This window comes from Cyclopterus lumpus, chromosome 12 (assembly GCF_009769545.1).
Source record: "Cyclopterus lumpus isolate fCycLum1 chromosome 12, fCycLum1.pri, whole genome shotgun sequence".
NCBI classification, from domain to species: Eukaryota; Metazoa; Chordata; class Actinopteri; order Perciformes; family Cyclopteridae; genus Cyclopterus; species Cyclopterus lumpus.
In genome coordinates this window covers 21,581,591-21,653,679 of record NC_046977.1, presented here as the reverse complement: position 1 = coordinate 21,653,679, position 72,089 = coordinate 21,581,591, and the positions used below count along the sequence as shown (strand labels likewise).

The following is a 72,089-nucleotide window of genomic DNA, read 5'->3' as shown; positions in this document are numbered from 1 at the left end:
GCAAGACAAGCAGCACTATGAGCACAGGATGCATACAGCAGGTTGGAAGCCACAGAAGTCCAAAGACACACTTAACATCCGGGTCAGTCAAACTAGTGTTTGGTGAATTTTACTGGTAGAGTTTCACTTTTTTTTAAAATTACATTTCCAATCACACATAACATGCACAGAATACTTAAAACAATAACCAATCCAATCAAAGACATCTCGCATATAAAAAGCAACCGAAAGGATATTAGTATTTTCCTTTTCTTCAAAATCTATAAGTCCTAAGAACATTCACAAAAACAATAAGCACTAGAATAGTAGCAATAAAATAATTTACAATATGAAAAAACAACATATCAAAAACACAAGAAAAATAAATGCCCAAGACCTGTTGTCACATTTTAGTCTGTCGCCTGGACCGGCTCTTAAAGACTTAAAGATGTATAAGAAACACGCTTTACTTTCTACCATCTTGTTCTTTTGTTGTCAAGCCGCTGTACCATGAATTTGTCATAGAAACACCTACTGGGAAAATAAATGACATTTTTATACTATAAAGTATTAAACCTAGTCTGGTAAAATAAAAAATGTAGACAGCAGAGGATGTGGCTCAGTGGGATGAAGTCCACTTTGAAAGCACAAGTATATGTTCACATTGTCACGGCGCCACCTCCTGGCTCCACTGGACTTCCTCCAATCTGCCCCAAACTGGTCATGCTTGATAAAAGTCACGGCCTGAGGATATCAACAAGCTTATTTTCAATCAGTCAAAGCGCCACCTACTGGCCAAAGCAAATCTGCGTTACGTGACAAACGGGAAAACGTCCGACTGGCGAGCCTGAGTTCTCGGCCAAGCGGGCCGGCGCCCCCGATTGACACAAATGAGCGAGGACCCATTTATCGCTGCTCGCAGCTTTAATTGTTTTTATTATATTTGTATTGTTTTATTCTGTCTGTTTATTGTTATTCCTTGTATGTTCAACGTACCTGGCAATAAACACTTTAGATTCTGATTCTACTTTCTCAGCAATAGCTTTTTTCCAGAGTGTGACTGTACCATGCAGATGCACAGCTATATGACATTATTCTGCTTTCATTGCTATTATTATTATCCTGTCTGCCTTTTGAGGGTTACGCTTAACAACCAGAATTTAGTCCATTTTGATCAGGTCCAATAACAGCTTTGTCTATGAGCTTACATTTTCAAATGATCTGCTAAGAAGGACCTCTATCTGGTGGATAGAGCTGAACTCAGTGAACGTAGTCAAACGTTGAATGAACAAACTCTGATCAGCAGAATTAGTCAACTCAGAGTTCAGGTTTAGGCTCAGAGTGTGTTAAACCTGGGCCATGTACTACAAAACAGGGTTTGGTTTAGTGAGGTAACTTCAGGTTTAACTCTGGGTTTGCAGTCCCACTTATTACAGGGATGGATTGTCATGGACTACTTGTAAAAATCTTTTCTAGTCTTCAGACCACTCAAAGCGGCATTGTCTTCTGTTACTTTGCACCGGTTACTTTACTGTATGCTGTGGTTTAATATAAGTTTTGGAATAAAACTTTCTTAGCACTTTGAGTTGCATTTCAAACCGCCTGATTTACAGATGAAAAAATACGGCTTAAATGTTGTCACACACTCCAGAAGAACCCATCTAAACAACACATTATAACACACGTGTGATTATAAACAGATATATCGAGTTCTAGATGAAGCAGTGATATTATAAATCTGTTTATCTCCACATACTGTAAACACAGTCAGTGATTTCTTGCCAGCCGTCCTTTCTGTATTTGACAGTTTGCACTCTGTTACTTTCAGCCTGAATTATGGGCTACCTTCTTTGTATTTGTCAAATATAATATTATTGTCTGAGGTGCAATCGTTTGAGAGATTCAAGACGAGCAGTGCTGATTCCCTCGACCGACGGGTCCCTCTGGGGTTTTTGTGGGGGGGTGCTGCGGGAGTATGGGGTCCCGGACTCGTTGCAACAGGCTATCCGGTCTCTGCACGTTTGCAGCAGGAGCTGTGTTCGCATTCTGTGCATTAAGTCAGACCCGTTCCCGGTGGGTGTTGGCCTTCACCAGTCCTGTTCGTGACTTTCATGGACAGGATATCTAGGTGCAGCCGGGATTCGGGGGTCTCAGGATCACCTCTTTGCTGTTCGCAGAAGATGTGGTTCTGTTGGCCGCCTCGGTACCTGACCTGAAGCATTCACTGCGGCGGTTTGCAGCAGAGTGCGAAGCGGCGGGGATGAGAGTCAGCACCTCCAAATCTGAGGCCATGGTGCTTTGCAAGAAACCGGAGGATTGCTCCCTCCAGGTGGGGACAGAGTGCCTACCCCAAGCAAAGGAGTTCAAGTATCTCGGGGTCTTGTACAGTATATGGAGCAGGAGATCGACAGGCGGATCAGTGCGGCTGCAGCAGTAAAACACCGGACCGTCTTGGTGAAGACTGGTCGGTCTACATTCCAACCCTCACCTATGGTCACTAACTCTGTGTCGTGGCCAAAAGAACAAGGTCACAGATACAAGCGGCCAAAATGAGTTTCCTCCGTAGAGTGGCCGGGCTCAGCCTTAGAGATAGGGTAAGATGATTTTGTTGAACTCTTTCATAGTACAGACACACTACCCTGCTCTCTAATAACTCAAATAAGACCCAACTTGCAACGACAATGACCACACTTACTCTCTAACTCCATATTACATTACATGTCATTTAGCTGACGCTTTAAGTGCATTAAACAATGAGTACAACTCAGAATAACAATAATGGAGAAAGTACAATTTAAATATTATACCGAGTGTTATCTCACCCCTTCTTTCTCATTTTCCATCAACACTTTCTTCAGGGCAACCTTCTTCCCAGTCTGTCTGTGCTTTGCTTTGAACACCTCCCTGTAAAGTGAATATTACAACAAATGAAATACTTTGACTTTGCTTACAAACATAATTTGGAAAAAACGAAACAAAAACCAAGTTGCAACTAGAAACAAGATGAGGATAATATTTCTAACAGAGTGCTAACAGTCATTTTCACTTAAATCTTGATTATACAAGTTAATAATTTTACTTATAAAACACATTTTCCCGTACAATTTTATGTCGTTAAACTACTACTTGTAGTCACAAAGACACCGTCACTGCACACCGTCTCTCTGCAGCCCGCTGCCTGTGTGTTCACCAGCTGCACCGAGTACTTATACACAGCGTGTGGTATTTGTACTGTGTTCTGTGTCCGCTTATAAGCGCAGGGACGATTTCTACCGGCTGTGCACAATTAAAAAAATTATATAATATCATTTTATTTATATATATATATTAAGTTACCAACTGTCTATTTAATACACTTATTATATATATATATATATATATATATATATATATATATATATTGTATAGGTTACATACAGTATAATAATATTCATATTATTTCATTAGAATATATATATATATATATATATATATATATATATATACATATACACACACACGTTAATAATTTTACTTATAAACACATTTTCCTTTCAATTTTAGGCAAGTGTTACTTTTAAAGTGTTTTGGGAAGTCATAAAATATGTACATAACCTACAGACTACAACGCCCCTCTATTAACTACTGTACAATCCACACATGTAACTCTTTGACTTTGTAAGCTCCACTTTCAAAACGTCTTCTGAACATACAACAGGTATCGGTCCTAAAGACATTTTGAACGCGGAGGAAAAAAAGATGAGTACCTTAGTGTTTGTTACCTGTCCTGTAACCAGCTAGCTACAGATAAGTACCGTAGTGTTACCTGTCCTGTGACCAGCTAGCTACAGATAAGTACCGTAGTGTTACCTGTCCTGTAACCAGCTAGCTACAGATAAGTACCGTAGTGTTACCTGTCCTGTGACCAGCTAGCTACAGATAAGTACCGTAGTGTTACCTGTCCTGTGACCAGCTAGCTACAGATAAGTACCCTAGTGTTACCTGTCCTGTGACCAGCTAGCTACAGATAAGTACCGTAGTGTTACCTGCCCTGTAACCAGCTAGCTACAGATAAGTACCGTAGTGTTACCTGTCCTGTGACCAGCTAGCTACAGATAAGTACCGTAGTGTTACCTGTCCTGTGACCAGCTAGCTACAGATAAGTACCGTAGTGTTACCTGTCCTGTAACCAGCTAGCTACAGATAAGTACCCTAGTGTTACCTGTCCTGTGACCAGCTAGCTACAGATAAGTACCGTAGTGTTACCTGTCCTGTGACCAGCTAGCTACAGATAAGTACCGTAGTGTTACCTGCCCTGTAACCAGCTAGCTACAGATAAGTACCGTAGTGTTACCTGCCCTGTAACCAGCTAGCTACAGATAAGTACCGTAGTGTTACCTGTCCTGTGACCAGCTAGCTACAGATAAGTACCGTAGTGTTACCTGTCCTGTAACCAGCTAGCTACAGATAAGTACCGTAGTGTTACCTGCCCTGTAACCAGCTAGCTACAGATAAGTACCTTAGTGTTACCTGTCCTGTAACCAGCTAGCTACAGATAAGTACCGTAGTGTTACCTGCCCTGTAACCAGCTAGCTACAGATAAGTACCTTAGTGTTACCTGTCCTGTAACCAGCTAGCTACAGATAAGTACCGTAGTGTTACCTGTCCTGTAACCAGCTAGCTACAGATAAGTACCGTAGTGTTACCTGTCCTGTAACCAGCTAGCTACAGATAAGTACCGTAGTGTTACCTGTCCTGTAACCAGCTAGCTACAGATAAGTACCGTAGTGTTACCTGTCCTGTAACCAGCTAGCTACAGATAAGTACCGTAGCGTTACCTTTAACCAATGATATGAGAATCCCGTAAACTTTTTTTTTTACTCTACTACAGTATTATTCTACGTGACATGTTTGCACAACACAGGCTTTAAATGCGATTACGTGTTTTGTTATTTCGTACCAACTTTATTTCAAAGGAAGGGCAATTGGCTAACTTCCCGTTTCAACAAACGCTGAACAACAAGCGACGTTTTAAACTCGAGTGGACTCTTTCCCTCAAAAGACCCTACAACGTCTAGTCCGGTATATTTGACCACAGACTGTATAGGAAAAGGTTTGACATTGAATTGAGAAATTAAATAATACGGCTTTCATGAGGACTGCTAGTTACGTGTTTTCTTGATATTCTCAACAGCTGCCGTAAATACGACAACAACAGTTGCATTCGGACAAAAGTCGCCAGTTAACAAGGCCGCCTGTTAAACCGCCACACCGGTCCTTCTTCTATATAGTCTATGCGCTAGTCGCCAAACACACATGGAACAGGCATTCGTGTAACACTCACCCAAAGGTTCCTTGTCCTATTTTTGCCATTTTTTCATATTTGGAAAACTCGTCACAGAAAGGAAATTCAACTCCATCATAGTATTTCGACATTATGGCGGCCTCCCGGTCCGGCCTGAAAAGACATTTCATTACATATTAAAGCATTATTGTTTGAAAACCATCTACATAGAACACGACTCACAGTAGTTATATTAATTAAAATACAAATGTTTTAAAATCTAAACTGTAAATTGCTATATTCTTACTTTTCAGCCCCGCCGGCGTTGCTTGTTTTGTCTCGCTGCATCCCTGATTCGAGTCTGCTTCCTACCCTGCTACGTATTGCGCATGCTCCGAGACTTCCGCGGTTTTCGTCTTCAGTTGATTGATACAAACCAACGTTTAAGGTGCATGCCGCCACCTAGTGAATTGGAGTGTATATCATCATAACTTTATGACAATTTAAAACACGACAATATTGTTATTATTATGAATTTAATATATATATATATATATATATATATATATATATATATATAAAAGACTTCATATATAAGTTATATTCTGGATAATAAACCTGTTCCATTCAAAAATGTAAATAAAGCCTCTTCAACCTGAATTGGTTTGTCCCCTGTCCCTAACAGTCCTTTGATGCTCCACTCACTTCCTGTAGCTACCACACTGCCCTTTAGGCTTTGTCTTATCACACTGACCTTCAGGCTTTTCTTCCTACAGCACAGGTTCAGGTCAATGGAGTGCCACCACTAGTCAGAGAAGTGCCACCACTAGTCAAAGGAGTGCCACCACTAGTCAAAGGAGTGCCACCACTAGTCAGAGAAGAGAAGTGCCACCACTAGTCAGAGAAGTGCCACCACTAGTCAAAGGAGTGCCACCACTAGTCAGAAAAGTGCCACCACTAGTCAATGGAGTGCCACCACTAGTCAGAAAAGTGCCACCATTAGTCAGAAAAGTGCCACCATTAGTCAGAAAAGTGCCACCACTAGTCAGAGAAGTGCCACCACTAGTCAATGGAGTGCCACCACTAGTAAGAAAAGTGCCACCATTAGTCAGAAAAGTGTCACCACTAGTCAATGGAGTGCCACCACTAGTCAGAAAAGTGCCACCACTAGTCAGAGAAGTGCCACCACTAGTCAGAGGAGTGCCACCACTAGTCAGAAAAGTGCCACCACTAGTCAGAGAAGTGCCACCACTAGTCAGAGAAGTGTCACCACTAGTCAATGGAGTGCCACCACTAGTCAGAAAAGTGCCACCACTAGTCAGAGGAGTGCCACCACTAGTCAGAAAAGTGCCACCACTAGTCAGAGAAGTGTCACCACTAGTCAATGGAGTGCCACCACTAGTCAGAAAAATGCCACCACTAGTCAGAGAAGTGCCACCACTAGTCAATGGAGTGCAACCACTAGTCAGAAAAGTGCCAACACTAGTCAGAGAAGTGCCACCACTAGTCAATGGAGTGCCACCACTAGTCAATGGAGTGCCACCACTAGTCAATGGAGTGCCACCACTAGTCAGAAAAGTGCCACCATTAGTCAGAAAAGTGCCACCATTAGTCAGAAAAGTGCCACCACTAGTCAGAGAAGTGCCACCACTAGTCAGAAAAGTGCCACCATTAGTCAGAAAAGTGTCACCACTAGTCAATGGAGTGCCACCACTAGTCAGAAAAGTGCCACCACTAGTCAGAGAAGTGCCACCACTAGTCAGAGGAGTGCCACCACTAGTCAGAAAAGTGCCACCACTAGTCAGAGAAGTGCCACCACTTGTCAGAGAAGTGTCACCACTAGTCAATGGAGTGCCACCACTAGTCAGAAAAGTGCCACCACTAGTCAGAGAAGTGTCACCACTAGTCAATGGAGTGCCACCACTAGTCAGAGGAGTGCCACCACTAGTCAATGGAGTGCCACCACTAGTCAGAAAAGTGACACCACTAGTCAGAGAAGTGTCACCACTAGTCAATGGAGTGCCACCACTAGTCAGAAAAGTGCCACCACTAGTCAGAGAAGTGCCACCACTAGTCAGAAAAGTGCCACCACTAGTCAATGGAGTGCCACCACTAGTCAGAAAAGTGCCACCACTAGTCAGAGAAGTGCCACCACTAGTCAGAGGAGTGCCATCACTAGTCAGAGAAGTGCCACCACTAGTCAGAAAAGTGCCACCACTAGTCAGAGAAGTGTCACCACTAGTCAATGGAGTGCCACCACTAGTCAGAAAAGTGCCACCACTAGTCAGAGAAGTGCCACCACTAGTCAGAGGAGTGCCATCACTAGTCAGAGAAGTGCCACCACTAGTCAGAGAAGTGCCACCACTAGTCAATGGAGTGCCACCAGTAGTCAGAGAAGTGCCACCACTAGTCAATAGAGTGCCACCACTAGTCAGAAAAGTGCCACCACTAGTCAGAAAAGTGCCACCATTAGTCAGAAAAGTGTCACCACTAGTCAATGGAGTGCCACCACTAGTCAATGGAGTGCCACCACTAGTCAGAAAAGTGCCACCACTAGTCAGAGAAGTGCCACCACTAGTCAGAGGATTGCCACCACTAGTCAGAAAAGTGCCACCACTAGTCAGAGAAGTGCCACCACTAGTCAGAGAAGTGTCACCACTAGTCAATGGAGTGCCACCACTAGTCAGAAAAGTGCCACCACTAGTCAGAGAAGTGTCACCACTAGTCAATGGAGTGCCACCACTAGTCAGAGAAGTGCCACCACTAGTCAGAGGAGTGCCATCACTAGTCAGAGAAGTGCCACCACTAGTCAGAAAAGTGCCACCACTAGTCAATGGAGTGCCTCCAGTAGTCAGAGAAGTTCCACCACTAGTCAATGGAGTGCCACCAGTAGTCAGAGAAGTGCCACCACTAGTCAATGGAGTGCCACCACTAGTCAGAAAAGTGTTACCACTAGTCAGAGAAGTGCCACCACTAGTCAATGGAGTGCCACCACTAGTCAGAGGAGTGCCACCACTAGTCAATGGATTGCCACCACTAGTCAGAAAAGTGACACCACTAGTCAGAGAAGTGTCACCACTAGTCAATGGAGTGCCACCACTAGTCAGAAAAGTGCCACCACTAGTCAGAGAAGTGCCACCACTAGTCAGAAAAGTGCCACCACTAGTCAATGGAGTGCCACCACTAGTCAGAAAAGTGCCACCACTAGTCAGAGAAGTGCCACCACTAGTCAGAGGAGTGCCATCACTAGTCAGAGAAGTGCCACCACTAGTCAGAGAAGTGCCACCACTAGTCAATGGAGTGCCACCAGTAGTCAGAGAAGTGCCACCACTAGTCAATGGAGTGCCACCACTAGTCAGAAAAGTGCCACCACTAGTCAGAAAAGTGCCACCATTAGTCAGAAAAGTGTCACCACTAGTCAATGGAGTGCCACCACTAGTCAATGGAGTGCCACCACTAGTCAGAAAAGTGCCACCACTAGTCAGAGAAGTGCCACCACTAGTCAGAGGATTGCCACCACTAGTCAGAAAAGTGCCACCACTAGTCAGAGAAGTGCCACCACTAGTCAGAGAAGTGTCACCACTAGTCAATGGAGTGCCACCACTAGTCAGAAAAGTGCCACCACTAGTCAGAGAAGTGTCACCACTAGTCAATGGAGTGCCACCACTAGTCAGAAAAGTGCCACCACTAGTCAGAGAAGTGCCACCACTAGTCAGAGGAGTGCCATCACTAGTCAGAGAAGTGCCACCACTAGTCAGAGAAGTGCCACCACTAGTCAATGGAGTGCCACCAGTAGTCAGAGAAGTGCCACCACTAGTCAATGGAGTGCCACCACTAGTCAGAAAAGTGCCACCACTAGTCAGAAAAGTGCCACCATTAGTCAGAAAAGTGTCACCACTAGTCAATGGAGTGCCACCACTAGTCAATGGAGTGCCACCACTAGTCAGAAAAGTGCCACCACTAGTCAGAGAAGTGCCACCACTAGTCAGAGGAGTGCCACCACTAGTCAGAAAAGTGCCACCACTAGTCAGAGAAGTGCCACCACTAGTCAGAGAAGTGTCACCACTAGTCAATGGAGTGCCACCACTAGTCAGAAAAGTGCCACCACTAGTCAGAGAAGTGTCACCACTAGTCAATGGAGTGCCACCACTAGTCAGAGAAGTGCCACCACTAGTCAGAGGAGTGCCATCACTAGTCAGAGAAGTGCCACCACTAGTCAGAAAAGTGCCACCACTAGTCAATGGAGTGCCTCCAGTAGTCAGAGAAGTTCCACCACTAGTCAATGGAGTGCCACCAGTAGTCAGAGAAGTGCCACCACTAGTCAATGGAGTGCCACCACTAGTCAGAAAAGTGCCACCACTAGTCAGAGAAGTGCCACCACTAGTCAATGGAGTGCCACCACTAGTCAGAGGAGTGCCACCACTAGTCAATGGATTGCCACCACTAGTCAGAAAAGTGACACCACTAGTCAGAGAAGTGTCACCACTAGTCAATGGAGTGCCACCACTAGTCAGAAAAGTGCCACCACTAGTCAGAGAAGTGCCACCACTAGTCAGAAAAGTGCCACCACTAGTCAATGGAGTGCCACCACTAGTCAGAAAAGTGCCACCACTAGTCAGAGAAGTGCCACCACTAGTCAGAAGAGTGCCATCACTAGTCAGAGAAGTGCCACCACTAGTCAGAGAAGTGCCACCACTAGTCAATGGAGTGCCACCAGTAGTCAGAGAAGTGCCACCACTAGTCAATGGAGTGCCACCACTAGTCAGAAAAGTGCCACCACTAGTCAGAAAAGTGCCACCATTAGTCAGAAAAGTGTCACCACTAGTCAATGGAGTGCCACCACTAGTCAATGGAGTGCCACCACTAGTCAGAAAAGTGCCACCACTAGTCAGAGAAGTGCCACCACTAGTCAGAGGAGTGCCACCACTAGTCAGAAAAGTGCCACCACTAGTCAGAGAAGTGCCACCACTAGTCAGAGAAGTGTCACCACTAGTCAATGGAGTGCCACCACTAGTCAGAAAAGTGCCACCACTAGTCAGAGAAGTGTCACCACTAGTCAATGGAGTGCCACCACTAGTCAGAGAAGTGCCACCACTAGTCAGAGGAGTGCCATCACTAGTCAGAGAAGTGCCACCACTAGTCAGAAAAGTGCCACCACTAGTCAATGGAGTGCCTCCAGTAGTCAGAGAAGTTCCACCACTAGTCAATGGAGTGCCACCAGTAGTCAGAGAAGTGCCACCACTAGTCAATGGAGTGCCACCACTAGTCAGAAAAGTGCCACCACTAGTCAGAGAAGTGCCATCACTAGTCAATGGAGTGCCACCACTAGTCAGAGGAGTGCCACCACTAGTCAATGGAGTGCCACCACTAGTCAATGGAGTGCCACCACTAGTCAGAAAAGTGCCACCACTAGTCAGAGAAGTGCCACCACTAGTCAGAGAAGTGTCACCACTAGTCAATGGAGTGCCACCACTAGTCAGAAAAGTGCCACCACTAGTCAGAGAAGTGTCACCACTAGTCAATGGAGTGCCACCACTAGTCAGAGAAGTGCCACCACTAGTCAGAGGAGTGCCATCACTAGTCAGAGAAGTGCCACCACTAGTCAGAAAAGTGCCACCACTAGTCAATGGAGTGCCTCCAGTAGTCAGAGAAGTTCCACCACTAGTCAATGGAGTGCCACCAGTAGTCAGAGAAGTGCCACCACTAGTCAATGGAGTGCCACCACTAGTCAGAAAAGTGCCACCACTAGTCAGAGAAGTGCCACCACTAGTCAATGGAGTGCCACCACTAGTCAGAGGAGTGCCACCACTAGTCAATGGATTGCCACCACTAGTCAGAAAAGTGCCACCACTAGTCAGAGAAGTGTCACCACTAGTCAATGGAGTGCCACCACTAGTCAGAAAAGTGCCACCACTAGTCAGAGAAGTGCCACCACTAGTAAATGGAGTGCCACCACTAGTCAGAAAAGTGCCACCACTAGTCAGAGAAGTGTCACCACTAGTCAATGGAGTGCCACCACTAGTCAGAGGAGTGCCACCACTAGTCAATGGAGTGCCACCACTAGTCAGAGAAGTGCCACCACTAGTCAGAAAAGTGCCACCACTAGTCAATGGAGTGCCACCACTAGTCAGAAAAGTGCCACCATTAGTCAGAAAAGTGCCACCACTAGTCAGAGAATTGCCACCACTAGTCAATGGAGTGCCACCACTAGTCAGAAAAGTGCCACCATTAGTCAGAAAAGTGCCACCACTAGTCAGAGAAGTGTCACCACTAGTCAATGGAGTGCAACCACTAGTCAGAAAAGTGCCACCACTAGTCAGAGAAGTGCCACCACTAGTAAATGGAGTGCCACCACTAGTCAGAAAAGTGCCACCACTAGTCAGAGAAGTGTCACCACTAGTCAATGGAGTGCCACCACTAGTCAGAGGAGTGCCACCACTAGTCAGAGAAGTGCCACCACTAGTCAGAAAAGTGCCACCACTAGTCAATGGAGTGCCACCACTAGTCAGAAAAGTGCCACCATTAGTCAGAAAAGTGCCACCACTAGTCAGAGAATTGCCACCACTAGTTAATGGAGTGCCACCACTAGTCAGAAAAGTGCCACCATTAGTCAGAAAAGTGTCACCACTAGTCAATGGAGTGCCACCACTAGTCAGAGAAGTGCCACCACTAGTCAGAGGAGTGCCACCACTAGTCAGAAAAGTGCCACCACTAGTCAGAGAAGTGCCACCACTAGTCAGAGAAGTGTCACCACTAGTCAATGGAGTGCCACCACTAGTCAGAAAAGTGCCACCACTAGTCAGAGAAGTGTCACCACTAGTCAATGGAGTGCCACCACTAGTCAGAGGAGTGCCACCACTAGTCAATGGAGTGCCACCACTAGTCAGAAAAGTGACACCACTAGTCAGAGAAGTGTCACCACTAGTCAATGGAGTGCCACCACTAGTCAGAAAAGTGCCACCACTAGTCAGAGAAGTGCCACCACTAGTCAGAAAAGTGCCACCACTAGTCAATGGAGTGCCATCACTAGTCAGAAAAGTGCCACCACTAGTCAGAGAAGTGCCACCACTAGTCAGAGGAGTGCCATCACTAGTCAGAGAAGTGCCACCACTAGTCAGAAAAGTGCCACCACTAGTCAGAGAAGTGTCACCACTAGTCAATGGAGTGCCACCACTAGTCAGAAAAGTGCCACCACTAGTCAGAGAAGTGCCACCACTAGTCAGAGGAGTGCCATCACTAGTCAGAGAAGTGCCACCACTAGTCAGAGAAGTGCCACCACTAGTCAATGGAGTGCCACCAGTAGTCAGAGAAGTGCCACCACTAGTCAATGGAGTGCCACCACTAGTCAGAAAAGTGCCACCACTAGTCAGAAAAGTGCCACCATTAGTCAGAAAAGTGTCACCACTAGTCAATGGAGTGCCACCACTAGTAAATGGAGTGCCACCACTAGTCAGAAAAGTGCCACCACTAGTCAGAGAAGTGCCACCACTAGTCAGAGGAGTGCCACCACTAGTCAGAAAAGTGCCACCACTAGTCAGAGAAGTGCCACCACTAGTCAGAGAAGTGTCACCACTAGTCAATGGAGTGCCACCACTAGTCAGAAAAGTGCCACCACTAGTCAGAGAAGTGTCACCACTAGTCAATGGAGTGCCACCACTAGTCAGAGAAGTGCCACCACTAGTCAGAGGAGTGCCATCACTAGTCAGAGAAGTGCCACCACTAGTCAGAAAAGTGCCACCACTAGTCAATGGAGTGCCTCCAGTAGTCAGAGAAGTTCCACCACTAGTCAATGGAGTGCCACCAGGAGTCAGAGAAGTGCCACCACTAGTCAATGGAGTGCCACCACTAGTCAGAAAAGTGCCACCACTAGTCAGAGAAGTGCCACCACTAGTCAATGGAGTGCCACCACTAGTCAGAGGAGTGCCACCACTAGTCAATGGAGTGCCACCACTAGTCAGAAAAGTGCCACCACTAGTCAGAGAAGTGTCACCACTAGTCAATGGAGTGCCACCACTAGTCAGAAAAGTGCCACCACTAGTCAGAGAAGTGCCACCACTAGTCAATGGAGTGCCATCACTAGTCAGAGAAGTGCCACCACTAGTCAGAAAAGTGCCACCACTAGTCAATGGAGTGCCACCACTAGTCAGAAAAGTGCCACCATTAGTCAGAAAAGTGTCACCACTAGTCAGAAAAGTGCCACCACTAGTCAATGGAGTGCCACCACTAGTCAGAAAAGTGCCACCACTAGTCAGAGAAGTGCCACCACTAGTCAGAGGAGTGCCATCACTAGTCAGAGAAGTGCCACCACTAGTCGGAAAAGTGCCACCACTAGTCAATGGAGTGCCACCACTAGTCAGAAAAGTGCCACCACTAGTCAGAGAAGTGCCACCACTAGTCAGAGGAGTGCCATCACTAGTCAGAGAAGTGCCACCACTTATCATAAAAGTGCCACCACTAGTCAGAGAAGTGTCACCACTAGTCAATGGAGTGCCACCACTAGTCAGAAAAGTGCCACCACTAGTCAGAGAAGTGCCACCACTAGTCAGAAAAGTGCCACCACTAGTCAGAGAAGTGCCACCACTAGTCAGAAAAGTGCCACCACTAGTCAATGGAGTGCCACCACTGGTCAGAAAAGTGCCACCATTAGTCAGAAAAGTGCCACCACTAGTCAGAGAAGTGCCACCACTAGTCAATGGAGTGCCACCACTAGTCAGAAAAGTGCCACCACTAGTCAGAAAAGTGCCACCATTAGTCAGAAAAGTGTCACCACTAGTCAATGGAGTGCCACCACTAGTCAATGGAGTGCCACCACTAGTCAGAAAAGTGCCACCACTAGTCAGAGAAGTGCCACCACTAGTCAGTGGAGTGCCACCACTAGTCAGAAAAGTGCCACCACTAGTCAGAGAAGTGTCACCACTAGTCAATGGAGTGCCACCACTAGTCAGAAAAGTGCCACCACTAGTCAGAGAAGTGCCACTACTAGTCAGAAAAGTGCCACCACTAGTCAGAGAAGTGCCACCACTAGTCAGAAAAGTGCCACCACTAGTCAATGGAGTGCCACCACTGGTCAGAAAAGTGCCACCATTAGTCAGAAAAGTGCCACCACTAGTCAGAGAAGTGCCACCACTAGTCAATGGAGTGCCACCACTAGTCAGAAAAGTGCCACCACTAGTCAGAAAAGTGCCACCATTAGTCAGAAAAGTGTCACCACTAGTCAATGGAGTGCCACCACTAGTCAATGGAGTGCCACCACTAGTCAGAAAAGTGCCACCACTAGTCAGAGAAGTGCCACCACTAGTCAGAGGAGTGCCACCACTAGTCAGAAAAGTGCCACCACTAGTCAGAGAAGTGCCACCACTAGTCAGAGAAGTGTCACCACTAGTCAATGGAGTGCCACCACTAGTCAGAAAAGTGCCACCACTAGTCAGAGAAGTGTCACCACTAGTCAATGGAGTGCCACCACTAGTCAGAGAAGTGCCACCACTAGTCAGAGGAGTGCCATCACTAGTCAGAGAAGTGCCACCACTAGTCAGAAAAGTGCCACCACTAGTCAATGGAGTGCCTCCAGTAGTCAGAGAAGTTCCACCACTAGTCAATGGAGTGCCACCAGGAGTCAGAGAAGTGCCACCACTAGTCAATGGAGTGCCACCACTAGTCAGAAAAGTGCCACCACTAGTCAGAGAAGTGCCACCACTAGTCAATGGAGTGCCACCACTAGTCAGAGAAGTGCCACCACTAGTCAGAGGAGTGCCATCACTAGTCAGAGAAGTGCCACCACTAGTCAGAAAAGTGCCACCACTAGTCAATGGAGTGCCTCCAGTAGTCAGAGAAGTTCCACCACTAGTCAATGGAGTGCCACCAGTCGTCAGAGAAGTGCCACCACTAGTCAATGGAGTGCCACCACTAGTCAGAAAAGTGCCACCACTAGTCAGAGAAGTGCCACCACTAGTCAATGGAGTGCCACCACTAGTCAGAGGAGTGCCACCACTAGTCAATGGAGTGCCACCACTAGTCAGAAAAGTGCCACCACTAGTCAGAGAAGTGTCACCACTAGTCAATGGAGTGCCACCACTAGTCAGAAAAGTGCCACCACTAGTCTGAGAAGTGCCACCACTAGTCAGAGGAGTGCCATCACTAGTCAGAGAAGTACCACCACTAGTCAGAAAAGTGCCACCACTAGTCAATGGAGTGCCATCACTAGTCAGAGAAGTGCCACCACTAGTCAGAAAAGTGCCACCACTAGTCAATGGAGTGCCACCACTAGTCAGAAAAGTGCCACCATTAGTCAGAAAAGTGTCACCACTAGTCAGAAAAGTGCCACCACTAGTCAATGGAGTGCCACCACTAGTCAGAAAGTGCCACCACTAGTCAGAGAAGTGCCACCACTAGTCAGAGGAGTGCCATCACTAGTCAGAGAAGTGCCACCACTAGTCAGAAAAGTGCCACCACTAGTCAATGGAGTGCCACCACTAGTCAATGGAGTGCCACCACTAGTCAGAAAAGTGACACCACTAGTCAGAGAAGTGCCACCACTAGTAAGAGGAGTGCCATCACTAGTCAGAGAAGTGCCACCACTAGTCATAAAAGTGCCACCACTAGTCAGAGAAGTGTCACCACTAGTCAATGGAGTGCCACCACTAGTCAGAAAAGTGCCACCACTAGTCAGAGAAGTGCCACCACTAGTCAGAAAAGTGCCACCACTAGTCAGAGAAGTGCCACCACTAGTCAGAAAAGTGCCACCACTAGTCAATGGAGTGCCACCACTGGTCAGAAAAGTGCCACCATTAGTCAGAAAAGTGCCACCACTAGTCAGAGAAGTGCCACCACTAGTCAATGGAGTGCCACCACTAGTCAGAAAAGTGCCACCATTAGTCAGAAAGGTGTCACCACTAGTCAATGGAGTGCCACCACTAGTCAGAAAAGTGCCACCACTAGTCAGAGAAGTGCCACCACTAGTCAGAGGAGTGCCACCACTAGTCAGAAAAGTGCCACCACTAGTCAGAGAAGTGCCACCACTAGTCAGAGAAGTGTCACCACTAGTCAATGGAGTGCCACCACTAGTCAGAAAAGTGCCACCACTAGTCAGAGAAGTGTCACCACTAGTCAATGGAGTGCCACCACTAGTCAGAGAAGTGCCACCACTAGTCAGAGGAGTGCCATCACTAGTCAGAGAAGTGCCACCACTAGTCAGAAAAGTGCCACCACTAGTCAATGGAGTGCCTCCAGTAGTCAGAGAAGTGCCACCACTAGTCAATGGAGTGCCACCAGTAGTCAGAGAAGTGCCACCACTAGTCAATGGAGTGCCACCACTAGTCAGAAAAGTGCCACCACTAGTCAGAGAAGTGCCACCACTAGTCAGAAAAGTACCACCAGTAGTCAGAGAAGTGTCACCACTAGTCAATGGAGTGCCACCACTAGTCAGAAAAGTGCCACCACTAGTCAGAGAAGTGCCACCACTAGTCAAAGGAGTGCCACCACTAGTCAGAAAAGTGCCACCACTAGTCAGAGAAGTGCCACCACTAGTCAGAGGAGTGCCACCACTAGTCAGAAAAGTGCCACCACTAGTCAGAAAAGTGTCACCACTAGTCAATGGAGTGCCACCACTAGTCAGAAAAGTGCCACCACTAGTCAGAGGAGTGCCACCACTAGTCAGAAAAGTGCCACCACTAGTCAGAGAAGTGCCACCACTAGTCAGAGGAGTGCCATCACTAGTCAGAGAAGTGCCACCACTAGTCAGAGAAGTGTCACCACTAGTCAATGGAGTGCCACCACTAGTCAATGGAGTGCCATCACTAGTCAGAGAAGTGCCACCACTAGTCAGAAAAGTGCCACCACTAGTCAATGGAGTGCCACCACTAGTCAGAAAAGTGCCACCATTAGTCAGAAAAGTGTCACCACTAGTCAGAAAAGTGCCACCACTAGTCAGAGAAGTGCCACCACTAGTCAATGGAGTGCCACCACTAGTCAGAAAAGTGCCACCATTAGTCAGAAAAGTGTCACCACTAGTCAATGGAGTGCCACCACTAGTCAGAAAAGTGCCACCACTAGTCAGAGAAGTGCCACCACTAGTCAGAGGAGTGCCACCACTAGTCAGAAAAGTGCCACCACTAGTCAGAGAAGTGCCACCACTAGTCAGAAAAGTGCCACCACTAGTCAGAGAAGTGCCACCACTAGTCAGAGGAGTGCCACCACTAGTCAGAAAAGTGCCACCACTAGTCAGAAAAGTGTCACCACTAGTCAATGGAGTGCCACCACTAGTCAGAAAAGTGCCACCACTAGTCAGAGGAGTGCCACCACTAGTCAGAAAAGTGCCACCACTAGTCAGAGAAGTGCCACCACTAGTCAGAGGAGTGCCATCACTAGTCAGAGAAGTGCCACCACTAGTCAGAGAAGTGTCACCACTAGTCAATGGAGTGCCACCACTAGTCAATGGAGTGCCACCACTAGTCAGAAAAGTGCCACCACTAGTCAGAGAAGTGTCACCACTAGTCAATGGAGTGCCACCACTAGTCAGAAAAGTGCCACCATTAGTCATAAAAGTGTCACCACTAGTCAATGGAGTGCCACCACTAGTCAGAAAAGTGCCACCACTAGTCAGAGAAGTGCCACCACTAGTCAGAGGAGTGCCACCACTAGTCAGAAAAGTGCCACCACTAGTCAGAGAAGTGCCACCACTAGTCAGAGAAGTGTCACCACTAGTCAATGGAGTGCCACCACTAGTCAGAAAAGTGCCACCACTAGTCAGAGAAGTGTCACCACTAGTCAATGGAGTGCCACCACTAGTCAGAGAAGTGCCACCACTAGTCAGAGGAGTGCCATCACTAGTCAGAGAAGTGCCACCACTAGTCAGAAAAGTGCCACCACTAGTCAATGGAGTGCCTCCAGTAGTCAGAGAAGTGCCACCACTAGTCAATGGAGTGCCACCAGTAGTCAGAGAAGTGCCACCACTAGTCAATGGAGTGCCACCACTAGTCAGAAAAGTGCCACCACTAGTCAGAGAAGTGCCACCACTAGTCAGAAAAGTACCACCAGTAGTCAGAGAAGTGTCACCACTAGTCAATGGAGTGCCACCACTAGTCAGACAAGTGCCACCACTAGTCAGAGAAGTGCCACCACTAGTCAAAGGAGTGCCACCACTAGTCAGAAAAGTGCCACCACTAGTCAGAGAAGTGCCACCACTAGTCAGAGGAGTGCCACCACTAGTCAAAGGAGTGCCATCACTAGTCAGAGGAGTGCCACCACTAGTCAGAAAAGTGCCACCACTAGTCAGAAAAGTGCCACCACTAGTCAATGGAGTGCCACCACTAGTCAGAGGAGTGCCACCACTAGTCAAAGGAGTGCCACCACTAGTCAGAGGAGTGCCACCACTAGTCAGAAAAGTGCCACCACTAGTCAATGGAGTGCCACCACTAGTCAATGGAGTGCCACCACTAGTCAGAAAAGTGCCACCACTAGTCAGAGAAGTGTCACCACTAGTCAATGGAGTGCCACCACTAGTCAGAAAAGTGTCACCACTAGTCAGAGAAGTGCCACCACTAGTCAATGGAGTGCCATCACTAGTCAGAGAAGTGCCACCACTAGTCAGAAAAGTGCCACCACTAGTCAATGGAGTGCCACCACTAGTCAGAAAAGTGCCACCATTAGTCAGAAAAGTGTCACCACTAGTCAGAAAAGTGCCACCACTAGTCAGAGAAGTGCCACCACTAGTCAATGGAGTGACACCACTAGTCAGAAAAGTGCCACCATTAGTCAGAAAAGTGTCACCACTAGTCAATGGAGTGCCACAACTAGTCAGAAAAGTGCCACCACTAGTCAGAGGAGTGCCACCACTAGTCAGAAAAGTGCCACCACTAGTCAGAGAAGTGCCACCACTAGTCAGAAAAGTGCCACCACTAGTCAGAGAAGTGCCACCACTAGTCAGAGAAGTGTCACCACTAGTCAATGGAGTGCCACCACTAGTCAGAAAAGTGCCACCACTAGTCAGAGGAGTGCCACCACTAGTCAGAAAAGTGCCACCACTAGTCAGAGAAGTGCCACCACTAGTCAGAGGAGTGCCATCACTAGTCAGAAAAGTGCCACCACTAGTCAGAGGAGTGCCACCACTAGTCAGAAAAGTGCCACCACTAGTCAGAAAAGTGTCACCACTAGTCAATGGAGTGCCACCACTAGTCAGAAAAGTGCCACCACTAGTCAGAGGAGTGCCACCACTAGTCAGAAAAGTGCCACCACTAGTCAGAGAAGTGCCACCACTAGTCAGAGGAGTGCCATCACTAGTCAGAGAAGTGCCACCACTAGTCAGAGAAGTGTCACCACTAGTCAATGGAGTGCCACCACTAGTCAATGGAGTGCCACCACTAGTCAGAAAAGTGCCACCACTAGTCAGAGAAGTGTCACCACTAGTCAATGGAGTGCCACCACTAGTCAGAAAAGTGCCACCACTAGTCAGAGAAGTGCCACCACTAGTCAATGGAGTGCCACCACTAGTCAGAAAAGTGCCACCACTAGTCAGAGAAGTGCCACCACTAGTCAGAGGAGTGCCATCACTAGTCAGAGAAGTGCCACCACTAGTCAGAAAAGTGCCACCACTAGTCAATGGAGTGCCACCAGTAGTCAGAGAAGTGCCACCACTAGTCAGAAAAGTGCCACCACTAGTCAATGGAGTGCCACCACTAGTCAGAGGAGTGCCACCACTAGTCAGAAAAGTGCCACCACTAGTCAGAGGAGTGCCACCACTAGTCAGAGGAGTGCCACCACTAGTCAATGGAGTGCCACCACTAGTCAGAGAAGTGCCACCACTAGTCAGAAAAGTGCCACCACTAGTCAGAGAAGTGCCACCACTAGTCAGAGGAGTGCCACCACTAGTCAGAAAAGTGCCACCACTAGTCAGAAAAGTGCCACCACTAGTCAGAGAAGTGCCACCACTAGTCAGAAAAGTGCCACCACTAGTCAGAGAAGTGCCACCACTAGTCAGAAAAGTGCCACCACTAGTCAGAGGAGTGCCACCACTAGTCAGAAAAGTGCCACCACTAGTCAGAAAAGTGTCACCACTAGTCAATGGAGTGCCACCACTAGTCAGAAAAGTGCCACCACTAGTCAGAGGAGTGCCACCACTAGTCAGAAAAGTGCCACCACTAGTCAGAGAAGTGCCACCACTAGTCAGAGGAGTGCCATCACTAGTCAGAGAAGTGCCACCACTAGTCAGAGAAGTGTCACCACTAGTCAATGGAGTGCCACCAATAGTCAATGGAGTGCCACCACTAGTCAGAAAAGTGCCACCACTAGTCAGAGAAGTGTCACCACTAGTCAATGGAGTGCCACCACTAGTCAGAAAAGTGCCACCATTAGTCAGAAAAGTGTCACCACTAGTCAATGGAGTGCCACCACTAGTCAGAAAAGTGCCACCACTAGTCAGAGAAGTGCCACCACTAGTCAGAGGAGTGCCACCACTAGTCAGAAAAGTGCCACCACTAGTCAGAGAAGTGCCACCACTAGTCAGAGAAGTGTCACCACTAGTCAATGGAGTGCCACCACTAGTCAGAAAAGTGCCACCACTAGTCAGAGAAGTGTCACCACTAGTCAATGGAGTGCCACCACTAGTCAGAGAAGTGCCACCACTAGTCAGAGGAGTGCCATCACTAGTCAGAGAAGTGCCACCACTAGTCAGAAAAGTGCCACCACTAGTCAATGGAGTGCCTCCAGTAGTCAGAGAAGTGCCACCACTAGTCAATGGAGTGCCACCAGTAGTCAGAGAAGTGCCACCACTAGTCAATGGAGTGCCACCACTAGTCAGAAAAGTGCCACCACTAGTCAGAGAAGTGCCACCACTAGTCAGAAAAGTACCACCTGTAGTCAGAGAAGTGTCACCACTAGTCAATGGAGTGCCACCACTAGTCAGAAAAGTGCCACCACTAGTCAGAGAAGTGCCACCACTAGTCAAAGGAGTGCCACCACTAGTCAGAAAAGTGCCACCACTAGTCAGAGAAGTGCCACCACTAGTCAGAGGAGTGCCACCACTAGTCAAAGGAGTGCCATCACTAGTCAGAGGAGTGCCACCACTAGTCAGAAAAGTGCCACCACTAGTCAGAAAAGTGCCACCACTAGTCAGAAAAGTGCCACCACTAGTCAATGGAGTGCCACCACTAGTCAGAGGAGTGCCACCACTAGTCAAAGGAGTGCCACCACTAGTCAGAGGAGTGCCACCACTAGTCAGAAAAGTGCCACCACTAGTCAATGGAGTGCCACCACTAGTCAATGGAGTGCCACCACTAGTCAGAAAAGTGCCACCACTAGTCAGAGAAGTGTCACCACTAGTCAATGGAGTGCCACCACTAGTCAGAAAAGTGTCACCACTAGTCAGAGAAGTGCCACCACTAGTCAATGGAGTGCCATCACTAGTCAGAGAAGTGCCACCACTAGTCAGAAAAGTGCCACCACTAGTCAGAGGAGTGCCACCACTAGTCAGAAAAGTGCCACCACTAGTCAGAGAAGTGCCACCACTAGTCAGAGGAGTGCCATCACTAGTCAGAGAAGTGCCACCACTAGTCAGAGAAGTGTCACCACTAGTCAATGGAGTGCCACCAATAGTCAATGGAGTGCCACCACTAGTCAGAAAAGTGCCACCACTAGTCAGAGAAGTGTCACCACTAGTCAATGGAGTGCCACCACTAGTCAGAAAAGTGCCACCATTAGTCAGAAAAGTGTCACCACTAGTCAATGGAGTGCCACCACTAGTCAGAAAAGTGCCACCACTAGTCAGAGAAGTGCCACCACTAGTCAGAGGAGTGCCACCACTAGTCAGAAAAGTGCCACCACTAGTCAGAGAAGTGCCACCACTAGTCAGAGAAGTGTCACCACTAGTCAATGGAGTGCCACCACTAGTCAGAAAAGTGCCACCACTAGTCAGAGAAGTGTCACCACTAGTCAATGGAGTGCCACCACTAGTCAGAGAAGTGCCACCACTAGTCAGAGGAGTGCCATCACTAGTCAGAGAAGTGCCACCACTAGTCAGAAAAGTGCCACCACTAGTCAATGGAGTGCCTCCAGTAGTCAGAGAAGTGCCACCACTAGTCAATGGAGTGCCACCAGTAGTCAGAGAAGTGCCACCACTAGTCAATGGAGTGCCACCACTAGTCAGAAAAGTGCCACCACTAGTCAGAGAAGTGCCACCACTAGTCAGAAAAGTACCACCAGTAGTCAGAGAAGTGTCACCACTAGTCAATGGAGTGCCACCACTAGTCAGAAAAGTGCCACCACTAGTCAGAGAAGTGCCACCACTAGTCAAAGGAGTGCCACCACTAGTCAGAAAAGTGCCACCACTAGTCAGAGAAGTGCCACCACTAGTCAGAGGAGTGCCACCACTAGTCAAAGGAGTGCCATCACTAGTCAGAGGAGTGCCACCACTAGTCAGAAAAGTGCCACCACTAGTCAGAAAAGTGCCACCACTAGTCAGAAAAGTGCCACCACTAGTCAATGGAGTGCCACCACTAGTCAGAGGAGTGCCACCACTAGTCAAAGGAGTGCCACCACTAGTCAGAGGAGTGCCACCACTAGTCAGAAAAGTGCCACCACTAGTCAATGGAGTGCCACCACTAGTCAATGGAGTGCCACCACTAGTCAGAAAAGTGCCACCACTAGTCAGAGAAGTGTCACCACTAGTCAATGGAGTGCCACCACTAGTCAGAAAAGTGTCACCACTAGTCAGAGAAGTGCCACCACTAGTCAATGGAGTGCCATCACTAGTCAGAGAAGTGCCACCACTAGTCAGAAAAGTGCCACCACTAGTCAATGGAGTGCCACCACTAGTCAGAAAAGTGCCACCATTAGTCAGAAAAGTGTCACCACTAGTCAGAAAAGTGCCACCACTAGTCAGAGAAGTGCCACCACTAGTCAATGGAGTGCCACCACTAGTCAGAAAAGTGCCACCATTAGTCAGAAAAGTGTCACCACTAGTCAATGGAGTGCCACCACTAGTCAGAAAAGTGCCACCACTAGTCAGAGAAGTGCCACCACTAGTCAGAGGAGTGCCACCACTAGTCAGAAAAGTGCCACCACTAGTCAGAGAAGTGCCACCACTAGTCAGAAAAGTGTCACCACTAGTCAATGGAGTGCCACCACTAGTCAATGGAGTGCCACCACTAGTCAGAAAAGTGCCACCACTAGTCAGAGAAGTGCCACCACTAGTCAGAGAAGTGTCACCACTAGTCAATGGAGTGCCACCACTAGTCAGAAAAGTGCCACCACTAGTCAGAGAAGTGTCACCACTAGTCAATGGAGTGCCACCACTAGTCAGAGAAGTGCCACCACTAGTCAGAGGAGTGCCATCACTAGTCAGAGAAGTGCCACCACTAGTCAGAAAAGTGCCACCACTAGTCAATGGAGTGCCTCCAGTAGTCAGAGAAGTGCCACCACTAGTCAATGGAGTGCCACCAGTAGTCAGAGAAGTGCCACCACTAGTCAATGGAGTGCCACCACTAGTCAGAAAAGTGCCACCACTAGTCAGAGAAGTGCCACCACTAGTCAGAAAAGTACCACCAGTAGTCAGAGAAGTGTCACCACTAGTCAATGGAGTGCCACCACTAGTCAGAAAAGTGCCACCACTAGTCAGAGAAGTGCCACCACTAGTCAAAGGAGTGCCACCACTAGTCAGAAAAGTGCCACCACTAGTCAGAGAAGTGCCACCACTAATCAGAGGAGTGCCACCACTAGTCAAAGGAGTGCCATCACTAGTCAGAGGAGTGCCACCACTAGTCAGAAAAGTGCCACCACTAGTCAGAAAAGTGCCACCACTAGTCAATGGAGTGCCACCACTAGTCAGAGGAGTGCCACCACTAGTCAAAGGAGTGCCACCACTAGTCAGAGGAGTGCCACCACTAGTCAGAAAAGTGCCACCACTATTCAATGGAGTGCCACCACTAGTCAATGGAGTGCCACCACTAGTCAGAAAAGTGCCACCACTAGTCAGAGAAGTGTCACCACTAGTCAATGGAGTGCCACCACTAGTCAGAAAAGTGTCACCACTAGTCAGAGAAGTGCCACCACTAGTCAATGGAGTGCCATCACTAGTCAGAGAAGTGCCACCACTAGTCAGAAAAGTGCCACCACTAGTCAATGGAGTGCCACCACTAGTCAGAAAAGTGCCACCATTAGTCAGAAAAGTGTCACCACTAGTCAGAAAAGTGCCACCACTAGTCAGAGAAGTGCCACCACTAGTCAATGGAGTGCCACCACTAGTCAGAAAAGTGCCACCATTAGTCAGAAAAGTGTCACCACTAGTCAATGGAGTGCCACCACTAGTCAGAAAAGTGCCACCACTAGTCAGAGAAGTGCCACCACTAGTCAGAGGAGTGCCACCACTAGTCAGAAAAGTGCCACCACTAGTCAGAGAAGTGCCACCACTAGTCAGAGAAGTGTCACCACTAGTCAATGGAGTGCCACCACTAGTCAGAAAAGTGCCACCACTAGTCAGAGGAGTGCCACCACTAGTCAGAAAAGTGCCACCACTAGTCAGAAAAGTGTCACCACTAGTCAATGGAGTGCCACCACTAGTCAGAAAAGTGCCACCACTAGTCAGAGGAGTGCCACCACTAGTCAGAAAAGTGCCACCACTAGTCAGAGAAGTGCCACCACTAGTCAGAGGAGTGCCATCACTAGTCAGAGAAGTGCCACCACTAGTCAGAGAAGTGTCACCACTAGTCAATGGAGTGCCACCACTAGTCAATGGAGTGCCACCACTAGTCAGAAAAGTGCCACCACTAGTCAGAGAAGTGTCACCACTAGTCAATGGAGTGCCACCACTAGTCAGAAAAGTGCCACCACTAGTCAGAGAAGTGTCACCACTAGTCAATGGAGTGCCACCACTAGTCAGAAAAGTGCCACCACTAGTCAGAGAAGTGCCACCACTAGTCAGAGGAGTGCCATCACTAGTCAGAGAAGTGCCACCACTAGTCAGAAAAGTGCCACCACTAGTCAATGGAGTGCCACCAGTAGTCAGAGAAGTGCCACCACTAGTCAGAAAAGTGCCACCACTAGTCAATGGAGTGCCACCACTAGTCAGAGGAGTGCCACCACTAGTCAGAAAAGTGCCACCACTAGTCAATGGAGTGCCACCACTAGTCAGAGGAGTGCCACCACTAGTCAATGGAGTGCCACCACTAGTCAGAGAAGTGCCACCACTAGTCAGAAAAGTGTCACCACTAGTCAATGGAGTGCCACCACTAGTCAGAAAAGTGCCACCACTAGTCAGAAAAGTGCCACCACTAGTCAGAGAAGTATCACCACTAGTCAATGGAGTGCCACCACTAGTCAGAGAAGTGCCACCACTAGTCAGAGAAGTGTCACCACTAGTCAATGGAGTGCCACCACTAGTCAGAAAAGTGCCACCACTAGTCAGAGAAGTGTCACCACTAGTCAATGGAGTGCCACCACTAGTCAGAAAAGTGCCACCACTAGTCAGAGGAGTGCCACCACTAGTCAGAAAAGTGCCACCACTAGTCAGAAAAGTGTCACCACTAGTCAATGGAGTGCCACCACTAGTCAGAAAAGTGCCACCACTAGTCAGAGGAGTGCCACCACTAGTCAGAAAAGTGCCACCACTAGTCAGAGAAGTGCCACCACTAGTCAGAGGAGTGCCATCACTAGTCAGAGAAGTGCCACCACTAGTCAGAGAAGTGTCACCACTAGTCAATGGAGTGCCACCACTAGTCAATGGAGTGCCACCACTAGTCAGAAAAGTGCCACCACTAGTCAGAGAAGTGCCACCACTAGTCAGAGAAGTGTCACCACTAGTCAATGCAGTGCCACCACTAGTCAGAAAAGTGCCACCACTAGTCAGAGAAGTGCCACCACTAGTCAGAAAAGTGCCACCACTAGTCAGAGAAGTGTCACCACTAGTCAATGGAGTGCCACCACTAGTCAGAAAAGTGCCACCACTAGTCAGAGAAGTGCCACCACTAGTCAGAGGAGTGCCATCACTAGTCAGAGAAGTGCCACCACTAGTCAGAAAAGTGCCACCACTAGTCAATGGAGTGCCACCAGTAGTCAGAGAAGTGCCACCACTAGTCAGAAAAGTGCCACCACTAGTCAATGGAGTGCCACCACTAGTCAGAGGAGTGCCACCACTAGTCAGAAAAGTGCCACCACTAGTCAATGGAGTGCCACCACTAGTCAGAGGAGTGCCACCACTAGTCAATGGAGTGCCACCACTAGTCAGAGAAGTGCCACCACTAGTCAGAAAAGTGTCACCACTAGTCAATGGAGTGCCACCACTAGTCAGAAAAGTGCCACCACTAGTCAGAGAAGTGTCACCACTAGTCAATGGAGTGCCACCACTAGTCAGAAAAGTGCCACCACTAGTCAGAGAAGTGCCACCACTAGTCAGAGGAGTGCCATCACTAGTCAGAGAAGTGCCACCGCTAGTCAGAAAAGTGCCACCACTAGTCAATGGAGTGCCACCAGTAGTCAGAGAAGTGCCACCACTAGTCAGAAAAGTGCCACCACTAGTCAATGGAGTGCCACCACTAGTCAGAGGAGTGCCACCACTAGTCAGAAAAGTGCCACCACTAGTCAATGGAGTGCCACCACTAGTCAGAGGAGTGCCACCACTAGTCAATGGAGTGCCACCACTAGTCAGAGGAGTGCCACCACTAGTCAATGGAGTGCCACCACTAGTCAGAGAAGTGTCACCACTAGTCAATGGAGTGCCACCACTAGTCAGAAAAGTGCCACCACTAGTCAGAAAAGTGCCACCACTAGTCAATGGAGTGCCACCACTAGTCAGAGGAGTGCCATCACTAGTCAGAGAAGTGCCACCACTAGTCAGAAAAGTGCCACCACTAGTCAATGGAGTGCCACCACTAGTCAGAGGAGTGCCACCACTAGTCAATGGAGTGCCACCACTAGTCAGAAAAGTGCCACCACTAGTCAGAGAAGTGTCACCACTAGTCAATGGAGTGCCACCACTAGTCAGAAAAGGGCCACCACTAGTCAGAGAAGTGCCACCACTAGTCAGAAAAGTGCCACCACTAGTCAATGGAGTGCCACCACTAGTAAGAAAAGTGCCACCATTAGTCAGAAAAGTGCCACCACTAGTCAGAGAAGTGTCACCACTAGTCAATGGAGTGCCACCACTAGTCAGAAAAGTGCCACCACTAGTCAGAGAAGTGCCACCACTAGTCAGAGAAGTGCCACCACTAGTCAGAGAAGTGCCATCACTAGTCAGAGAAGTGCCACCACTAGTCAGAGAAGTGCCACCACTAGTCAATGGAGTGCCACCAGTAGTCAGAGAAGTGCCACCACTAGTCAATGGAGTGCCACCACTAGTCAGAAAAGTGCCACCACTAGTCAGAGAAGTGCCACAACTAGTCAATGGAGTGCCACCACTAGTCAGAAAAGTGCCACCACTAATAAGAGAAGTGCCACAACTAGGTGTCAGATTATTGCTACTAGTAGATTGACATGGGCCCCCTCCTCTTCTATTCACATGTATTACAGTAATTGAGAGCACAACTTCCACTGTCACGTTATCAAACCACTTTCTTTTATTAATGTGACTTGGGCTGTCATTTTTCTAAATATCTTCTCAATTATTTGGGATTCATTCTGTCAGCTGACATGTTGTGTTGTTTGTCTCAGACTGCCACCAGATGCCAGACAATTGCCACTCAGAGTGCAACTAGCGGCCACAGAGTGCCGGGTTTAACTTAACAGATGTCAGTAGGTGGCAGGGTGGCTGTCCATAGGAGGATAATGGGTTTACGGTGGTGGTTTACAAATGTCTCTGTTTATAACTATAATCGTAAATATTAAAACTTTTATTTATTTTAATATATCATCTACTCAAAGAAGCATGCGGAATAGGTAGTCCAGTATTTATATGTGCTCTTCAGAAAATAGACATGAGGAACTGATATTTTCTACTTAAAGGCAGATATTATGCTTTTAACTGTCGTCCATAAGCTATGTCATATCAGACATATTGCCTCTGACTAGTGGCAATAGGCGGACTAGTGGCAATAGGCTGACTAGTGGCAGTCCTCTGACTATTGGCAATTGTCTAACTCAGTGATTCTCACATGATGATTCCTGTTTTCAGTGGGTCGTGGGCCTTTGCCTGGGCGAAAAACAAAATTGATTATAGAAAAAAGAAAAATCCTGTGATTTTATTTTGAAGTGGATTTTTTTATGCAGTGTCGTCTATTCACACTTTTTTGCTGGCTCTGGTTTTGCTGGATTTTTTAATCAATGATAATTTGAAATATATATTTAAATCCCAACGTCCCCCTGCCATTGTACAGCATAGAAGAACACCGTGACCTGCGAAATTAGTTTTCTAATCAAACATGGCGAAACCTAAGTACGACACCGACTGCATCTGATATGGGTTTTCTTATATTGAGGACAAAAGAGGGCAAAACCTCAGTGTGTTTTGTGCAGCGAGGTTCTGGGACAAGAAAGCATGAAGCTGTCCAAACTAGCATTAGGAAACAAAGCACTCTTCTCTCTAAGATAGACCTGTGGAGTACTTTCAAAGAAGACTTCAAGACCTGAGGACATCGTTTACTGGAAACATGTGTGGGACTTACAGGAACAAGAGAGCTCCCGACTACTACGACTGCAGAGGACCTGTTCAGCTCCGTGGACTTGTACTTGAGTTCAGTGGGCCTCAGCTATGTGCGTCGGTATCACAATTGGTGGCGCTGCCTGCATGACAGGAAAAAACTTGGGGGTCGTGAGGAGAATTCTTGAGAAAGCTCCGAATGCAACTTGGCACCATTGAGAGGCCCTGGCAGCAAAGGATATGGTCCCAGTTATTCATGAAACATTAAAGGATGTCATCCAAGTGGTAAACTACATTAAACGAAGTGCAAGGAACACCCAATGTTTTCAAGATCTTGGTAGTGAGCATGTACAGGTGTGTTATCATGCCGAGGTACGCTGGCTTTCAAGGGGAAAGGTACTGTCCGGTCTTTATGAACTAGGAGCTGAAATCGTAGCCTTTCTTGCCCAGAACAAGTCACCTCTTGCAGACCTGTTTACCTTACCTCGCTGACATGTTTGAACAATTAAACACATTAAATCTGTCTATGCAGGAGAGGGGGAACAACATTTTTGAACAGCATGTCAAAATCGATAATTGCAAAAAAAAGATCTCTGTCTGAGCAAGTCATGTTTCCAAAAGCTGACTCGACATGTACCCCAATGCCTGTCATGAGGGGCAGCAGCTGGACACGGCAGGAAAGAATGTAATGGAGAAAACAACCACGACGCATCTGATTAAACTTCTTGAGAGTATAACTCCAGACTTTGAGACTCTTGCCAAGAGCAAAAAACATCCCCAGTTCTCCCATTACAAATTCCTCTAGACTTAGGCCTATGTCAGTGTTACACTTCAGGTTGAAGTGAGTGCATGCTTAATTTTCTGTACAGCACAATGTCTTTCAGTATTTAACTACTGATAAAGTAATCACAAGAAAAGTTAATTTTTGTATATGAATCCTTTTAATTTATTTTGAGTTTTTGGAAAAGCTGCTCCTCCAGACGCTGACTTTTTCCATAGTGAATATTTGTCATAAATTTAGTGAGTGAGTATTTTCAGTTAAAGTTAGGTAATTTGAGTAATAATAATAATAATAATGCATTTAATTTATATAGACACTTCACATAATTAAAACATCCTAAAAGCTAAAAATAAATAAATAAGAATAGCTAAAATACAGGTAAAACAAATAAAACAAATAAATAGGGACTTTTGAGTCGCTCGGACCCTGATAAAAAAGAAAACAAAAACAAACATATACGTATACTTCTTAGTTCGACTTTGTTAAAGCATGTTGAGTCTGTTTAAAAAAGGCTGACGATTCATTATTGTTATGTATGTTGTAATACCTCATGTCCTGAAGATGCTTTTTGTTTTTTAATTAAAATCCAGCTAATTGTAAAAGGGAATATTTCTCTCTCTAGCATCGCCACCAGCTGGTTGTTTTGGTTTATCATTACACTTGTTTTCATGTTATCAGACATATTCTGTACTTTCTAAGCTTCAATCTTTTCATTAAATACATTTGAGAAGTTGAAAAAGTTCCTGGAGAGAACCACTGGCAACAACTAACAACTAGTGGCAATAGTCTAACAACTAGTGGCAAAAGTCTGACTAGTGGCAATAGTCTAACAACTAGTGGCAATAGTCTGAATAGTGGCAATAGTCTAACAACTAGTGGCAAAAGTCTGACTAGTGGCAATAGTCTAACAACTAGTGGCAATAGTCTGAATAGTGGCAATAGTCTAACAACTAGTGGCAAAAGTCTGACTAGTGGCAATAGTCTAACAACTAGTGGCAATAGTCTGAATAGTGGCAATAGTCTAACAACTAGTGGCAAAAGTCTGACTAGTGGCAATAGTCTAACAACTAGTGGCAATAGTCTGAATAGTGGCAATAGTCTAACAACTAGTGGCAATAGTCTAACAACTAGTGGCAAAAGTCTGACTAGTGGCAATAGTCTAACAACTAGTGGCAATAGTCTAACAACTAGTGGCAATAGTCTAACAACTAGTGGCAACAGTCTGACTAGTGGCAATAGTCTAACAACTAGTGGCAACAGTCTGACTAGTGGCAATAGTCTAACAACTAGTGGCAATAGTCTAACAACTAGTGGCAACAGTCTGACTAGTGGCAATAGTCTAACAACTAGTGGCAATAGTTAACAACTAGTGGCAATAGTCTAACAACTAGTGGCAAAAGTCTGACTAGTGGCAATAGTCTAACAACTAGTGGCAATAGTCTGACTAGTGGCAATAGTCTAACAACTAGTGGCAACAGTCTGACTAGTGGCAATAGTCTAACAACTAGTGGCAAAAGTCTGACTAGTGGCAATAGTCTAACAACTAGTGGCAATAGTCTGACAACTAGTGGCAATAGTCTAACAACTAGTGGCAATAGTCTAACAACTAGTGGCAAAAGTCTGACTAGTGGCAATAGTCTAACAACTAGTGGCAAAAGTCTGACAACTATAGTCTAACAACTAGTGGCAATAGTCTAACAACTATAGTCTAACAACTAGTGGCAATAGTCTAACAACTAGTGGCAATAGTTTAACAACTAGTGGCAATAGTCTAACAACTAGTGGCAATAGTCTGACACCTAGTGGCAATAGTCTGACAACTAATGGCAATAGTCTGACACCTAGTGGCAATAGTCTGACTAGTGGCAATAGTCTGACAACAAGTGGCAATAGTCTAACACCTAGTGGCAATAGTCTGAGTAGTGGCAATAGTCTAACAACTAGTGGCAATAGTCTGACTAGTGGCAATAGTCTAACAACTAGTGGCAATAGTCTGCCACCTAGTGGCAATAGTCTGACTAGTGGCAATAGTCTAACAACTAGTGGCAATAGTTTAACAACTAGTGGCAATAGTCTAACAACTCGTGGCAATAGTCTAACAACTAGTGGCAATAGTCTAACAACTAGTGGCAATAGTCTGACAACTAATGGCAATAGTCTTGTTGACACTAGACTCGATAGCCCCACTGAAGAAGAAGACAGTGAGTCAAAGGAGGTTTGCTCCCTGGTAGAACCCTCAGACCCGCAAACTAAAGCAAACTTCACGAAAGCTCGAAAGCATATGGCGTTCCACCAATCTGGAAGAATCCCGCTTAGTTTGGCGAGATAGTCTTAAAACATATAAAAAGGCTCTCCGTAATGCCAGAGCAGCCTATTACTCATCAGTAATAGAGAATAATAAGAACAACCCCAGGGTTCTCTTTAGCACTGTAGCCAGGCTGACAGAGTCACAGCTCTGTGGAGCCGTGTATTCCTATAGACCTCAGTAGTAATGACTTCATGAACTTCTTCAATGAAAAGATTTGAACTATTAGAGGCAAGATTGATGATCTCTTGCCCTCAACTACTGCCGATCTGTCATCAAGAGGAGTGGCCTTGGAAATGGCTGTATGCCCTGGTGTATATTTGGATAGCTTTTCTCCCATTAACCTAGACCAATTGTCCTCAATGGTTTCTACTTCTAAACCGTCTACCTATCTCTTAGACCCCATCCCAACGAGGCTGCTTAAAGACATGTTGCCTTTAATTGGCACCTCTCTGCTGGATATTGTTAATGTGTCTTTGCTAACAGGCCATGTACCACATTCCTTCAAAGTAGCTGTAATTAAACCTCTCCTGAAAAAGCCCACTCTTAATCCAGAGGTGTTGGCTAACTACAGACCGATCTCTAACCTTCCCTTCCTCTCTAAGATCCTTGAGAAAGTAGTCGCAAATCAGTTGTGCGACTTCCTACATCAGAATAGTTTATTTGAGGAGTTGCAGTCAGGATTTAGAAAACACCACAGCAGAGAGACAGCACTGGTGAAAATTACAAATGACCTCCTAATTGCATCAGATAAAGGACTCATCTCCGTACTGGTATTATTAGACCTTAGTGTTGCGTTCGACACCATTGATCATGACATCCTATTACAGAGACTGGATCAGTCGATTGGTATTTCAGGTACCGCACTAAGTTGGTTTAAATTCTATTTATCAGATCGATCTCAAGTTGTATTTGTAAACGATGAAGCCTCAATGACCACCAACGTTAATCACGGAGTTCCACAAGGTTCTGTGCTTGGACCAATTTTATTTACCTTATATATGCTTCCTTTGAGCAATATTATCAGGAAACACTGCATAAACTTTCATTGCTATGCAGACGATACTCAATTATATCTATCGATCAAACCAGAGGAGACCAACCAGCTCGCTAAAATTCAAGAATGTCTTAAAGACATAAAAACATGGATGACCTGCAACTTCCTGATGTTAAACTTAGACAAAACTGAAGTTATTTTACTGGGCCCTGAACACCTCAGAGATCAATTATCTGGTGATGTGGTTTCTGTAGATGGCATTGCCCTGGCATCCAACACCACTGTAAAGAATCTCTAGTTATCTTTGACCGGGACTTGTCCTTTAACTCCACGTTAAGCAAATCTCAAGGATTGCATTTGTTCATCTACGTAACATTTCAAAAATCAGGCACATCTTGTCTCAAAAAGATGCAGAAAAGCTGGTCCACGCGTTTGTTACTTCCAGACTAGATTACTGCAACTCCTTATTATCAGGCTGCTCTAATAAGTATCTTAAATCCCTCCAGTTGATCCAGAATGCTGCAGCTCGTGTACTCACAAAAACTAAGAAAAGAGATCACATTACTCCTGTATTAGCTGCGCTGCACTGGCTCCCTGTAAAATCAAGAATCACATTTAAAATTATTCTCCTCACCTACAAAGCCTTGATTGGTGATGCACCATCATATCTTAAGGAGCTTGTAGTACCATATTGCCCCACTAGAGAGCTGCTCACTAAATGCGGGGCTACTTGTGGTTCCTAGAGTCCTAAAAAGTAGGATGGGAGCAAGAGCCTTCAGTTATCAAGCTCCTCTTTTATGGAACCAGCTTCCACTTTCAGTCCGGGAGGCAGACACAGTCACCTCATTCAAGAATAGACTTAAGACTTTCCTGTTTGATAGTGCTTATAGTTAGGGCTGAATCAGGTTTGCCCTGGTCCAGCCCCTTGATATGCTGCTATAGGCTTATAGGCTGCTGGGGGATGTTTTAGGATACACTGAGCACCTATCTCCTCTTCTCTCTCTCCTTATGGATGAATTTAAGTTTTTCCTGATTCGATGTGAGGTCCTGGGACAGGGATGTCGTATGTGTACAGATTGTAAAGCCCTCTGAGGCAAATTTGTAATTTGTGATATTGGGCTATACAAAATAAACTGAATTGAATTGAATTGAATTTACATCTCTCCATTGCACCTTATTAACTCTGCTTCCTCCCCGGAGTCTTTGTGACTTCACGTCTCATAGGGTCCATTGGACCTGGAGGTGTCTGATGCTGGTGAGCCGGCCTCCCATTGGCCCTGCTGATGCCCCGCCCCCCCTCCTCTCTACCTCCTTATGTTTCATGGATTGGAGTTCCATTCATACATTGTCATATTCATGTAATGTGTTTATGTAACTCTGTAACTCTGTTCATTCTGTACACATGACATCTATTGCTTCTGTCCATCCGGGGAGAGGGATCCTCCTCTGTTGCTCTCCTGAAGGTTTCTTCCCTTTTTTCCCTGTCAAGGGTTATTTTTGGGGATTTTTCCTGATTCGATGTGAGGTCAAAGGTCAGGGATGTCGTATGTGTACAGATTGTAAAGCCCTCTGAGGCAAATTTGTAATTTGTGATATTGGGCTATACAAAATAAACTGAATTGAAAATTGAAATTGAATAGTCTGACACCTAGTGGCAATAGTCTGATACATAGTGGCAATAGTCTAACAACTAGTGGCAATAGTCTGACTAGTGGCAATAATCTAACAACTAGTGGCAATAGTCTGACAACTAGTGGCAATAGTCTAACAACTAGTGGCAATAGTCTGATACATAGTGGCAATAGTCTGATACATAGTGGCAATAGTCTAACACCTAGTGGCAATAGTCTGATACGTAGTGGCAATAGTCTAACAACTAGTGGCAATAGTCTGATACATAGTGGCAATAGTCTAGTCTGATACATAGTGGCAATAGTCTAACAACTAGTGGCAATAGTCTGATACATAGTGGCAATAGTCTAGTCTGATACATAGTGGCAATAGTCTAACACATAGTGGCAATAGTGTCACGGCTCGTCCTTTTCTCTCTTTTCCTTGTTTGTCCCCTGTTACATGTGCGTGTGTGTCTCGTGGGCGTGGGTTCCGGCAACTGGCAATCATCTCCACACCTGCACGTCACCTCCGGCACCTGTCTCCAATCACATCATCAAGTCTTCCCTGTTAAAACACCCTGGCTTCCCACTCTCCAGTTGCCAGATTATTGCACCATTTCCAGTGGTACTTCGACTCTCGGCCTCACTAAAAATGTACTTTGCGTTTTGCTTGTGATTTCCTGCTAACCCCTGTTCCCTGTACCTGCACTTCCGCTCAGCCGCCGCCGCTGCTCATGCCACCTCACCACCCCATCTACGCTCTCCCGGTTCTGTACAATAAACTGTTTACCTCCACCCAACCTTGCCTCCCCGTGTCTGCGCTTGGGTCCGGCACAACCGAACCCTCACAAATAGTCTGACAACCAGTGGCAATAGTCTGACACCTAGTGGCAATAGTCTGACAACCAGTAGTAATAGTCTGACACCTAGTGGCAATAGTCTGACCCCTAGTGGCAATAGTCTGACAACCAGTAGTAATAGTCTGACACCTAGTGGCAATAGTCTGACAACCAGTGGCAATAGTCTGACACCTAGTGGCAATAGTCTGACAACCAATAGTCTATCAACTAGTGGCAATAGTCTGATACCTAGAAGCACTTATTTGACTAGTGGTGGCACTCCTTTGACAACTATATATATACTTTTAAATTATAATAAAAACAATGTATTTGTTTTCATTATTTTAGCTGACTGTTTTGAATTACTATAAAAGTATTTATTTGGAAAGAGTATATTTTGTTCCTTTTTGTTTCAACACCAGCGCAATCATACTTAAATAAAATCATACTTAAATAAAATATGGATACATATACTTAGTTGACTCAACTAAAATAATAAAACTGATTTACGGCAGCTGACCTGTCATAACAACAATGGGTGTTACCAGGAAATGTGGCCCCGCCCACTCTGCCAGTCAGCTTCTTCATGGTACGGAACGAATGTCGCTCGCTTCCCAGTAATCTCATTCGTGCCTCTCACACATTTGATTGAATTGTTTCACTTGTGAGTGTGAGCAAACGTTCGACCCAAAAATCAAAAGGTAGCCAAGTCACGTTTGTCTTTTTAAATAGATAAAAAAATATATATTTTGTGGATATCTTCTGTGGCTGTAAATATAGCAATTGTGCATGTAAAGCAAGCATCACATGCATAATGATTCAATGAAAGTTCAACATTTGGTTGGTTAGTTATTGTGTCAGTCCACATGGATTTATCACCAACATACCAAAAAGGTACACTGCTAATCAAAGGCTTAATCAAATACTAATACTAAATAAAAAGAATATAAAAGCTTTCTATAAAAATGATGGGGCGTGTCGTGACGTCAGCGTCTGTGTGCTCGCAGCTTCCGGTGACAGCTCGACGCACCATGATGGCGTGCTTGTCGCGCGCGTGGCAGCGGGGTTCCGTGCATGCCGCGCGGCTCCGAAAGCAGGACTCGGCGTGTGGCGTGGCGGACCTGTCAGCCAGGTCCAGCACCAAGACGGCCCCACAGAGACCCGCCATGGAGTACCAGGTAGGCTCTTCTGCTACCGGTCTGTCTGCGCCGGCTGCTAGCGGGCTAGCCACGAGCGCTAGTGGGACACGTTTATAGTGTCTGAGTTTGGAAACGATAGAAACATGGCTGACACTATATGATAGAAACATGGCTGATACTATATGATAGAAACATGGCTGATACTATATGATAGAAACATGGCTGACACTATATGATAGAAACATGGCTGACACTATATGATAGAAACATGGCTGACACTATATGATAGAAACATGGCTCACACTATATGATAGAAACATGGCTGACACTATATGATAGAAACATGGCTCATACTATATGATAGAAACATGGCTGACACTATATGATAGAAACATGGCTGATACTATATGATAGAAACATGGCTGACACTATATGATAGAAACATGGCTCACACTATATGATAGAAACATGGCTGATACTATATGATAGAAACATGGCTGATACTATATGATAGAAACATGGCTGACACTATATGATAGAAACATGGCTGACACTATATGATAGAAACATGGCTGACACTATATGATAGAAACATGGCTCATACTATATGATAGAAACATGGCTGACACTATATGATAGAAACATGGCTGATACTATATGATAGAAACATGGCTGACACTATATGATAGAAACATGGCTCACACTATATGATAGAAACATGGCTCACACTATATGATAGAAACATGGCTGATACTATATGATAGAAACATGGCTGATACTATATGATAGAAACATGGCTGACACTATATGATAGAAACATGGCTGACACTATATGATAGAAACATGGCTGATACTATATGATAGAAACATGGCTGACACTATATGATAGAAACATGGCTGACACTATGATAGAAACATGGCTGACACTATATGATAGAAACATGGCTGACACTATATGATAGAAACATGGCTGACACTATATGATAGAAACATGGCTCATACTATATGATAGAAACATGGCTGACACTATATGATAGAAACATGGCTGACACTATGATAGAAACATGGCTGACACTATATGATAGAAACATGGCTCACACTATATGATAGAAACATGGCTCATACTATATGATAGAAACATGGCTCACACTATATGATAGAAACATGGCTGATACTATATGATAGAAACATGGCTCATACTATATGATAGAAACATGGCTCACACTATATGATAGAAACATGGCTGATACTATATGATAGAAACATGGCTCACACTATATGATAGAAACATGGCTCACACTATATGATAGAAACATGGCTCACACTATATGATAGAAACATGGCTGACACTATGATAGAAACATGGCTGATACTATATGATAGAAACATGGCTCACACTATATGATAGAAACATGGCTGACACTATATGATAGAAACATGGCTGATACTATATGATAGAAACATGGCTGATACTATATGATAGAAACATGGCTCACACTATATGATAGAAACATGGCTCACACTATATGATAGAAACATGGCTGATACTATATGATAGAAACATGGCTGACACTATATGATAGAAACATGGCTGATACTATATGATAGAAACATGGCTGTTCCTATATGATAGAAACATGGCTGACACTATATGATAGAAACATGGCTCACACTATGATAGAAACATGGCTGATACTATATGATAGAAACATGGCTGACACTATATGATAGAAACATGGCTGATACTATATGATAGAAACATGGCTCACACTATATGATAGAAACATGGCTCACACTATATGATAGAACATGGCTGACACTATATGATAGAAACATGGCTGATACTATATGATAGAAACATGGCTGATACTATATGATAGAAACATGGCTCACACTATATGATAGAAACATGGCTCACACTATATGATAGAAACATGGCTGACACTATATGATAGAAACATGGCTGATACTATATGATAGAAACATGGCTGATACTATATGATAGAAACATGGCTCACACTATATGATAGAAACATGGCTCACACTATAATGATAGAACAAAAAAACATGGCTACACTATATGATAGACACTATGGCTGCACTATATGATAGAAACATGGCTGATACTATATGATAGAAACATGGCTGATACTATATGATCGAAACATGGCGGACACTATATGATAGAAACATGGCTGATACTATATGATAGAAACATGGCTGTACTATATGATAGAAACATGGCTGACTACTATATGATAGAAACATGGCTTGATACTATAGTGATAGAAACATGGCTGATACTATATGATAGAAACATGGCTGACACTATATGATAGAAACATGGCTGATATGATAGAAACATGGCTGATACTATATGATAGAAACATGGCTGATACTATATGATAGAAACATGGCTCACACTATATGATAGAAACATGGCTGATACTATATGATAGAAACATGGCTGATACTATATGATAGAAACATGGCTCACACTATATGATAGAAACATGGCTGACACTATATGATAGAAACATGGCTGATACTATATGATAGAAACATGGCTGATACTATATGATAGAAACATGGCTGACACTATATGATAGAAACATGGCTGATACTATATGATAGAAACATGGCTGATACTATATGATAGAAACATGGCTGACACTATATGATAGAAACATGGCTCACACTATATGATAGAAACATGGCTGATACTATATGATAGAAACATGGCTGATACTATATGATAGAAACATGGCTGATACTATATGATAGAAACATGGCTGATACTATATGATAGAAACATGGCTCACACTATATGATAGAAACATGGCTGATACTATATGATAGAAACATGGCTGATACTATATGATAGAAACATGGCTGATACTATATGATAGAAACATGGCTGACACTATATGATAGAAACATGGCTGATACTATATGATAGAAACATGGCTGATACTATATGATAGAAACATGGCTGACACTATACGAGACTGTACTGTGAAAGGCTCCCGTGTGGACTCTGTGTTGGACTCCAGGCCAAGTTGAACCAGGGTGCCGACACGTGGTCTGAACCTCTGCTGCCAGATAGATCTTGTGTACACCTCGTTTTTTTTTTCCTGATGTTTGTTGTGTTTGTTTCATCCATACCCAAATCAAAGGGTCCCAGTTCACTGTTTAAACTGGGTTACTTACCAAACTGTTTCCTGCCAGGCACCATGTTTTACACACAGCAACAAGTCAAAGGCGGTGACGGAGCATCCAATCTGTGCTCTCACGCTGTGGTTCTAAACATTGGACTCTTTGCTGTTGCTGCAGGATGCCATTTGCACTTTGAACACACTACAGACCAATGCCAGTGCTCTGGAGCAGGTACGACGAGAGCGGAGCCACCCCCGGCTACAGCTCCAGGCCATGAGAGGCTTCCTGGAACGGGCCGGCCTCACAGTGAGTCAGTTACATCAGATCAAACACTGCTCATGTAACAGGATTACATGGATGTTACTGTTTTCTGGTGTGATGGAGTATGTATTTCCTTCTGTCTTATCTGATGTTGTTGTGCCTGTTTCAAAGGTGGAGGAACTAGACCATCTCAATATCATTCATGTGACGGGAACAAAGGGCAAGGTGAGCTGCTTGAGTGTTTTCTTTGGAGCATTTTAAATACACACATATTGACATTGTTGTTTGTTCACACTTAGTTGTGACAGCTATATGAGGGTGGCCTCTAAGTGTTTGCATGTATCTTTCAGGGATCAACGTGTGCGTTCACCGATCAGATTTTGAGAAGTTATGGCTTCCGCACTGGATTTTACAGGTGTGTGTGTGTGTGTGTGTGTGTGTGTGTGTGTGTGTGTGTGTGTGTGTGTGTGTGTGTGTGTGTGTGTGTGTGTGTGTGTGTGTGTGTGTGTGTGTGTGTGTGTGTGTGTGTGTGTGTGTGTGTGTGTGTGTGTGTGTGTGTGTGTGTGTGTGTGTGTGTGTGTGTGTGTGTGTGTGTGTGTGTGTGTGTGTGTGTGTGTGTGTGTGTGTGTGTGTGTGTGTGTGTGTGTGTGTGTGTGTGTGTGTGTGTGTGTGTGTGTGTGTGTGTGTGTGTGTGTGTGTGTGTGTGTGTGTGTGTGTGTGTGTGTGTGTGTGTGTGTGCTTCAGTGTTCCCATTGGTTTGCACCTTGTTGAAAATAAGAAACTTTGTTACAGTCCAAACACTTGTGGCCCTTACTGTATCTGTAATTTATGACACTGACAATACCTCCCATTTGGTGAAAAGACCCACAGAAGTGTATTGTACAGGAAATACTGTATGGAATACAACACAAGTAGCTAATGTAGTAACTGGTGTAGCTACCAGGTTAGCACTAGGGCATACCATCTTGAATTTGTGATATTGGTCCATTACATCGAGCTGCAAGTGTAATAAAACAAATTCACAAATGACATGTGCAATCAGGAAACATTCATATTTATGCACCTTGCCATGGCATTTATCTACTTATCCTTTAGTCAAAAGTTACTAAACATTCCTTTTTGATTTTCCTTTCTTGGTTGTAGTTCCCCACATTTGGTACAAGTCAGAGAGAGGATACGAATCAATGGACAGCCCATTGGAAAAGAGCTCTTCACTAAATACTTTTGGCAGGTTTATGGGCGACTGGATGAAACTAAGGTAGGTAGAGATGTAAAGTTTGAAAACGCAGCCCCTTCTCAGGTTTACATGCATGTGTTGTCTGTTTAACTGAAACTGTCCAGCTGGAAAGAAACGTGACTTCCAGAGGAAGCGTTGCTATTCATTTGCATCTAACCAGTGTCACAGCCTGTAATTGATTCAATAGTAAATGAGACCCCTCGTGTCAGGATGAGCATGACCAGCATGTGACGCATTACGTCAATGTGCAGTTAAATTCTTTGAATATTTTAGACAAATTAGGTAATTCTTTTAAATATACGCTTACTGTGAGCCATAGAGAAGTAATCCCACTTAGAGACTAGAAATGCATTTCCGGCAGAAAATGTGTGTGAAGGCCGACAGCTGAAATGAATTGCCAAACATTGCTGGGAATACAGAAAGTCTTTGTCATCAGCGTTGCGTCTGAACGTTTCAGCCCTATGTCTGGCAAGTGTGAGAGCGTTGAGTAGAGGCCAAGAGCGGTATTGCAGATAGAGATTTAAATTATAGCTCCCAACATATTGAAAAAAATAACTGAACTAGTTCATTTTTTGGAGCTGTGAACTTAGTTCAACATTTTGAATTATGAACTGAACTAGTTCATTTTAAAATGTGTGAACTATGAACTGAACTAGTTCATGTAGAAAGTGAACTTTCCCAACACTGTTTGTCATATAGCATATTGATTACTTGGTGAACTGAAGCCATGTTCATTTTAATACCAAGTTTATTTGTATACAGTAGACTAAATTGTTACAACAGAGAGGAGGACGTTGATGAGGTCCAGGAAGACAGCATTTAGACCTGAAAGGATTCAGGGAAAAACACAAAAAAAAAAAGAATTGGTTTGGGGGGGTGGTGATCATAGGGAACCTTTTTTATTCAACGCTCATGTTTTTGTTGTTCGATGAAAGAATAAAGTTCTACTCTCAAAAGTTGTATTATAAATGTTTGCATGCATGTCTGTTTATGACAAGGTAAATACAGTTAAATTACCTCAACATTTCCAGTTTATTCCCGTTAATTCCCATGGAAAGTTTCCAACTTTGAATATTCCCGGAATTTTGCAACCCTGGTCCTGATTTGAGTACAAGGTTTAAGGAGCTCCGGCAGGTCTGAAAGGACTGGTCTGACATAAGTAGTCAATGAAGGGCTACCTGGAGACACCACGGCCAATGACTGAGAAACAAGATGAATGGGCTGAATGTAAAGAGATTGTTGCTTCTCCAAAAACGCATATTCCATGAGGATTCTGTAGTGCTGACATTATGATTTAGAAATACAAAACGGCATGTAAGCTCTTGCATTAACTGGTCTATTGTATTGCATAGAAACTATCAAACAAGGTTGGCAGTCTTTTTCTTTCCCTCTCTTTGACCTTCAGGGCGCCCTTGGAGGGACGATGCCTTCTTACTTCCGTTTCCTCACCATCTTGGCCTTCCATGTGTTCCTTCAGGAGAAGGTATGCTAGCAGGCCTCTGCTGTCGTCTTCAGCAGTCGGCTGATAGGAATCCAATGTTTCTTAACATAAGTTAGAGATTGATGCACTGTTTTGAATCTGGAAAGTTTCTACTTGTCTTCAATGGTGAACCGTTCTGGCCGTTGTGCAACATCTCAAATGGTCCACAATGGACAGTCTGTCCTGTAGATTGTGTTTGTCTTGTCCATCAATGTGTTTGATGGACAGACCATTCAATCCTCAAGCCTACGAGCAGGGCAAAAGGTTTTTACTTGCATTATTAACTTCTTAAGAAGTCTGTTCTTTGTCCAGGTGGATTTGTCTGTAATTGAAGTTGGGATTGGTGGTGCATATGACTGCACCAACATTATAAGGTAAGACTCAATAGTTATGAAGCACTGGTTATTTACTTGCTCTTTCAGGCTTGAAATATGGCAGAATCTTTCATTTCTGTCCTTAACTTGTTCTTAAAGGACAGACTTCAGATTAGGCACTCCTGTCTATACAAGAGCAACAGTATGTTACTTATTAGAGAATGAAGCTTTGGCTGTGCATGACTGTCACTTTGCTACACTGACACACAACAGCTGTAATATCTTTGGAGGTCTGGACCCAATAAAAGGCTGCTGTAGTATCACAGTAACGGAATCAATCTTTATCAGAGCTGAGAACACTTACAGGTAGCAGTATTACTACAGAACATGTGAGTAGAGGGATTTACTGAATATCTTTCTCTGTGTGTGTGTGTGTGTGTGTGTGTGTGTGTGTGTTCGAAGTGTCACATGATCTGTGACACGAGCTGGAGAGCTCCACAGTTACGTTTTTATTTTTTGTTGTCACAATTTTTGTTTTTGTTTAAATCAATTAGATTTGCGATGCACATGAGATTTGTTAACTGCATGAGAAATATAAAATATCATCAGACTTTTGCTTTATAGGTGCTACAGTTGATATGCACAGCATTGAGATCTCCTTATCAATATCTCCTTATCAATAACTATCATAGTGTAGTAAAGTCTCCCGGAGCAGAGAACGGAGTCTCTCCCTCTGTGTGTTGTTATCACAGCTTCTCCTCTTTGTTGCCCGTTCACATGCCTTTTAGTGCATGTGAGCGTGCACGTTAGTGTCCCACTGGTTAGCTCTCGACTGGTGAGGATCCAGGTTATATCGGGTCACCCAATGGGTGCTCCTCCCCCTGACAGACCATATCGTGTTGGACTATTTGGCCAAAGTCTAAAGCCCCACTGACCACACGAGTGCATTGCTTTGTTTTTACTCCAAAAAGAAGTTCTGTACAATATCGACTGAATGTCATAGTGATTTGGGTTGGGCATTGTAAGCCTCATATCTTGTTCAATTTAAACATGAAGACAATATGGAGGGAACGTGTAACTGTACACACAATGTCCACACAGAGATTTTTGTCACATTATTGTTCATGGTCCTAAATGTGTATACCTTGCAATTTTGAGCATTTCAAAATGGCAACAAATTGCATAGCTTGCAATACATGCTATATCTATATTGTGTTTATGTTAGATGCTCTGATAGTTCACTCAGGAGAGACCAGTCGGATAAAGAAAGGATCATGTTTATTATTTACAGATATATGTGATGATTAGGGCTGCAACTAACGATTATTTGAATAATTGATTTAATGTGTCGATTATTTGTTCGATGAATCGGATAAAAAAGAAAATGCACAGGTAACCGTTGTTCCTTGAACATCCTTGAGCAGTTATAATTTTTTTTAAATTAACATACAAATATATGCTTTACATCTGCCAAATATACAATAATAATATATATATATATATATATATAATAATAATATAGGCTTTTTTTAAATTAAAGTGCACTAAAGGGACCTGAGCTGTCAGAACAATAAATTATTTATGAAAAATAAAGAAAAATACAAATCAGAAAACGTAACTATTTGTTTGAACTCAGAACTTGTTCTCTACACTACACTCAGACGCACACACTCAAACTCTCACACTATTTGTTCAGACACTTTGCATTGCAATGCAAAAATGTGAGCATGTCCACATGCTCCTGGCTCAGGCTCGCTCTTTTCTTCGAGGCTATGTTTCCTGCTGTAGAAAACAGCCGCTCAGATGGTGTTGAGCTGGCAGGGATACACAGGTAAGACTCGGCTAGCCTGGCCAACATGGGATATCTGCCATTGTTAGCCTTCCACCACAGTAATGTGGTTTCTTCCTTGGCAAGGCTCTTTTCTCCAAAGTATGTGAGGACTTCGTTCCTCACTTGGGTGTGGACATCCTCAGCATCGCCTGCTCCATCCTCTTCTTCACCATCAGAACCAAGGAGTGAGCCAAGTAGAGTGGCTACAGGTGTTAATTCACTAGCTGTAGTATCGGTGGAGGTAACACTGCAACTGCCATGCTGCCGCACATCCATCTGCCTTCTCTCTTCAAGTGCCATTGTTTGCACTTTAGTTTGAACATGTAGGACTTCATCAGGTGAAAGACACTTCAGTTTCCGAAACCTTGGGTCAAGGACCATCCCAAGAATCAGTGTTTGGTGCTCTATCTGAGAAAGCAGTCTCCCTTTCCCTCAAGAGGTCTTCAGGCCACAGTTGAAAATAAGAATTTGTTCTTAATCTGTTTCGCCTGGCTAAATAAAGGTTAAATAAAAAATAAACCAGCGGGGCTGACTCGTAGGCAGCACTCTGGGTGGACTTCAACAGCCCCTTCACAAGTGGTGGTATTGCAGATATTGTTGCATATTTCTGTCCACTCATGAACACAGTGACACATTCAAAAGGCTTGAGGACTGTTGAAAGCTCTTCCAGCAGGCTCCACTGGTCTGGTTTCAGATCCAGGTTTTGCCTCTCTGTGTGACAGAGCTGTGGGACAGTGTTGCTGTTACAGGCCACCTTTGCTCAAGCAGTGGGCTTATCATATAGAATGTGCTATTCCACCTTGTGCTTATGTCTTGAACAAGGCTGTGCTCAGGTGTGGCCATTTGTTGTTGTTTTTCTCTGAGCTTACTGCTGGCTAGCTCGCTTTTCTTAAAATGTTCTACCAGACATCTTGCAGCCCCGACAGCTTTTTCAATGCTTGGATGCTTCAACGCAGCATTGATCACAAGTTGCAAAGTATGGCCAGTGTAACGGACAGAGGACCACCCATGCTTCTCCTCCAGGATAGTTGCCGCAGCCACAATATCAGCACCATTGTCATGGACTATGGCAATGATTTTCCTAGGAGGAATTTCCAATCTGGCCACTACCTGCTCCAACCACTCTGCAATGTTAGATGCAGTATGTCTGTCCTGCAGTGGCATGGTGGTGAGGCAGGTTGACTGCATGTCCCAGTCATCTGTGATGTAGTGGCATGTAATACCGAGGTAGGCTTCAGTTGCTGCACTTGTCCATACATCAGTCGTGAGAGCAAGTTTGCTGCTGTTGGTGTTTATTGCATCACTTCCTTGAATGTCTCTTCATATTTTCTCTCAGCCCCAAACAATGAGAGCAAGTCAATAGTGAGTGAGCATGCGTGAAAAGTGATTGATAGATGTATGAGAAATAAAGTAAGTTTTTGCAAGAGTATGGTCTTCTGACTTAACATTTAGCACAACTTCAAGCAAACGCTGTATTTTAATCAGCAAATATGGAAACCTCCATTATAGTGCTGTGAAAAAGTATTTGCCCCCTTCTTGGTTTCTTATTTTCATATTTATCACACACACTTTCATATTAGACAAAGATAAACCGAGTAAATACAAAATGCAGTTTTTAAATGATTTTAAATTTATTAAATAAACTAGAACGGGCACTCGGTAGAGCGCATACCTTCGCCGCAGCCACTTTTTGGTACTTGGCATGAGAGTGTGGGGAACAGTAAATTGATGTAACTTGATACCAGATATTGTGGTAAACATCACAAAAGAATTATGTATGAACATCAGCCTTGATTTATGATGTTGCCCTTTGTATGTTGCATGAGAGGGTGGGGAACAGAACAGTGAACATTTTGGTGCTGTTTTCATGCAAATCGGATAAGAATTGACTGTGTTATGACAAACCCCGCACATTTTGCAAGGTCGTGACCCCCCCCTGACCTTTGACCCTCAACCGCTAAGAAGGGTTATGACATCATTGTATCATGTCGTATATCACAAGATCGGGCATTGAATTCTGAACATTTTGGCATTAGTTGCATGCCAATTGGATAAAAATTTACCGTGTTATGATAAAAATACGATTTTGACCTTTGCATGACCTTGACCTTTGACCCGATCGCTCCCAAAATCTAATCAAATGGTCCCCGGATAACAGCCAATCATCCCACCAAATTTCATGCGATTCGGTTTAATCCTTTTTGAGTTATGCGAATAACAAACAGACATATTTACAAATAAATACACAGCGATCAAAACATAACCTCCGCAAAAGTATTTTGCGAAGGTAAAAAAGCTACATGAGAAAAAATTGCCCCCTAATGTAACACCTAATGCCGACTGGCTCAGTGGTTAGCAGGTACCTCCTTCAATCAGGATCGGAGGTTCAATCCCTTCCCTAGTCCATGTGTCCTTGAGCAAGACCCTTAACACTGCATTGCTCCCTGTAGCTGTTCTACGGTGTGTGAATGTAACATGGTTGTAAGTCGCTTTGGATGAAATGTAATGTAACAGGTTCTTGTTACCTCATATGTCTTGATAGCCTTTTTGTGAGCAAAGAGATACTTTGCAGGAGATGGCGTTCTCGACACGTTTCTTTATCGTTTGCTCTCCAGTTTATCGCTTCCTCTGGCGGTGTGCTCTCGGCCCCGAGGCGACCTGCTGGGGTCTTGCATGCTGCTCTCCTCTCTCGCTCCGCCGTCCCTACTGGAGTTTATATTTGTGCCACCCTTAGCGGCACAACCTTAACAGCTGCTATCGAGCATTTACGATAACTGGCAATGAGTTGTGAGGAATTTTGAGTCTTCTTAGCAGAATGGTTTTAATTCTGCAGCCACATTGGATGGTCTTCCAGCATTAACGGCTTGTTTAAGGTCATGCCACAGCATCTCAATCAGATTTAACTCTGGACCTTGACTGGGTCACTACAAAACCTTATTTGAGAGGTGGACTTGCTTGTGTGTTTTGGGATCATTGTCCTGCTGCATAACCCAAGTGACCTTGAGGTCACGACCTGATGGCCGGACATTCTCCTTCAGGGTTTTCTGGTAGAGAGCAGAATTCATGAGTCATCCAAGTCAAAGCAGCCCAAGACATCACATTACCACCACCATGTTTGACTGTTGGTATGATGTTGTTTTTATGAAATACTGTGGTAGTTTTATGCCAGATGGAACGGGACTCTCACCTTCCAAAAAGTTCAACTTTTCTGATGTGTGGCTTTTTGAGATTTTTTATTACATTCAATTCAGTTTATTTTATATAGCCCAAAATCACAAATTACAAACTCCCCTCAGAGGGCTTTACAATCTGTACACGTAGGACACCCCTGACCTTTGACCTCACATCGGATCAGGAAAAAAAACAAAAAACGGAAAGAAAAACTTTATAAATGTGTATATATATTTACATACATGTATTTACATGTACTGTATATGAATGCGTACGAACACATGGTCAATAAAGCTGATTCTAAAGTGTTTAAAATCCAAATAATACGGTATGGTGACTTCCCACCCCTATTCATCACCACCTGTAGTTATTAATTTACTGTCCCTATTAAGTTTAGTTTGCAACGTTCTGTGTCCACAGGAGGCCGTGGGTGTGTGGGATCTCCTCTCTGGGTATAGACCACACTCAGATTCTTGGAGACACCATTGAAAAGATCGCCTGGCAAAAAGGTGGCATTTTCAAGGTGTGTTGTCTGTACTCATCAGTAATGTGTCATTGTGACAACAAGTCTTCATCAGCAGATGGAGTTTGCTATGTTGTCCATTTAGATTAATTTTATTCTGACCCAATCTGAGTAAACGCCATCCACTGATGAAAACCGTGAATTGTATTTTGTGCTGTAAACTGCTTGCAAGTATTTTAAGGTCAAGAATAAACCTAAATGGCGAGTTATGATTTCTTCATGCTTGAATTCAGACCTGTTGAGGAGACGTTGAGAATATAACGACTCATTGTTGTACAGTATTGTTCTACTTCTCATTGGCTGTTAATAATGTGGGTGTGTTTTCAGCCTGGGGTTCCTGCCTTTACGGTCAAGCAGCCAGAAGATGCGATGGTTATGCTGAGGAGCAGGGCCACAGAGATGAGAGTAAGGGACCAGACTAATGCAGAGTCTTCAGTTACATCTGGGCTCCAGTTTCCTGTAATGCGTTCCAACCTTTTGTTGTAGTGTCCTCTGTGGGTGTGTCCAGAGCTGGAGGACTACCAGGCAGACTGTGGACCTTTGCGTCTGGGCCTGGCAGGGCAGCACCAGCGCTCCAACGCCTCCCTGGCCCTCCAGCTGAGTCACACTTGGCTGCATAAAAGATGTCTACCAGGTGGGACGGGTGATCTGTATGTCCCATCACAAGAGGTTTTTCCTCTTGGTTAGGGGCAAGAGAGGGTGTTGGTGCGCATTGTTTTGTGTTTGCGATACGGAGCTCTCTGGCAAAACAAAGGGTGGAGGAATCTGTTTCTACCCCAAGGGTTAGGGTTAGGGGTTAACAATGTGACGGTGATCCTCCAGCACTGTTCTCCTGATGTGGAGTCCTTCATCATGTAAACCCTTGCACTCCCCCGTGAGCTTGCTTCATTAATCCTGGTTGGTGTCTACATGCCGCCGTAGAGCAACGTGCAGGAGGCACAGCGGACACTCGCCGACCAGATACCGTGTGAGGAGAGGACCTACCCGGACTCTTTAGTCATTGTCCTTGGTGACTTCAACAAAGGAAACCTCAGTCATGAACTTCCTAAATACAGCCAGTTTATTAAATGCCACTGGGCCCATCACGCCGTCCCCCGGGCTGCACCGGGACACTCGGACCCCGTGGTGCTCCATCTGATTCCTGCATTAAGGCAGGGATTAAAGCTCTGCAAACCTGTGGTGAAGACATTCAAGAAGTGGACCAGTGACGCTCTGGAGGGTCTTTGGGCGTGTTTGGACTGTACAGACTGGGATGTCTTCAGGACTGCTACCAACAGTCTGGATGAAGCTAAGGATGGGTCAATGCAGAGAAGTCTTTACCCACGGGGATCAATACAAGTGTACTTTTGTTTTCTTTCTTTCAAACCCTGGTTCACAGCAGAAAGCTACGGCTGCACAAGGATCAGGTGTTTAGGAGTGGGGACAAGGACTTGTACAAAGAGGCAAAATACAAGGCGGTGAGAGACGTTAAACAACTGTACTCTGAGAAACTGCAACACCAGCTCTCAGCAAGGGACTCTGCTTCTGTCTGGAGGTCTCAGACAGGTCACCAACTACAAGCCCAAAACCCCCCACTCCATGAACGACCTCCTGCTGGCAGACGAGCTGAATGAATTCTACTGTAGATTTGAAAGACAATGGGACAGCCCTGACTCCACAGCTCCATCAGACAGCCCCCTCTCCCTCAGCCCATCAGGGGCTCAAGCCTCTGTACTAGGGCTGCACAATTAATTGAATTTTAAACGCAATCATGATTTTGGCTGCCACAATTAAATGAGCATGGTCATCAGGGATATTGACGTTTACACATCAAATCAAGCGCTTTCTCTACTAACGGAGAATGAGATGGGAGGTGTCATACAGCGGCAGCCTCAAAACAAGTTGTGTCTGCAGTCGACTCCGGTGTTAGTAGAAGAGACAACAGAACAGAGAGCAGATGGTACCGGGTGTCGTGTCAAAGGTCAGGAGCAGAAGGCGAGGAGCTAGTCCCTCGATAGGATCATCATCCGTTGTCTGGAAGGTTTTTGTATTTAGGGAAAGTGATGTTAACCAAGAACAAATCACGTGCACAGAGTGGGTTAGAGTTGTGTCTGCGCCGCATAGCAACACAACTAACGTGTTCAACCACAGGAACAATCACCACAGTAGGACGAATGCATGAAGGCTAGAGCTAACGGTACCTCACTGAAGACTGCATGAAGGCTAAAGCTAACGGTACCTCACTGAAGAATGCATAAAGGCTAAAGCTAACTGTACCTCACTGAAGAATGCATGAAGGCTAAAGCTAATGGTACCTCACTGAAGAATGCATAAAGGCTAAAGCTAACTGTACCTCACTGAAGAATGCATGAAGGCTAAAGCTAACGGTACCTCACTGAAGAATGCATGAAGGTTAAGGCTAACGGTACCTCACTGGACCTTCGTCCAACGTCAACCCAGAAAACCATAATGCGACCCTGCATAGCACGACAGCGTATCCATCTGCCTCCCGAAGACAAGCCCTGATGGTGGAGATGGTTGTGGACTTCAGGAAGAACACCCCACCCACCCCCATCACCATGTGACTCCCCCGTCAACGCTGTGGAGTCTTTCCGCTTCCGGTCCTCCACCATAACCTAGGACCTCAAATGGGAGCCGAACATCAGCTCCATCACCAAGAAGGCTCAGCAGAGGATGTTCTTCTTGAGGCAGCTGAAGAAATTCAACCTGCCAAAGATCATGATGGTGCAGTTTTCCCCTCCATCACCGAGTCCATCCTCTACTTCTCCATCACCGAGTCCATCCTCTGCTCCTCCATCACAGAGTCCATCCTCTACTCCTCCATCACCGAGTCCATCCTCTGCTCCTCCATCACCGAGTCCATCCTCTGCTCCTCCATCACCGAGTCCATCCTCTGCTCCTCCATCACCGAGTCCATCCTCTGTTCCTCCATCACCGAGTCCATCCTCTACTCCTCCATCACGAGTCCATCCGCTGCTCCTCCATCACCGAGTCCATCCTCTGCTCCTCCATCACCGAGTCCATCCTCTGCTCCTCCATCACCGAGTCCATCCTCTGCTCCTCCATTACCGAGTCCATCCTCTGCTCCTCCATCACCGAGTCCATCCTCTGCTCCTCCATCACCGAGTCCATCCTCTGCTCCTCCATCACCGAGTCCATCCTCTGTTCCTCCATCACCGAGTCCATCCTCTGTTCCTCCATCACCGAGTCCATCCTCTGCTCCTCCATCACCGAGTCCATCCTCTGTTCCTCCATCACCGAGTCCATCCTCTACTCCTCCATCACGAGTCCATCCGCTGCTCCTCCATCACCGAGTCCATCCGCTGCTCCTCCATCACCGAGTCCATCCTCTGCTCCTCCATCACAGAGTCCATCCTCTGCTCCTCCATCACAGAGTCCATCCTCTGCTCCTCCCATCACCGAGTCCATCCTCTACTCCTCCATCACCGTGTCCATCCGCTGCTCCTCCATCACCGAGTCCATCCTCTACTCCTCCATCACCGAGTCCATCCTCTGCTCCTCCATCACCGAGTCCATCCTCTGCTCCTCCATCACCGAGTCCATCCTCTACTCCTCCATCACCGAGTCCATCCTCTGTTCCTCCATCACCGAGTCCATCCTCTACTCCTCCATCACGAGTCCATCCTCTGCTCCTCCATCACCGAGTCCATCCTCTGCTCCTCCATCACAGAGTCCATCCTCTGCTCCTCCATCAGAGTCCATCCTCTGCTCCTCCATCACTGAGTCCATCCTCTGCTCCTCCATCACCGAGTCCATCCTCTGCTCCTCCATCACCGAGTCCATCCTCTACTCCTCCATCACCGAGTCCATCCGCTGCTCCTCCATCACCGAGTCCATCCTCTGCTCCTCCATCACCGAGTCCATCCTCTGCTCCTCCATCACCGAGTCCATCCTCTGCTCCTCCATCACCGAGTCCATCCTCTACTCCTCCATCACCGAGTCCATCCTCTACTCCTCCATCACTGAGTCCATCCGCTGCTCCTCCATCACTGAGTCCATCCGCTGCTCCTCCATCACTGAGTCCATCCTCTACTCCTCCATCACTGAGTCCATCCTCTACTCCTCCATCACTGAGTCCATCCTCTGCTCCTCCATCACTGAGTCCATCCTCTGCTCCTCCATCACCGAGTCCATCCTCTACTCCTCCATCACCGAGTCCATCCTCTACTCCTCCATCACCGAGTCCATCCTCTACTCCTCCATCACTGAGTCCATCCGCTGCTCCTCCATCACTGAGTCCATCCTCTACTCCTCCATCACTGAGTCCATCCTCTACTCCTCCATCACTGAGTCCATCCTCTGCTCCTCCATCAGCGTCTGGTACTGCAGCCACTAACCAGGACCAGGGCAGACTGCAGTCCATCATCTGCTCTGCTGAGAGGTGATTGGCTGCAATCTGCCGTCCCTTCAGGACTTGTTCGCTTCAGGACCCTGAAGAGCAAGAAAGATTGAAGCTGACCCTCTCAACCTGGACAAGAACTGTGTGAGTCCCTTCATCTGGCAGGAGGCTGAGGTCCCTCAGGACCAGGACCTACACTGTTTAAAGTTACCTGTTTGTCTATGCACTTTATTTTATAATCTTCTGTACATTTAATGTTTTAATTCTTGCACTGTGTTTGTTTGTTTAATTTTATTGTTGCACAACCCACCAGGAAGAATTCCTTGTATGTGAAAACATACTTGGCAATAAAAGGTTCTGATTAATCGGGTGTTTCTTTTTCTGTAAATATCCTGTCATAAAGCAACGCCAACACCTCCGTCTGACTGAAGGAACATTGACTGTCTATTCCATGTCTGAACAAGTCTTCAGGTTAGCGGTCTTCACGTCTCTCTTTCCTGGCTCAACAGATAAGAGCTTTCCCTCTGCTGGTGATGAGAACTCAGCGGTACATCAGGTGGCTCCCTTCAAGCCCAGCCCCATCATGGTGAAAGGTGAGTCCTGAAGAACAACCATTCACTGTAGATCACAACCTAAATCAACTTTATTGTCAATTTCTCAACATTTTCCAAACATACAGAGGAATTGAAAAAAAGTTTTGTTTAGCCCAGAATTACAAATTCACCTCAGAGGGCTTTACAATCTGTACACATACGACATCCTCTGTTCCGGCACCTCACATCAGATGTAGTCAAACACAGGAGTCTAAAAGAGGAGAGAGTTCAGCTTCCTGACAGCCTGGTAGACAAAGCTGTTTGAGAGTCTGGTGGTGCGAGCACGGAGGCTCCAGAGGGCAGGAGGCTGGAGAGACTGAGGGGGGGCAGGAGTCGCTTACAGTTACTCTGCGGGTGAGGCGTGTGTCCTATATCTCATGTCCGAACCGGCCCAAAGCAGTTTATCTTCAGAAACATTCCTCAATTGTCTTTGCAAAGCGGTTCCAGATGAGCAGATTAGTTATCGCTCTTAGAAGTACCTGTGATCAACTTATTCAATTCAGTTTATTTAGTATATCACAAATTACAAACGCCCCTCAGAGGGCTTTACAATCTGTACACATACGACATCCCTGACCTTTGACCTCACATCGGATCAGGAAAAACTCCCCCTTATCAGTGAGTGAAGAATAATACTGATCAGTGTTTGGACTTCCTGGTGCCCCCCTCCCAGCAAGACCTTCAGACCCTAATGGTCAAACATCCTGTGATTTGTAAGGTCACAGTCCTGTTGACATGGTCTGATTAGATATGATTGATTAGGGATATTTCAGTTACAATATCAACATTGCTTGGGATTTAAATTTTTTTTTGTTTTTTTTTAAGAACGAATGCTGTAAATTGTTTAAGAAACTAACAAACCTAGTGCCTTTTTAAATAAAAAAAGAAAAGATATTAATGTTTGCATTAAGAATTGAGCCCAACGCAGTTACTACATCTACATATTAGGCTTGGTCATATTTACAAAATGTATAACTGACGCGTGTGCTCCGTGGTAGTTGTGATCTCAGTGAGTGTTTGGTCTCAGGGCTGGCAGACACGGAGTGGCCTGGAAGGAACCAGACTCTTAAACACGGAGCAGTCACCTACTTCTTGGATGGAGCTCACACCATGCGCAGTATGCAGGCCTGTGTCCACTGGTTCAGAGAGACTGCAGCGCAGCATGAAAGGACTGCGAGGTGAGTGTCCTGGTCACTGCTGATGGGAGGAGTCATTACAGGATGTGCTCATAACATACTTGACATACAACATCATCACTGTCACACGCCTCTTATGAAGTAATCATCCAGGTGAAGCACTCCAAGCCTCCTGGTTTAGTGGAGTGGCACACTTCCCCTCACAAGACCACATGTTAAAACATCATGACATGAAGCTCGTCCTCCAGATAATAATAATACATTTATTTATATAGCACCTTTTTAAAAACAGGGTTTACAAAGTGCTCTACATAGAAGCAAGGTAAAACATAACATCAATACAAGTAAACATTTCAGAAAATACATGAGGCAAAGGAGACAATGCCATATAGGCAATGAACACAATAGAAAATTACAAATACAAAATAAAGCAGAACAGACAAAGTAAAATAGGGGAACCAAAGAACTGCATAAAAGGACGACATCTTGGAGGTAATAAAAGGTGTACCAGTCCGTTTTTGGGGGTGGAGTCAGCAGGAAGAGTAGAGGGTGCTGGGGGAGCTGTAACAGTTCCTAATTTCGTTGCCACCATCTCGCTCTTGGGGACTGTTGTTGTGATGACGAGCTGCAGCGATGCGCTCGGCCGACCAGAGGGAGGGGATGGAAAGCGTGGAGCGATAAGGCCAGGAGCAAACAAACCCTCCGCGGGAGGCTCTGTGGATGCAACGGGGCCGACGAAGGAGTCCGAGTGCCTTGATGGCCGAGACGAACGGAGGAGCAGAGAAGCCGTTGAGCCCGAGGAGCTGCGAGGTGGAACACTGTAGAACCACGCCAGCCGAGGAGGATGCAATCGCCAACCACGGACCGGAGCACCAGGACCGCTGAGAGGCGACCAGCCTCAGAGCAACAGCACGGTGCAGGGAGTCGGCCGGCTCGCCGGCAGCCGCCGGCCAGCCAGCAAGAGACCGTCGGCCAGCCAGCAAGAGACCGTCGGCTAGCCAGCCGACGCCAGTTGACCAGATCGCAGTGGTGGAGAGCAGGAGCCAACGGCAATCACAAAATAAGAAATAATCCAAGATTTGCAGAATAATTAAGTCAGGAGAATGGCTACACTGTTAAATAAAATTAAAAAGAATTTAAAAGAATGTTACATTGTAAAAAAGGTAGAAAAAAAACAAATAAAAACAGTCCTAGACGGAGCGGCGTTAAGTTTCGCCAGCGTCCCCGTTGCCAGGACTACCTATGTGACATGAGATCTGATTTAAAGCCATGGCATGTTTGTGTTGTAGTGGACCTGTGGCCAGAGTTGTGCTGTTCAATGCTACAGGAGAGAGAGACTCTGCAGTGTTGCTGAAACTACTGGTGGTGAGTACAATTGGAATAAGGCCATTGTCTCATTAGCTATTACAGGTGCTAAAGTTGATATTCACAGCATTGATATCTGCTCTATGGGAGGTACAGCGGATAACACTAGAATGCTTTGAAGGAGTCAGCTGACTAATGTTTATATGAGGCTATAAAGTGCACTGTTTTCTGTTTTTGTCTAAAGTGCATTATTATGAAGTAGGATAAGGCTTCTTGTGTCTTTTGACTCTCATAGTCTGACAATAACTACTTTCCTGTCCCTTTGTTGTCTATCGCAATACTTCACACTAAATGACTGTTCTCATAGCTCTGAAGCGCTATACAATCCCAGTAGAAGGAGATAACAGCGGCTCAGCGTAACTGAAACATGAACACACATCACTCAACTCTGCACACAAAGACAGATGGAGGAGGAGTTTCCATCTGGTGGTTACTGATGGAGTCATATGGACGGTTTCACCAAATCAATGTCTTTATTTTTCTATTGTATAAGTCGTACCAACACTATTCTAGCAAAACTTCTAATAATTCTAACCTCAAACTTGTGTTTCAAGAAGAAAACACCAGACCCTACTTTTGCTCAAAAGAGGCTCTGACTTAATACAAGAGCAGAATGTGGACCAGTCTGGTGTCCGTATGGTTAAACTGGAGTCGGTGACTTACTGCAGGTAAACTTCTGAGGCTGCTGCTGGTCCGTTCTAGTTGAGTAAAGGATGTAAACGGTACAAACGTCACTCCCCTGCTGGTCAACCGCTGCTTGGCCAGCACGTATGAAAAGCTGATTAGAAAAGCTGCTCTCTCCCCACATCTCCATGTTTTATTGGGCCTCACCAACCAATCAGATATTAGTAAAAGCTAATTTATTGAGGTATTTTTTACAATATCACTATTCATGTTTAGAACAAGTGTCAACCCGCTGACACTTGTTCTACTGCTGTATTAGTAAAGATGGTTGTGTGCAGTCACAATGTTAATGTGAAACATTTATTTTACTAACATCTAGATTCTGGTTGCCTTTAACGTTGATGAAGATGATCATTACAGCTTTTTGTGTTTTTTATTCGAGCATAGCTGGATGGTAAAGATCCGTTTTATTTCAATGTTACGGCTTTCATTCACAGCTCTTCCCTCACGTGCCACCATGTCTTGAGGTGGGACATTAATGCCACAGATTTGTCCCATTCACACATGAGACATTTCAGGCATAGACTGCATGTGTGTGGGGACTTGTACTTATATACTTATATTGTTGGTGTTTTATTTCCCATGTTACTTGCTACATGAGATATTAAGGATTTCACAAGAATGTAATGTTTATAGTTTTCACTGATTGAGTAATGTGTCATTGTTTTGCCAAATTCTTCTTTTGATTGTCTCTTCCTCCTCTGTGCATACATGGGATTAATCATGTGACCATTAGACAGCTGACCTCCAACGTTATGGGATGTCTTATTCTTCACTTGACTAAGAACTTTCTTACTCTACAAAGTTTAATAAATATGGACTTAAGTATTAGAGGCTCTACAGTCACCTCTAAAATTGATGTTTTCATGAGGAACATTAGTTAATCTGTGTAACCTGATTTGAAGATGAAACTGAAGCAAGCTACATACTGTAGTCGGTACACAGTCAGCTGACATTTATGTTTTGTACTTCTCCCTTTTCTTTTCAGCCATGTCATTTTGATTTTGCTGTGTTCTGCCCAAACATCACTGAAGCCATCGCTTCTTGCAATGCAGGTGAGTTTGTGGAGCTCCATATCTGTGTCACTACAAAGCACCTGTTCCAGGTACACGTGGTACAAAGTGGGCGGATAATAGTTCACTTCCGTTCATTTAGCCTCACTCAGCAGAATCCAATCCAACAAGTTATTCACCATCTTCAAAACAAATCAGAGATGCATTGTTATACTGCAGCTCAAAAGGGAGAAGACTTCCAAAACTACTTTCCATAATACAATCGCATGTTGTCTGCTTCCCATTTCCAACACGTAGTCTACTTACTATTATAAGGTCTGTTTGCTCAGTTAGCCAAAATAAAATAACAGTAACTGCTACACATCAGAGTTGCCTCATAAACGAAAATAAAACCTAGCTTACTGCTAATATTTCTATATGGTCATCCAGTGCATGAGCTAACAGTTTCAACTTTACACAAAGTGCTTTAACATGGGTTCATTTACCTAAATATTGTAGCAGTTATTCACAATAGCAAATTAGGACCGAAATGTTCATGGAACCAGAAATGAAACTCTTGATGAACGTAGCATTGATATCAAGAACAACCACGGCACCATTTCTATTGAGACAGTGCAGCAATCAAGCTACTCACTTAAATACATTCTTACAGGAATCACCTCACTTAATTTAGCCTCAGCAGAATGAGGACAGCGGGATTGCAGCGTCAATTCAATTCAGTTTATTTTGTATCTTCCCTTTTTTCCCTGTGAAAAATTATTTTTGGGGAGTTTTTCCTGATTCGATGTGAGATCAAAGGTCAGGGATGTCGTATGTGTACAGATTGTAAAGCCCTCTGAGGCAAATTTGTGATATTGGGCTATACAAAATAAACTGAATTGAATTGAATATCACAAATTGTGCGCGCACATGTCTGTATAATGTGCAATGGAGAGATGTAAATTGGTCCATAAGGAGAGAGAGTGAAGAGGAGATAGGTGCTCAGTGTATCCTAAAACATCCCCCAGCAAAAACATGTTGGCTACACATGACACCAAACCACATCAACACACATGTGACAACACATTGGTGGGCGTCACACACTGGTATCAATAGCTTAGCTTAGTGTTGAGACCGATTCCCTTCTGGACAGCCACTGGTTAATTTAAAGGAACAGTTGAGCATTTTGAAAAATATGCTTGTTTGCTTTATTCCCTCAGGCTGAGAGGAGAAGATTAATATCTCTCTCAGGCCTGCACTAGTTACAGAGCTGGAGCCGGACGGGGTTGACCGAGTTAAGCATAAAGATTGGAAGCTAGCCTGGCTTTGTCCAGAGATCCAAACATGCTGCATCTCGTTTGTGAAATGATTTAGTTGGAAAGGTTTCTTTATGAAGAATCGGCTTTGGTCTCCATCCCGGCACAATGGAGCCAACACTGGCAACCTCAGTTGGACCACATAACTTCACTGTTGTCGGGCAAGAAATTAAACAAACTGATTGTCATTTTTAAATGATAATAAAGAAAGCCATTAAGCACATTTTCCAAAATGTTGAACTATTGCCTAATATCTCCATTGCTAAAGAGAGATTTAAAAATAGTCCCTGTTCCCAGTCTATCTGTAATACTTTATTTTTATTCTGTGAACAATATTGTAGTGCTTTTGTTTTCCAAGTAAACCCAGAAACACTTTGACCTTAGTCTTCCTGTCATTCCCACACCTCAGACCAGCAGAACTTCAACGTCTCGGTGGAGAACATGTTGACTCGCTGCTTGGACAACGAGAGGCACTGGCATCTCCACAACGGCCTGGGTAATACCAAAGGTCCTCCGCTGCTCATTGAAGACAGCCTGGCCCCTGAGAAGAAGGCAGACACCCTGGTCTTCCCCTGCATCCTCAGTGCCCTCCAGTGGATCACCCAGGGCAGGGATCCAGTGCTGGCAGACCCAGCCAAGAGGGACTTACCAGTTAAACCCAGCATCATGGCCAAAGCTGCTCTGCTTTGCGATGCGGCCGAGATCCACATCCTCGTCACCGGAAGCCTCCACCTAGTGGGAGGAGTCCTCAAACACCTCGACGCAGCTTCCTCCAAGTAAACGAACCACGTCAAACAGTTTACATGATGGCGTGCTTTGCTTACATGTAGCTTTGTGGAAGAAAACTGATTCATGTCTATATAGAGGCGGTTTTGACATACTAGCTTAGCTCTTGGACAATGACTTCAGGTGTGTACCTGAATGCTATTAGCTCCACCCGGGTATCATAGCTGAGTGCTATTAGCTCCACCCGGGTATCATAGCTGACGCTAGGATCCCCCGAGTTTGGCCCGAGGCAGCGCCAGTCCTCACAACAGCCCCAGCTTCACCCAGAGCCTTACAGACGACCGCACACACGTGTGGAGATCACATCTCTCGTCTTACTTGAAGCCAAATATGTTTACCTGAAGTGCATATGGTACCTTCACTTACACCACAAGGTGAGTGGAGTTGGCTCATCCCTGGTGTGCTCGGCTTTTACAATATTACATTAATTGCACCAAAAAAGAGCTTCATGGAGTTGAGTTTTCTGGTGTTTACTATCTATTTGGAACTCTTGACTATTACCTTTTCACTTTTTTTTTATTTTTATGAAGGACATTATCATTTGACATGGTTTGTACTCCTATTTTGTGTTTCATACACATGGCCTACACATTTCTTTTTGTAGAAGTGTACATCATCTAACAGTGTTGCCACCAGATGGATACATATAACTAAATCAAAATCTGTCATCTGTTTTTCACTGGAAGGATAGTATTTAAATGATCCCTCATTGGCATTCTCACTGTCCTACATAGTTATTGTATGTATAATTTTGAAAGATATTGAAACTGTTTAAAATACTGGGCCTAATATGTACGAATGTATGTTGTCATGGTGATTCATCCAGTGGCTCACAGATGTCATCAGCTTGGCAGGAAGTCCATTCACATCCATCCACCCTGTAACCGCAACTGAGTTTTAAATTCAGTTCCAAATCAAGACAAGAAAATGCATTTAAATGGAACTTGTCACTTGTAAAGATGAAATCTGCTCGCAATCTTTAAAATGAGTCAATTAAAAAAATATTCATATGGAAATTGCGTCCCTCATTATTTGGATATGTTGAACATTCAGAAAAAAAGTTGAATTACAGCACAAATGTTTCTGCTTGTATGAGCGGGACAATGTGGTGTATGCATAACGCAAAACTCTATAGACACAATAATCCTGACGTACGTAAAGCATGTGACCAAAATTCAATTCAGTTATTTTGTATAGCCCAAAATTACAAACTCCCCTCAGAGGGCTTTACAATCTGCACATACGACTTCCCTGACCTTTGACCTCACATCGGATCAGGGGAAAAAAAACTCCCAAAAAACAGAAAAAACCCTTTCAGGGGAAAAGCGGGCCTCTGGGTACACCAACTCTACGACGTGGAACAAACAGACTTCCTATCAAGCTTCGCAATGTGGGAAGCAGGGTTGCAAAATTCCGGGAATATTCAAAGTTGGAAACTATTAACGGGAATATACGGGAATTAACAGGAATAAACTGGAAATGTTGGGGTAATTTAACCGTATGTACCTTGTCATAAGCAGACACGCATGCAAACATTTCTAATACAACTTTAAAAAATGACATTTTTGACATTTTGTGAGTAGAACTTTATTCTTTTATCAAACAACAAAAACATGAGCGTTGAATAAAAACGGTGTATTCCCTATGATCGCCACCCCCCAACCCAATTTTTTTTGGTGTTTTTCCCTGAAGCTAAATGCTTTCTTCCTGGACCTCATCAACGTCCTCTCTGTTGTAACAATTTAGTCTACTGTATACAAATAAACTTGGTATTAAAATGAACATGGCTTCAGTTCACCAAGTAATCAATATGCTATATGACAAACAGTGTTGGGAAAGTTCACTTTCTACAACTAGTTCAGTTCATAGTTCAAAATGTTGAACTAAGTTCACAGCTCCAAAAAATGAGTTATTTTTTTCAATATGTTGGGAGCTATAATTTAAATCTCTATCTGCAATACCGCTCTTGGCCTCTACTCAACTCGGCGCTCTCACACTTGCCAGACATAGGGCTGAAACGTTCAGACGCAACGCTGATGACAAAGACGTTCAATTCAATTCAATTCAGTTTATTTTGTATAGCCCAATATCACAAATTACTAATTATCCTCAGAGGGCTTTACAATCTGTACACATACGACATCCCTGACCTTTGACCTCACATCGAATCAGGAAAAACTCCCCAAAAATAACCTTTGACAGGGAAAAAAGGGAAGAAACCTTCAGGAGAGCAACAGAGGAGGATTCCTCTCCCCGGATGGACAGAAGAATAGATGTCATGTGTACAGAATGAACAGCATTTACAAAGTTACATAAACACATTACATGAATATGACAATGTGACCCTATGAGACGTGAAGTCACAACGACTCCGGGGAGGAAGCAGAGTTAATAAGGTGCAATGGAGAGATGTAAATTCATCCATAAGGAGAGAGAGAAGAGGAGATAGGTGCTCAGTGTATCCTAAAACATCCCCCAGCAGCCTATAAGCCTATAGCAGCATATCAAGGGGCTGGACCAGGGCAAACCTGATTCAGCCCTAACTATAAGCACTATTAAAGAGGAAAGTCTTAAGTCTATTCTTGAATGAGGTGACTGTGTCTGCCTCCCGGACTGAAAGTGGAAGCTGGTTCCATAAAAGAGGAGCTTGATAACTGAAGGCTCTTGCTCCCATCCTACTTTTTAGGACTCTAGGAACCACAAGTAGCCCCGCATTTAGTGAGCAGCTTTCTAGTGGGGCAATATGGTACTACAAGCTCCTTAAGATATGATGGTGCATCACCAATCAAGGCTGTGTAGGTGAGGAGAAGAATTTTAAATGTGATTCTTGATTTTACAGGGAGCCAGTGCAGAGCAGCTAATACAGGAGTCATGTGATCTCTTTTCTTAGTTTTTGTGAGTACACGAGCTGCAGCATTCTGGATCAACTGGAGGGACTTAAGAGACTTATTAGGGCAGCCTGATAATAAAGAGTTGCAGTAATCTAGTCTGGAAGTAACAAACGCGTGAACCAGCTTTTCTGCATCTTTTTGAGACAAGATGTGCCTGATTTTTGAAATGTTACGTAGATAAAAAATGCAATCCTTGAGATTTGCTTAACGTGGGAGTTAAAGGACAAGTCTGGGTCAAAGATAACTAGAGATTCTTTACAGTGGTGTTGGATGCCAGGGCAATGCCATCTACAGAAACCACATCACCAGATAATTGATCTCTGAGGTGTTCAGGGCCAGTAAAATAACTTCAGTTTTGTCTGAGTTTAACATCAGGAAGTTGCAGGTCATCCATGTTTTTATGTCTTTAAGACATTCTTGAATTTTAGCGAGCTGGTTGGTCTCCTCTGGTTTGATCGATAGATATAATTGAGTATCGTCTGCATAGCAATGAAAGTTTATGCAGTGTTTCCTAATAATATTGCCCAAAGGAAGCATATATAAGGTAAATAAAATTGGTCCAAGCACAGAACCTTGTGGAACTCCGTGATTAACGTTGGTGGTCATTGAGGCTTCATCGTTTACAAATACAAATTGAGATCGATCTGATAAATAGGATTTAAACCAACTTAGTGCGGTACCTGAAATGCCAATCGACTGATCCAGTCTCTGTAATAGGATGTCATGATCAATGGTGTCGAATGCAGCACTAAGGTCTAACAAGACCAGTACAGAGATGAGTCCTTTATCAGCACTAAGGTCTAATAATACCAGTACGGAGATGAGTCCTTTATCTGATCCAATTAGGTCATTAGTAATTTTCACCAGTGCTGTCTCTCTGCTGTGGTGTTTTCTAAATCCTGACTGAAACTCCTCAAATAAACTATTCTGATGTAGAAAGTCACACAACTGATTTGCGACTACTTTCTCAAGGATCTTAGAGAGGAAGGGAAGGTTAGAGATCGGTCTGTAGTTAGCCAACACCTCTGGATTAAGAGTGGGCTTTTTCAGGAGAGGTTTAATTACAGCTACTTTGAAGGAATGTGGTACATGGCCTGTTAGCAAAGACACATTAACAATATCCAGCAGAGAGGTGCCAATTAAAGGCAACATGTCTTTAAGCAGCCTCGTTGGGATGGGGTCTAAGAGACAGGTAGACGGTTTAGAAGTAGAAACCATTGAGGACAATTGGTCTAGGTTAATGGGAGAAAAGCTATCCAAATATACACCAGGGCATACAGCCGTTTCCAAGGCCACTCCTCTTGATGACAGATCGGCAGTAGTTAAGGGCAAGAGAGCATCAATCTTGCCTCTAATAGTTCAAATCTTTTCATTGAAGAAGTTCATGAAGTCAAACTAAGCGTGATTCTTCCAGATTGGTGGAACGCCATATGCTTTGGAGCTTTTGTGAAGTTTGCTTTACGTCGCGGGTCTGAGGGTTCTACCAGGGAGCAAACCTCCTTTGCCTCACTGTCTTTTTCTTCAGTGGGGCTATCGAGTCTAGTGTCATTCTCAGTGAGCCTGTAGCACTATCGACAATATGATCAATCTGGGACGGACTAAAGTTAGCACAGGAGTCCTCCGTCACATTGAGACGTGGTATTGAATCAAATGCAGAAGCTATCACTTCTTTAAATTTAGCTACAGCACTGTCAGTTAGACATCTGGTGTAGAAACTTTGGACTAACGGTGTACACTCCGGGAGTATAAACTCAAAAGTTATGAGGTAATGGTCTGACAGAAGAGGGTTCTGTGGGAAGACCTCCAAATGCTCAATGTCAATGCCATATGTAAGAACAAGGTGGAGGGTGTGGCCAAAGCAGTGAGTGGGTTTCTGTACTCTCTGACAGAAGACAATCGAGTCCAACAATGAGATAAATGCAGCACTAAGGCAATCATTATCAACATCTACATGAATATTAAAATCTCCTACAATAATAACCTTATCAGTTTTAAGGACTAAACTTGATAAACACTGAAAATTCAGATATAAATTCTGAATATGGACCTGGCGGTCGGTAATGTATAACAAATAGGATTGGCTGTAATGTTTTCCAGGTTGGATGTGAAAGACTAAGAACAAGGCTTTCAAATGAGTTGTAGTTTAGTTTAGGTTTAGGATTCATTAATAGGCTTGAGTCAAAGATGGCTGCTACTCCACCTCCTCGGCCGGTGCCTCGAGGAATGTGAGTATTAATATGACTTGGAGGAGTTGATTCATTTAGGCTGACATATTCTTCATGGCTCAAAAACAACAGAACGTTTTATGTTTATGTTTATGTTTCTGGCAGACAATGTTCCCAACCAGCTGCATTCAGGGACCAGCTGAGCTCGGCGTGCATAGTCTTGATCTCAACTACATTTAAGTTCCCTGTTATATGCTTTTGCAAAAAAACGTAGGCACTTTTTTTTTCTCTTCAAAATTACCGAGCCAAAATTCCCGTGGAAACTTTCCAGAAATTTACCGGAAACTTTCCGCACCTTTGCAACCCTTGTGGGAAGTCAGAACCGGATCACAGGCTCTGAAACAAAGGCAGAGGAGAGGTGTAGTTAGGATCTACTGACATTATTGTGTCCCTTCATTGTCCATGCAACGACAACGAGTTGCTCTTTGTTTTGTTTCTTTATGGACATTATCCCTTCATAGCACGTGCCTTTTGTTTCCTTATGGACATTATCCCTTCATAGCACGTGCCTTTGGGATAGCCGATGTACAGCGTCCTCTGATGAAATGTGTTTTCTATTTATGTCATTTGGAAGACAAACATGCAAATGCGCAACTCGGCATCGCTTAGAAGAAACCAGAATCAACAAGATGCCCTGAACGCCGCATGGCCCGATCAGTGCTGCGTGTGACGTATGACGTCGGTGACGTATGACGTGAGACGACGGGACTACTCTCGGCGGTGAGTTTAAAGAGTCTCGGTAGGAGGGCAGCAGTGGAAGTAGCTCTCTAACTTACCGAAAACACTACCGGCTCGGTTTGAACCGGAGGAGATGCCGCAACACAGGTACGGTCAACATGTGCACGAGACCTTACGAGCACGCGGCCCTTCACCGCCTTCTGAAAGGAGCGCGAGCTCTTCACACCGTGCTCCACTTCTAGAAGTGCCGCTTAGCTCTCTGAACATCTCAAGTCTGTGTCCGGTATGTTTCCGGTATGTTCCCGTCGTGTTCCCGGTATGTTCCCGTCGTGTGTCCGGTATGTTCCCGTCGTGTTCCCGGTATGTTCCCGTCGTGTGTCCGGTATGTTCCCGTCGTGTTCCCGGTATGTTCCCGTCGTGTATCGTAGTGGTCGCCTTTAAACTGGAACTAGGACTACCTGCTAGTCAAGGCCGCGCTTTCCTGTGCGCCAGGCCTCCAGGTCTACGTGGACCTCCCGGTTATGAGGATTAAAAGCCGGCCTTTGGGACTGAATTCATCGCTTGAGATGGACGTGATGACGTATTTGCGATTTCTTTTGCATTTAGAATTTGCGCGGTCACGCCGCCACGCAGCGTCAATATGGCGGCAGCGAGAGGTCGTTGTATGGAGGAAGCTAACTTAAGAGCTCTCAGTAAAATGACAGCCTTCAGTTGGTGCGTGTCCTCTTTTGTGTGCCATTTTTAATACGGTTTCTCCTTCCACCCAGCATGCCACTGCAGGATCTGCCCTGCAGCAGCCTCCAGGGCTCCATGTCGTCTCAGGCCAAGAGAATCAACAAACGCAAGTCTAAAGGCGGCCTCAATGACTGCCTGGATATCGAAAGCACCCCGACAGAGCTCATCCAGCAGTGGTCCCCACTCCACAAGCACCAACGGCTCACTAGCAAGGGCAAAGAAAACGATGGCAACCAGTTTGTCCTGGCCAGGAGGTCCAGGAGGAAAAGGGAACCCCCGTCATGTAGGAGGGCTCTTTGTCTCCTTTGAGCAGCTCTGCACAGTTGAGTTTGTAGCAGAGACGATTTCATACTCTGCACTTGTTCCTTTTAAATTCCCCAGCAGACATTTCATGGGACCACCTGCCCGACGAGCTGCTCCTCAGGATCCTCTTCTACATTCCTCTACAGGACCTCCTCAGGATGTCCACAGTTTGCCAGCGCTGGCGTCGCTTAGCGTGAGTCTCTACTCACCAGATTGCACTCTTTGCAACTTTCACAGTTGCATGTTTTCCTGGTTAACTGCTTCCCATTTTTGTGTACACAATTCCACCCCATCACTTTCAATCTTTATGTTATTGCTGTCTCCATATTATTGACTAGTGCACATCTCAGATCCTTAATATTATATTTATTATTCTCTTGTATTCTTGTATGGTAAAGGAACTCCAGTCACCTACGTGTAATTTTAGGTTGTTTGGGTCCTGAACCTAAAAGCTGATCCAGAGAAATAACCACTCATATAACTGACATGTAACACCACAGTCATATAACTGACATGTAACACCAGGGTCATATAACTGACATGTAACACCAGGGTCATATAACTGACATATAACTGACATGTAACACCACAGTCATATAACTGACATGTAACACCAGGGTCATATAACTGACATGTAACACCAGGGTCATATAACTGACATGTAACACCACAGTCATATAACTGACATGTAACACCACAGTCATATAACTGACATGTAACACCAGGGTCATATAACTGACATGTAACACCAGGGTCATATAACTGACATGTAACACCAGGGTCATATAACTGACATGTAACACCAGTCATATAACTGACATGTAACACCAGTCATATAAAATATAACTGACATGTAACACCAGGGTCATATAGCTGACGTGTAACACCAGGGTCATATAACTGACGTGTAACACCAGTCATATAACTGACGTGTAACACCAGGGTCATATAACTGACATGTAACACCAGTCATATAACTGACATGTAACACCAGGGTCATATAACTGACATGTAACACCAGTCATATAACTGACATGTAACACCAGTCGTATAACTGACATGTAACACCAGTCGTATAACTGACATGTAACACCAGTCATATAAAATATAACTGACATGTAGCACCAGTCATATATCATATGACTGACATGTAACATCAGTCATATAACTGACATGTAACACCAGGGTCATATAACTGACATGTAACACCAGGGTCATATAACTGACATGTAACACCAGTCAGACAACTGACATCTAACACCACAGTCATATAACAGACATGTAACACCAGTCATATAACTGACATGTAACACCAGTCGTATAACTGACATGTAACACCAGTCATATAAAATATAACTGACATGTAGCACCAGTCATATAAAATATAACTGACATGTAACACCAGGGTCATATAACTGACATGTAACACCAGTCATATATCATATGACTGACATGTAACAACACAGTCGTATAACTGACGTGTAACACCGGTTGTATAACTGACGTGTAACACCAGGGTAATATAACTGACATGTAACACCAGGGTCATATAGCTGACATGTAACACCACAGTCAGACAACTGACATGTAACACCAGGGTCATATAACTGACATGTAACACCAGGGTCATATAGCTGACGTGTAACACCAGGGTCATATAACTGACGTGTAACACCAGGGTCATATAACTGACATGTAACACCAGGGTCATATAACTGACGTGTAACACCAGGGTCATATAACTGACATGTAACACCAGAGTCATATAACTGACATGTAACACCAGGGTCATATAACTGACATGTAACACCAGTCATATAACTGACATGTAACACCAGTCGTATAACTGACATGTAACACCAGTCGTATAACTGACATGTAACACCAGTCATATAAAATATAACTGACATGTAGCACCAGTCATATATCATATGACTGACATGTAACATCAGTCATATAACTGACATGTAACACCAGGGTCATATAACTGACATGTAACACCAGGGTCATATAACTGACATGTAACACCAGTCAGACAACTGACATCTAACACCACAGTCATATAACAGACATGTAACACCAGTCATATAACTGACATGTAACACCAGTCATATAACTGACATGTAACACCAGTCGTATAACTGACATGTAACACCAGTCATATAAAATATAACTGACATGTAGCACCAGTCATATAAAATATAACTGACATGTAACACCAGGGTCATATAACTGACATGTAACACCAGTCATATAACTGACATGTAACACCAGTCGTATAACTGACATGTAACACCAGTCATATAAAATATAACTGACATGTAGCACCAGTCATATAAAATATAACTGACATGTAACACCAGGGTCATATAACTGACATGTAACACCAGTCATATATCATATGACTGACATGTAACAACACAGTCGTATAACTGACGTGTAACACCGGTTGTATAACTGACGTGTAACACCAGGGTAATATAACTGACATGTAACACCAGGGTCATATAGCTGACATGTAACACCACAGTCAGACAACTGACATGTAACACCAGGGTCGTATAACTGACGTGTAACACCAGTCATATATCATATAACTGACATGTAACAACACAGTCGTATAACTGACGTGTAACACCGGTCGTATAACTGACGTGTAACACCACAGTCATATAACTGACATGTAACACCACAGTCATATAACTGACGTGTAACAACACAGTCGTATAACTGACGTGTAACACCAGGGTCATATAACTGACGTGTAACACCAGTCATATAACTGACATGTAACACCAGTCATATAACTGACATGTAACACCAGTCATATAACTGACGTGTAACACCACAGTCAGACAACTGACATGTAACAACACAGTCATGTAACTGACGTGTAACGCCGGTTGTATAACTGACATGTAACACCACAGTCAGACAACTCAGTTTTAATCAACCGATAATGACTAATACTTTCCCCCTTCCCGATCAGCGTTTCTAGCTTTTGGACTACAGATTTTCCTGTCGTCCGTGAACATATTGGTGTCTAATATTGAGTTATTAACTGTCTGTTCCAGGTTTGATGAGTCTCTGTGGCACAGCGTGGATCTGGAGGGTTTGACCCACATGGGTCCAGCTCTGCGGCAGGTGCTGAAGACTGGAGTCCGCATGCTGCGCTGCCCTCGCTCCTTCGTGGAAGAGCTGCACTTCACAGGCTCAGGGTGAGTCCAGCAGCAGGGGAGCTCGCTCCAGACTTAACTCTTTGGTGCTAAAGGGTTCATTTCTACCGGGTTAAATTTCTTGTTCATAAAGTAACCTTTTTTTATTAAACCAACCGAGTGTATCTCCCAACAAGTCCAGTGTGTGGATGTCTCTTCTTCCTCTGACCATAGAGTGCCATTAAAACACATCAATGAGCCTCACTGTTGCTCTTGTGACATGTTCTTTCATCCTCATCAACACACACTATAGTTTATTTAGACCCACATAGAGCAACACGTGTGGATTCATCTGCTGCTGAAAAGTGTGTGTGTGGATTGACAGGTCTGTTAATGCATAGACCAACAGTACACGCCTAGTCAACATGTGTTCTGATGCTGTTGAGTTTGTTACTGTGACATCTCTTATAGTGCCAAACGGATGTGGCTTTTAAAGGCCCTTTTCTTGCCCAACATACCTTTTTTGTACATGCATTTTATTTTTATATGTACCTGTTGCCAGTGTTTCTACATATTTCTTTGAACAAGGTGAACTACATGGGCTGCTTTCTGTCTTCTCAGATGAAACATTTCACAGCCCTCTTCTAAAAGAGGGAAATAGCCCATTTAGTCTTTTCTGTTGTGCAGCCCTCTGCAGATAGTTGTGATGGATCTGTCCAGCTCCATCATCCCCACCTCATCTCTGGAGAGCATCATCTGTCACTGCAGGCAGCTGGAGTATCTGAGTTTGGAGGGTCTGCAGCTCTCGGACACCATCCTCAGGTAAGTTTCAACTCTCCAGTTCCACTGCGCTGTTTACATTAAAACATGATTAATACATATTTATGTTCTAATCAATTAAATTGACATAAAGGAGAGAAGCAGTGAATCCTTGCACTGGATATGCTAGAACCAGCTGAAGCTCAGTGTTTTCTCCTGGACAATGTGCGCACATCGGGACTAGATACAATCAATAACATACAGCTGTTTAATAAAAGAACAAAGACCTGTTCTTTAGGAAAGGAACCTTACATTACGAAAGAACAAAGACCTGTTCTTTAGGAGAGGGAACCTTACATTACTAAAGAACAAAGACCTGTTCTTTAGGAGAGGGAACCTTACATTACTAAAGAACAAAGACCTGTTCTTTAGGAGAGGGAACCTTATGGAGCGCCAATCCATGAAACAGAAGGAGGTAGAGAGGAGGGGGGGGCAGGGCATCAGGCACCTCCAGGTCCAATGGACCCTCTGAGACGTGAAGTCACAACGACTCCGGGGAGGAAGCAGAGTAACAGAAACACTGCACTCATTAAAGGGTGCATGTGCAACGTGCACAAAGGAGCTTTGAAGGCACTGGTATCAGGTGTAGAAATGGCAGCGTCAATAGCGGCTCCGTGTAAATCTCATATCATGGGACACGATGAACGTAACCCCAAGTAATAATAATGAATTTATTTAATAATAATTGTTCCTGTTTCTCTCTCAGCTCTCTGTCTAAGAACCCAAACCTGCTGCAGCTCAATCTGAGCGGCTGCTCCGGCTTCTCTGCTCCGGCTCTGGCTGACCTGCTCCAGTCCTGCTCCAGGTCAGCTCCCCAGTCTGGGATCTGTCATGTTCTCCAAATAACAGCAGCTGGTTTCCATCCTCCATCTCTGCAGTTCACTAATGTGCGTCTTGTCCCCCCCCGCCCAGCATAGAGCAGTTGAACATCGCATGGTGTGACTTCAGCAATGATCATGTGAAGAGTGTTGTGGATAGTGTGAGCTCTGGTGTTACTCACCTCAACCTCAGCGGCTACAGAGAGAACCTCACACTAGACGGTAAGTGGGAGTGTTGATGCTAAACCAGTTCATGACATGCTCTGCTCTCTGACGTTGGCTTTCTAAAGCTTTTCACCTCTCTGCACGCTACATGACGTCGTGTGTACCTCTGCAGCACTGTCTTCATCTATATCGAGCAGGTTTGTCGTGAGATTAGAAAAGCAAACTAAGGGCAGAGAAGTGACAGATTGAGGACTGGCGGTGGAACCCAACTCTTAATGTGCAGCGTGAGCCTCCACAGACGGTGCTGTTCATTACACTATACTCAAATGAAATGTTCATTGGAGAAGGCAACGAGAACACCGTAAACCAACCTCCACACGCCACGGAGGAGGAGTAATTATCTGTAAACTCCTATCATGGACTACTTTACTGCCTCTATACAAGCCCTGTATTACATTCATTATAAAGAAATATCCTGTAAGCCATTTAATTTGGCTGAAGAATCTCTAATAAAATCCTCAGCCTAGCTAGTGTTCATCTGCTGACTGGATTCTTCTAGTCCTTCTTTCCCACTACCAACCTTCATATTGAGGACTTTTTAAAGCTTAATAAACATCCACTGTTC

The 72,089-nt window shown here is 44.8% G+C and overlaps 3 protein-coding genes across 7 annotated transcripts in view; 2 read left to right on the top strand and 1 right to left on the bottom strand.

Moving 5' to 3' along the window:
• cdk9 (cyclin-dependent kinase 9 (CDC2-related kinase)) overlaps positions 1-5,654 on the bottom strand; it is a 9,010-nt gene extending 3,356 nt beyond the window's left edge. The window contains exons 1-3 of one of the 2 annotated variants that reach the window (XM_034546683.1): positions 5,550-5,654; positions 5,303-5,416; positions 2,802-2,883 (exon numbers count right to left, since the gene is read on the bottom strand). In XM_034546683.1, the coding sequence (XP_034402574.1) occupies positions 2,802-2,883; positions 5,303-5,416; positions 5,550-5,590 (237 nt within the window). In that variant the 5' untranslated portion in view covers positions 5,591-5,654. The remainder of the gene's footprint in view (positions 1-2,801; positions 2,884-5,302; positions 5,417-5,549) is intronic. The other variant, XM_034546684.1, reaches the window with a different exon arrangement.
• A 30,695-nt stretch (positions 5,655-36,349) lies between these two features.
• On the top strand, positions 36,350-60,691 carry fpgs (folylpolyglutamate synthase). Its single transcript, XM_034546784.1, has 15 exons — positions 36,350-36,509; positions 39,804-39,932; positions 40,059-40,112; positions 40,238-40,302; positions 41,031-41,145; positions 42,530-42,607; positions 42,917-42,978; positions 48,341-48,443; positions 48,771-48,848; positions 48,930-49,077; positions 53,313-53,396; positions 54,424-54,574; positions 55,822-55,897; positions 57,570-57,636; positions 59,299-60,691. Exons 1-15 carry the CDS (start codon positions 36,363-36,365, stop codon positions 59,667-59,669), a joined length of 1,728 nt encoding a protein of 575 aa, XP_034402675.1. The 5' UTR covers positions 36,350-36,362; the 3' UTR covers positions 59,670-60,691.
• Positions 60,692-65,351: 4,660 nt separating this feature from the next.
• Positions 65,352-72,089, top strand: part of skp2 (S-phase kinase-associated protein 2, E3 ubiquitin protein ligase) — a 9,184-nt gene continuing 2,446 nt past the window's right edge. Inside the window, exons 1-7 of one of the 4 annotated variants that reach the window (XM_034547611.1) lie at positions 65,352-65,511; positions 66,237-66,487; positions 66,589-66,700; positions 69,582-69,725; positions 70,350-70,484; positions 71,188-71,286; positions 71,394-71,521. In XM_034547611.1, the coding sequence (XP_034403502.1) occupies positions 65,465-65,511; positions 66,237-66,487; positions 66,589-66,700; positions 69,582-69,725; positions 70,350-70,484; positions 71,188-71,286; positions 71,394-71,521 (916 nt within the window). In that variant the 5' untranslated portion in view covers positions 65,352-65,464. Of the gene's footprint in view, positions 65,617-66,236; positions 66,488-66,585; positions 66,701-69,581; positions 69,726-70,349; positions 70,485-71,187; positions 71,287-71,393; positions 71,522-72,089 lie in introns of all 4 variants that reach the window. The other 3 variants (XM_034547610.1, XM_034547613.1, XM_034547612.1) reach the window with 3 other exon arrangements.

Excerpts from the sequence above, each read along its gene's own strand:
- fpgs (XM_034546784.1), top strand. The coding sequence starts at position 36,363 with ATGATGGCGTGCTTGTCGCGCGCGTGGCAGCGGGGTTCCGTGCATGCC. Across the intron at positions 40,303-41,030 it reads TTCCGCACTGGATTTTACAG|TTCCCCACATTTGGTACAAG; the intron begins GTGTGTGTGTGT and ends TCTTGGTTGTAG. Across the intron at positions 55,898-57,569 it reads TGTTGCTGAAACTACTGGTG|CCATGTCATTTTGATTTTGC; the intron begins GTGAGTACAATT and ends TTTTCTTTTCAG.